This window comes from Melanerpes formicivorus, unplaced genomic scaffold (genome assembly GCF_026170545.1).
Source record: "Melanerpes formicivorus ecotype bairdi unplaced genomic scaffold, bMelFor1.0.p_v2 SCAF_9, whole genome shotgun sequence".
NCBI classification, from domain to species: Eukaryota; Metazoa; Chordata; class Aves; order Piciformes; family Picidae; genus Melanerpes; species Melanerpes formicivorus.
In genome coordinates, this window is record NW_027142361.1 from 16,374,766 (window position 1) to 16,443,326 (window position 68,561).

The 68,561-nt window shown below is 50.8% G+C and overlaps 3 protein-coding genes across 10 annotated transcripts; 2 read left to right on the forward strand and 1 right to left on the reverse strand.

The window, feature by feature from the left end:
- Positions 1-3,369: 3,369 nt before the first annotated feature.
- Positions 3,370-21,527, forward strand: ZNF395 (zinc finger protein 395). Of its 4 annotated transcripts, none has more exons than XM_068143165.1 (11): positions 3,370-3,451; positions 8,286-8,538; positions 10,605-10,837; positions 11,238-11,350; positions 12,861-13,096; positions 13,206-13,306; positions 14,941-15,205; positions 16,660-16,752; positions 16,947-17,050; positions 17,708-17,941; positions 20,789-21,527. In XM_068143165.1, the coding sequence occupies exons 2-10, from the start codon at positions 8,287-8,289 to the stop codon at positions 17,817-17,819; spliced, it is 1,509 nt and encodes a 502-aa protein (XP_067999266.1). In that variant the 5' UTR covers positions 3,370-3,451; position 8,286; the 3' UTR covers positions 17,820-17,941; positions 20,789-21,527. The 4 variants fall into 4 exon arrangements, with proteins under 4 accessions (XP_067999266.1, XP_067999268.1, XP_067999265.1 ...); XM_068143167.1 differs by lacking the exon at positions 3,370-3,451 and adding an exon at positions 3,687-3,777 and having other exon boundaries at positions 17,708-17,945; XM_068143164.1 differs by lacking the exon at positions 3,370-3,451 and adding an exon at positions 3,687-3,777.
- Positions 21,528-24,667: 3,140 nt separating this feature from the next.
- Positions 24,668-36,553, reverse strand: PNOC (prepronociceptin). 4 transcript variants are annotated; one of them, XM_068143168.1, is made up of 4 exons: positions 36,501-36,553; positions 30,847-30,983; positions 27,580-27,747; positions 24,668-25,850 (listed from the first exon to the last, which is right to left on the reverse strand). In XM_068143168.1, the coding sequence occupies exons 2-4, from the start codon at positions 30,964-30,966 to the stop codon at positions 25,515-25,517; spliced, it is 624 nt and encodes a 207-aa protein (XP_067999269.1). In that variant the 5' UTR covers positions 30,967-30,983; positions 36,501-36,553; the 3' UTR covers positions 24,668-25,514. The 4 variants fall into 4 exon arrangements, with proteins under 4 accessions (XP_067999269.1, XP_067999270.1, XP_067999273.1 ...); XM_068143169.1 differs by having other exon boundaries at positions 25,710-25,850; positions 27,330-27,747; XM_068143172.1 differs by having other exon boundaries at positions 25,768-25,850; positions 27,257-27,747.
- Positions 36,554-51,768: 15,215 nt separating this feature from the next.
- LOC137443523 (serine/threonine-protein kinase 35-like) lies at positions 51,769-67,973 on the forward strand. 2 transcript variants are annotated; one of them, XM_068143291.1, is made up of 5 exons: positions 51,769-51,811; positions 57,067-57,685; positions 59,399-59,615; positions 62,558-62,810; positions 65,876-67,973. In XM_068143291.1, the coding sequence occupies exons 2-4, from the start codon at positions 57,122-57,124 to the stop codon at positions 62,797-62,799; spliced, it is 1,023 nt and encodes a 340-aa protein (XP_067999392.1). In that variant the 5' UTR covers positions 51,769-51,811; positions 57,067-57,121; the 3' UTR covers positions 62,800-62,810; positions 65,876-67,973. The 2 variants fall into 2 exon arrangements, with proteins under 2 accessions (XP_067999392.1, XP_067999391.1); XM_068143290.1 differs by having other exon boundaries at positions 51,798-51,842.
- The last annotated feature ends 588 nt before the right edge of the window (positions 67,974-68,561 follow it).

Genomic DNA, 68,561 nt, shown 5'->3' on the forward strand with positions numbered 1-68,561 from the left:
CCCACACAGCCGGATTAGCAAAGGAGTGTGTGCTGTATATTTACAAAGCAGTTTAGGGAACACAGGGAAATATATACAGAATTTGCAGTATTTACAATATATACAGAAATATACAACAAAGTCACACAGAAATGAGGGTTCCCTCCTCTGCTGAGGGGGGTTCCCCACCCCTGCTCCCCCTTCTCTCCCCCTTTCCCCAGAGAGGGTTAGAAAGAGAGAAAAGGAGAAACTGTTAATTTAAGCAGAATTTGTTAGTAGAGGCCTCACGCTTTTTATCAGCTTCAAGGTCAAGTCTGGCCGAAAGCCCAGAAAGCTGCGAGCTGCAAAGGGGAAGAAGGAAAGCGCAGGACTGCCCAGGATTCTCTGCTGTACTCCCAGTTCAAAAGGTGCTTTCTCCCAATCTACCAATGAAATTAGTTTAGATCCGTCTTTCATTTACAAACATTCAACCCCAATGTCCCCTTCCTTAAAGGGACAGCCTCAAACGGTCACAAGGGTGCCTTCCAACTTGATGCAATCTGTGATGCTGTGGCCACGCTGTGCAGTCAGGGTAGGTATCCAGCCTAAATAGGACAGGGCACACATGCAACGCAGAGTGCCTGCTGCTCACTGCCTCTTTGCTTCTTGCACTGAAAAAACCCACAAAACACCACAAAGTGAAAATACAAAAGCATTTTCATGGAACCATTTAGGTTGAAACACACCTTCATGATGAAGTCCAACCTTTAATCCAGTACTGCCAGGTTACCACTAAACTATATCCCTTAGCAGATCTACATGGCTTGTAAACCCTTCCAAGGATGGTGACTCTAGCGCACGCCAAAGACTGCGCTGAGGGCAGGAGAAAGGCATCAGACCCCTCTGACTACCCTACCTCCCGCCCAAACTGGCCTCGCGCTCGGCCGCAGCGCCGCTAGAGGCTGCGGAGGGGCGAGGCTTCCCCCCAGCCCGTCGGCAGTGGCCACCGCGCGGCAACGCCTCCCATCATTGGTCCCTTTCTGTTCGCCTGCCGCCCGATGATTGGCGGCGCTCCCTCCTTCCCTGCCGTCTGCCCAGGCTCGCGGACGGGGGTGTGAACGTGTTGGGCGGGCTGTTCCCTGGCTGGGGAGTGCGCGCAGCCGCCACGTGGGGAACGGCACGTAGTCAGGGCTCGCGGGGCGGGGGGGAACGGGCTATGCGGCGTTCCCACTAGCGCCGGGGGGCGGGAGAGGGCTGGGCGGGAGCACAGGCGGCAGGGACGTCAGACGGCGGGAGGGGAAGAGGCGGCCGTGGGCCGTCAAGGGGGATCGTGGGGGCAGATGAGGGGCGGCCCTATGGGTGAGGAGCTGCACCAAAAAGAGATCGTGAGGGTTGACCATGAGGGGTGAGGAACGGCAGCTCTGCGGTGTGAGGGGTCTCTGGGGGGGAGACGTGAGGGGTAGCATGAGTGGATGAGGGGTGGCCGTGAAGGGTGAGGGATGGTAGCCATGAAGGAAAGTGAAGGATGGCCATGAGGAGTGGCCTTGGGAACATGAGGGGCAGCCATGAGGGGTGTGGTGCGATGGCCATGTGGTGTAAGGGGCTGATGTGGGGGGAGATCAGGAGAAAGGGGTAGCAGTCATGAGGGAAAATGAAGGACCACAACCATGAGGAATAGCCCAGAAGCACAACAGCCATGCAGTGTGTGAGGGCTCACCTTGTGGGGAGAGAAGTAGCAGGCCACGAGGTACAAAGAGTGGCCATGGGGAAATGGGGGGCAGCCATGGCCGTGAGGAACAGCACTGAGGTGCCCCCAACAGCACCTATTTGCTCCTTCCCCCAGAGCAACTGACTCCTGTGGACAGTGGGGGTCCTGCCCGCTGCCAGACCCATTCCTGTCCTGCAGCTGCCACCTCCTGACCCCCAGGCCTGGAGGGTGTGGCAGGTCTTGGCATTGAGCCACTGAGAGACCTCTGCCAACGTGAGGCCATCCCAGCTGCTTTGAAATGCCTCCACTTGCATGTTGCAATAACACGTCTGCACAGCAAGCTGCCTCCTAACACACATTAAGTCCCAGGCAAGGGTTTTTGTAGGCATCTGCCCTCACCTGCAGATGTAATAACTCAGCTTTCCATTTTAACAGGAATCGAGGTGGCTTAGAAATCCCAGGTTTGTGGAGCTGGAGAGGAAGTTTAGGAGCATTGCTGGGAGTAGAAGTTTTTTGCTCCTGTTTGGGTGCTTTGGAAAAAGACTTTATTTTTACTGGACAAAAACTTACATATATATATGTTGAAAAATACTGAAGTCTTTTCTCCTCCAGGTTTCATTTTTTGTATGGTGAGTGTATGATAACCTCTTCCTGGCCCAACAAGTTGGGCACTCATAGTAAAATCCTGGCCGTTGTGTGTGTTAGTTGGTGGTAAAAATACACTTTATTTTTTTTAACCTGGCAAGAGGCCCAGCATTCATCTCTGCTCACTGACACACTTTGAAACAAACTGCCTTGGCCTGTGCTGAGGTTGTAAAGGTGATTGTCCAAAGCAGTAGCAAGTGGCTTTTGTCCTGAGGTGCTTGGAATGTAAGGGGGTCCCAAGTAAAGCTAGAAAGTGGTGTGTTGCCTGCTGTGCTTGTGAATCTGCTTTGCTGTAATGTGCTAGAAAGAGACAAGCAGTGCAAGTGCGAATCACTAGAAAAAGGGACAAGCAGCAAAAGTGTGAAATTTTAGTCTTGAGGAACCAAAAAAATCAGTGCTTTGAGAGGTGAAAATCCATACCTGAAACCAAAATAAACCCCCAAAGGAGCATCAGTGGTGGTAATCCTCCTTTATTGCTAAACAGACTTGGCAAAGCTGTGCTGGCAGAAAAAAACCCAACCCTGCAAGGTTTGTTTACAGAAAGCTGTGGACAGAACTTGAATCATAATGTCCCCTCAAAATTAAGAGTAATTAGCGATAGGGCCCAGTTAAATGCAAATTGAGAGGCTCCAGCTACAGAGCTGGGACTGTACGATGTTCCTGGGGTGAGGACGGCAGGGTGATAGGGAGCCCCATCCCTTGGGCACAGAGTGACACAGCCCCGTCACTCAAGGCAGGAGGGTGACATGGAGACCGATCCCTTGAGTAAACAGTAGAGCCCCGGGGGCGGCGGAGAGCCCGTGACGCCGACACGGGGACGCGGTGCGTGCCTGCCTGCCTGCCTGTCCTTCCGTCCGTCCCTCAGCAGTCGGCCCGCTCGGAGCGGGGTGAGCCAGAAGGAAGCACCCACCCTCCCACTTGCCTTGCCCCCGCGGTAGGCGGGCGGGGAGCGGCAGCATGCCCCGGGCCGGTGCGGTGCAGCACAACCCAACGGGAGCGGTAAGGCCGGGGGCGTGCATTTAAAGGCAGCCGCAGAGCCAATGCGCAAGAAGGGGCCGAGCATGTGGGGAGGTTGTTTACACCAGCTCGGCCCCGGGAGCTTTAACCTGGCCGGCGGCGAGGCGCGGATCCCTAGGCGCTGTAAGTAGTGGGGCGGCGATACCGGGTATTCTCCTTCCGGCTTTCCTCCTTTGCTGGGAAAAGACGGAAAAATAAAAGGGGAGGGGACACACACACAAACAAAAGCTTCACAACGGTCATTGTGAAAAAAGCGCGCGCGCGGGAGCGGCGGTTCCTGCCCGGCCGTGCTCGGCCGCGCCTCCCAGGGCCCGGCTCCTCCCCGCCCCGCCCGGCGGGGCTCCAGCCCGGGGCCGCCGTGTACGTGAGCCGGCTGCGGCGGGGACGGGAATTTCAAAACAAGCTGCGGCAGGGGAGGAGGGCCGGGGAAGGCAGGAGCCGCGCCGGAGGTAACCGCTGAGCTCGCTCTTTTCGCCGTCCAATTCCTATCCTTCCCCGGGGAGCTAGCCGGCTTTGCCACTCTCGGACCTGTCCTCCTCCGGGTCTCTGCCGCCCACTGGTACGCTCGGTCCCCTCCCCAAGTCCTGCCGTTTCCACGGTCTCCCAGTGCATGCTGCCCATCTCGGGGCCTGCCTGGCGCATGTACCCCCCCGGTCTGCCCGGTGTGTGCACGTCCGCGCTCAGAATCTGTGTCCCGTCCTCCCGCTCCCCGCCCGGTAGGCGACCAGGCCTTTGGCCCTCTCTAGTGCATGCCGCCCCCGGGGCCTGTTCGTCGTGTGTGTGTGTGTTCCTGCCAGTGCAAGCTTAGCCCCCTGCCCGGTGCACACAAGCCCCTGGTGCATGCCCGCCCAGGGGCCTTTTTGGTGCGTGCACATCCCTGCTCGGTATCTGTGTCCCCGGTGCTTGCACGCCCCTGCCCCGTGTGCGTGTCCCGTATTCCCCTGGCCGGTGCATTTTCCCCCACCCCCGGCGTGTGCCGCCGACTCCTTTGCAGGTCCTCCTCCTTCCTGTGCCTGTCCCGCCCAACCGAGGCCTATGCCCGTTGCATCTCCCCGGGTGCTTGCGTGTGTTTGTCCTCCCCTCCCCCTGCGTGTTCCCTGCCCGGTGCCGCCCTTCACGGCAGGCCCGGGCACCCTCCTCCTCCCCATGTCTCCGGCTTTGCCATCTTCCCCACGTGTCCTGCTAGCTCTGCACACACACACGGGTGCACACGCGTACGCGTGCACACCCAGTCTCCCGCTGCACGCTCGTCCCGCTTGCCCGCACCGTGGCTTAAAGTCACGCTCCGCCGGCACCGCTCCCAGAAATCGGTCAACTCCCGCCCTTTTCCTTCCTGACTGCCCTCGCCGGCGGCAGGCACCGGCCCCCCGATGCCTGGGAAGTGTTTCTGCCCGCACTGACACTCCTGCCCGTGCCATGAAATGCGTTTTTAGGCAGGCGAGCCGCTTCCCGAAGTGTGTTCCTCCAGAACCACCTGGCAGCCGGTGTGGATGAGGGTCGGGGAGCCCTTCCCGGCGCTGCCGGCAGGAGCATGGTGGGGCCCGGCGGTGACACGTCCTTGGGAGTAACCCAAACTATGAGCATCGCGGTGGGTGGGATTAAAGGAATCTCTTCGGGAAAGCACCCGGTTTGTGTTGTGGTCCGTGAGGGGTTGTTAGGTCGTGGTGGGTTTGACTCCGTCCTAGGGTGGTAGATCTTTTTTTGCTGCTTTATTAAAGGGCGAAACTTTGCAAGTTGCTCTGTGCGAGTATCTTGTTTCCCTCCCGATCACGTGTGCCGACAGTGCGGTTTGTACGGGGGCTTTGGGATGTTTTGGGATGAGAAAAGGGCTTGGAAATGATGGGCTGGGGAAGAAGGGGGGGGGGGGGGGGAAGTGGTTTATTATCAGTTACTGCAGCGTTTGGGGTCTCATAGAGTGGACTTTGCAGTTCGGGTTGCTGATGCGTGGCATAGTGCTGTCTGTGTCAGGAGTTAGGCTGGGTGTAAGAGAACCTCTTGGCATTTATTCTCCCCAAAATGGGGAAAAACCACGGTGTGCTGTAATTGCACATTCTCTGGGGAGAGGGGGTCCTGGTTTGTGCAGCACCATGGGTGCAGGAGCTGCCTTTCTTTCAGCAAACTCCAGAAAAACAGCGTCCGGAGTGAGTTTTGTCGTGACCCCCCCCAGCCTTGCCTGGTTGCTAAACAAAGTGTTCCTCAGTTCCCATCTTTCCCAAAACCCCCACCCGGCCCTCGCTCTGCTGGCAGCAGCAGTAGTGCCGGCAGGCACAAGGGCCGACAGGGTTTTTTCTTTCCCCGTTGAGAACTGGAAAAACGCCGTCCAAAATACACGCCCGGCATTGAAGGAAGGAATAATTTGGGATCTGTGCTGGCTCTGACCCCTGCAGCTCGTGATTGCTAACAGCTGGGAGGGCTCCGGGCGGCATCGTGGCCTCCCAGCACCGCTTGCACTGCTGATGCCCTCCCGGCTCTTGCTCCTCTTGCTTTGTGTTTTGGGGCATGGAGTGGAGGGGAAAGGATTTTGGTGTGTCTCCCTTGGCCATGGGCTGAGTGCCGAAATAGAATGCACCATTTAAAGGTCTTCTGGCAGCAGATGTGACTCCAAACAATGGCTTTTGGGAGGGTTTTCCTTCCCCCAGTTGCAATCGTGCATCTCTCCTTCCCACTCCTTCCCCAAACCAGAGAGGGAAAGAAAGGGAAGGCAAAAATGAACCCTGAAGGAAATAAGAAACAACCTCCCACCTTTGGCACTGCCCTCTCTGCACCTGGCCACCAGCCAAGCGCTGCCTCAAAATTGGTGTGTCAGGGAGATGGCAGAGATTTGGCAACATTTTCTATGTGGTGGCAGCATTGACATCACCACATCGAGTCCCCAGGCCTTCTGAAGAGCAGTTCCCAAATCCTAGTGCCCAGGATATCCAAGAGCAAGGTTTTAAGGTGATGCAGGGGGAAACATCTGGTGCTTGATACCTGCAGTGAGGCAGAGGGGCTCTGGGATTTGAGGCAAGCTGCTGTGTCCTCCTTGCCAGCTGTTTTGGTCTCCTTTTGGGTAAGAAAGTTGCATGTGGGGTGTGTAGGAGCTCGTGGGAGCTGAGCTGCTTGGCCAGGTCACTTGTGTTCATTAGAAAACGTTGTTGCACTGTGTTAAAAAGAGGCATTATCAGACAGTGGGCACTGAATCATCAGTCATTGATGCCTGTACACTGCAAAGTCTGTTGTGTTCCTGAGGCAGGGTGAGATGAGAAGGAAGCTGGCGGAGCTGTGGCCTCTTTCATCCTGCTCCTGAGGGAAGGTGGTGACAGCAGTGGAGTCCCTGTGTGGGGTGGGACAAGGCAGCTCTGGTTCTGAGATGCTTTCCCCAGAACATCTCTGTCCTGCTCTTCCTGCTCTGTTCTTTCTGGCTTCTGAAGAGCTGTTAATTTGCTACTTGGGGCTGGCAGGATTTCGGGGGAGGACAAAATGAGCTGAGCACGTACAGTTATTCATAAAACCGCTTGTAAATCTTGGCCGTTCTTTGAAGCAGGACAAGGTCTGGAGTAACCCTTCCTGCCATGAGGGGAGCTTGAGAGGAGCAGCAAGCTCTTTTTCCCTTCTTCAGGAAAGTTTTTTTCATCCCAGGTAGCACTGTGTTAAGTCAAATGTCAGAGGAATATATTTGATCTGCCATGGCAATACTGCTTCATGACAGAGAACTGAGCATCTCTTGCTGCTCTAAGAGGAGGCAAGGTTCTGGGCACAAGCACTTGGTGTTTTGGAGTTAATTAGCAGCAGCCCCTTGGACTGGGATTCTCCATGGCCTAAGTTATGTTCCAACCCAGATGCTCAACAGACACCCACAGCACCCAGCTGATTGGGTGATGCAGTTAGAGTGACAGAGGTGACATGTTTGGTGATGCAAAAGTACATGGATTTTTCAGTGCACCCCACCCCAAGACAGGAGGCTTCTCCAAGCCTTTTGCCTTATCTGAAGCCCAGCTACTATCATTCTTCAGCCTTGCTGCAGTGTGCACTCTCGCTTCCCATGCTCCTCGGAGAGGATATTGAAGCAGAGATGTGAGGAGAATGGGATGGAGGAAGACAGTGCTGGAGCTGTCAGATTTATCAGGATGGATACATCATCTGTCCCCATGCCTGGGTGTCCTTTGCTTTTAAGGAAACCTGCAAACACTTTTTTCATTTTTAAAAGCAGGAAAATGTACAAATCCAAATACATGAGGCTTTCTGGATATAGCAGAGCCATACCAACATGAGAAAAACATATGTCAGGATAAGGAAACTGTTTTGGTGGGCAAAAATAAGTTAAAGATAGAGTTTAGGATAAAAATGCTCCAAATTCTTACTCTTCCAACAAAGCAGTGTAGGTGGATGCTCCCAGTTTTGTTGCCAGCTCAACCCTTATCTGCAAGCTTGGGGAAACCTCTCCTAAAAGTATGAGAGCTCCCAGAAAAGAGGAGCAGCTAGGGTCTTATCTGGGATGAGGTGCTGACTTTGGCTGCCCAAGAGTTTTCCTCCCCTGATGGGGCACAAGCAGGGAAATTGCCGGACTACGCTGGGCACGGGCCCAAGTCTGGAGGTCAAGGTTGAAGAGTGCTGATGGCAGGTTCCAGTGTGACAGGCGGCATTCAGCTGCAGTGGCCTTGGGAACATGCACTGGTGGCAGCTCAGTAGCGGGACATGGGCAAGGGGCTGTCCTGGCTGCATCTGTGGGGTTTCCATTGGGCTGGATCTTTTTTTACCCCACAGAGGGTCAGAAGCGACCATGAAGACAAGAGCTGTCAGGGGTGGGGAGCTCAGACACCCCACTGTCCTCGTGTCCCCAAGGGATCTTGACACCTGGTGATGTTGGAGCAGTGTAAGCTGTTTTCTCAGCTCCCAGAGTGGTGGTGCAGGGAAGACACTGTTTGCATGTCGTGGTTCTGTGCCAAAGGTAATGTCCCCATGTCTGTCTCTTCTACAGCATGTCCGAGATGGCGAGCGTGCTGTCCAGGCGTCTGGGGAAGCGCTCTCTGCTTGGCACCCGTGTCTCTGCCCCTGGTGCCTTGGCTGATGGGGTGCTGATGGCCACCCACGTCCCTGGCTTGCAGACTGACCTTGGCCAGGCATCTGCCCACACGGTGCTGCAAGAGGACGGATCCTGTGTGCCGACAGCGGAGGAGAGCAACCAGGTGCCCAGGTTGCCCAGCCACCGGCAGCCCTGTGCTGGGCAGCAAGTACGTAAGGAGGCTTTCAGTGTCCTTGGCTAGTGGGGGATAAAGCTCCTGGAGTTCTCCTAATGTAAGGTGCATTGGAGGACTGTAATTAGTAACGGATGTTAATGAGCGTTGGTGTTAGTGCACTTGGCCCCATGCCTATTGGGTTTGGACCATATCAGCTGAAGTGAAGAGCCATCTCCAGGAGATGTCTCAAGTCCTAGCCAAAAGTGGGTGACCAGGGAAGACATTAAGAAGGCCTGATACTTCCCTCCAGTGTTCTCCAACTGTCTGGGGCTCAGGGAGATGGTTCTCTCTACATTTAGTGACTCACAGTGGTCTTCTCTTCTGTGAACTTGTCCTAACTTTTCATAACCCAAGTTTACTTCTGAAGGGCAGTGGCAAGGAGCTCCCAGATTTGCCATGGTGGCCACAAGCCTCATGGCTGAGGCTTCAGAGCTCTAGTCTATTACAGCTGAGGATCTGTGGTACAGATATGTGTGGTGGAGAAGTTCTTAGAGATGGGTGAGATGCAATGGCTTCATCTAGAAAGGACATCTAATCTGCTGATGCTCAGGAGGGCCATGCCTTGGTTGGGATGCTGTCTGCAGCAGGAAACAGGGTTCTCACTGGTGCCTGGCCAGCGCTGTCTGAGGGGAGCTGTGAGCTGCTAATATAGAGTCTGTTTCTTGGCTGCTACCTACAGAACTGTAAAATCTTTTCTGGAGAGAGCTTGTCAAATGGCTTGTAAATAAAGGCCCTGTTTGGTTTTTCTGGCTCCTCCTGCCCCATGTTCATTAACCACAGAACAGTGAGAGTTGTTGTCTTCTAAGTGCTCCACTGAGGAGGATTTTTCTTGCTTGCTTGATGCTGGGAACAGCATAAAAACAGTCATGGGATGGGAGTCTCTTCTCCCAGGCAACCAGCACCAGAACAAGAAGACACAGTCTCGAGCTGTGCCAGGGGAAGTTTAGGCTCGAGGTGAGGAGAAAGTTCTTCACCAAGAGAGTCATTAGTCATTGGAATGGGCTGCCTGGGGAGGTGGTGGAGTCACCATCCCTGGATGTGTTCAAGAGGAGATTGGACGTGGCACTTGGTACCATGGTCTAGTCATGGGTCTGTGGTGACAGGTTGGACTCGATGATCCTCGAGGTCTCTTCCAACCTTGGCGATACTGTGACTGGCTTCACCTCCCAGCAACAGCTGGTGGCTGTGCAAAGCTTGAGGAGATGTTGGCTTCTTGTGCTGTGTGCAGCCTTAAGGATGGCATGTGTGGTTCTTGCTCCTTGTTTTCTGCACATAGAGCCAGAGTCTTCTGTGTCCTGATCCTTGCACTGATCCCCATAGCCCTGGTCCCACCATGGGTGGCTTTTTCCCCCCTGGTGTTTCTGCTGGAGGTCTCACCCGAGATGGTCTGGCAGGCTCCTCTCCACTCATGCTATGGATGTGTCCATCCCACACAGGTGTGCCACCTGTGGTGATTCTGTGAAGAGATGTTCCTGTTCCTATAAATAGTCAGAGACACATGTAGTGTCTTTTGACACAGATACCTTTCCATTAACAGAAATAGACTTACGGGTGGTAGTGGTGGAAAACTGCCTCTCAGAAGTAGTTTGGGACTCTGAAACAGGAGGTGAAGTTTGCAGAGCCTAAAGGAGCTGGGGCTGTAGGAACCAAGATGTGAATTTGGGGCCACTTCACCCAGCAAACCTCCTTTCCCCATCTAGCTTTAAATGCTGTTACTTACTTGCTTTGCCAGAGTGTGAAGTAATTGTGGGAGACCTTGCAGCAGGATGATGTGAGAACAAAGCCAAAGCAGTTAAAGTCATTGGACAAAAGTCTACCCAAACTAACAACACTCAGAGAGGCAGCTGATAACAGCTCAGGAAATCCCTCAGCTTGGCATTGCTTGAGTCAGGGAGCTTGGTGGGGGGGTTAGAACAAACTCTAGACACCCCTTTGGTTTGATGTAACAGCAGTTTGAAGTCCAAAGCCTTCAGGACAGGCTCTGCCCTTGTCCTAAAGCTGTCTATAGCCCCTGTCTGCGGTGAGTGGCGCTGACAAACTGTCCTTCGTGTTGTTTTCAGGTCCTCGTTACCTACAGTGGGCAGGAGTGTGCTGGCCTCGTGGAGCAGCACAGCCAGCTGAGTGACAAGGTGAAGATGCTGCTGCTGCCAGAGCAGGGCTTGCAGACATGCTGGAGGGTGCAGGACATGCGGCTGGCCCCGCTGCAGCCCCCTGCCCTGCCTGCAGCCAGTGCTCCCAGCACTGCAGAGGTGCTGCAGAGATCTGTGTCCAGCAGCATCGATGTACCCAAGAGGTTTGTGTCTTTGGCTGCTGGTAGCTCACTCAGGTGGGAGAGGGGATTTTGGTGACACCAGATGTGCTCCCTCTTTGTCTTAAATAAACAGAGAGCACAGTGATGCTGGGGATGTATTTGCCTTCCCAGCATGGGATTAACCACAGGATGGTTAAATTTAGGATTAAGGGGATTTAGCTCTTTTTTTCTTTTTTCTTTTTTTTTTTCCCTTTTTTCTCCAAATGGGGGGAAAACATCCTTCCCAGTGACTGCAAAATGACTGAGTTTAGGGACTGGGGAGGGCAAACCTTTGCTGCTGCTGCTGCAAACTCTGGTGACCTTTGAGTGCCTGCTGGCTCCCCACATTGTTTCTTTGATTTTTTTTCTCAAAGTGCTTTTACATCTTTCCCTCACAATGCAGGAAAGCTGATGCTGCTGTGGAGATGGATGAGATGGTGGCAGCCATGGTGTTGACAAGCCTCTCCTGCAGCCCCGTGGTGCAGAGCCCTCCCACTGGCGAGAGCGGCATCCCCCGTGAGTGTGCACTCAAAATATTCACCTGCATGTGTTAAAAAATCATCTGGAACAAAAGGAGATGTGGAGAGATGTGCTGTGCCCCATGGATCTTGGTGCAGGGGTCCTTACTTGCTGCAGAGGTGCATTGTTGGGTGCCAAATGGCTGTCAAGACTGTTGGAAGTTAGGGAGGCTCTACAGAGGGACCTGTCCATGCTGGATTGATGGGCTAAGACTCAACAGGGCTAAGTGCCAGGTGCTGCCCTTGCATCACAATCCCTTGCATTCTCCAGGCCTGGGGAAGAGTGGCTGGAAACTGGCCTCAGGGTGCTGGTAGGCAGCTGGCTGAATGTGAGCTAGCAGTGTGCCCAAGTGGCCAAGAAGGCCCACAGCATCCTGGCTTGGATCAGCAATAGTGTGGCCAGCAGGACTAGGGCAGGGATTGTTCCCCTGTGCTGGGCACTGATGAGGCTGCACCTCAAATCCTGTGTTGAGTTTTGGACCCTTCATAATAGTAAGGACATTGAGGGGCCAGAGCCTGTCCAAGGAAGGGCAACGAAGCTGGTGAAGGGTCTAGAGCACAAGTCTTGTGAGGAGCAGCTGAGGGACCTGGAGTTGTTTAACCTGGAGAAAAGGAGACTCAGGGGAGACCTCAATGCTCTCTACAGCTCCATGAAAGGAGGTTGTAGCAAAATGGGTATTGGTCTCTTCTCCCAAGGAACAAACAACAGGACAAGAAGAAACAGCCACAAATTGTGCCAGGAAGGTTTAGGGTGGACATGAGAAACTTCTCTATGGAAAAGGTTGTCAAGCCCTGGAATGGGCTGCTCAGGGGAGTGGTGAAATTGCCATCCCTTGAGGTATTTTTCAAAGACTTGTAGGTGTGGCTTTGAGGGACATGGTTTGTTGGTGCACTTGTCAGTGCTGGGTTAACAGATGGATTCAATGATCTTGGAGGTCTTTTGCAACCGTAATGATATTGCGATTTCAAGACGGGGCCACACTGGGCTGGAGGTCACCAGGAAGCAGCACCAGGGGCACCCATGGGTCCCTAGCACTGGTTGGGACTGAGCAAGCCAAGACATCTCTGGCAGCCTGGTGGGGGAACCCTGTACTCTGAAAGCCATCCCAGGGGGATGGGGAGCCCCACACAGGAGTCCCGGGCTGGGGAGCACCACCGGATTGCTCCTTTTTTTAGAGACAGTCTCATTCCCGAGGAGTCAAAGCAGTTGGAGGGATAAAAATAGGCACCCAGAGCCGTGGGAAATGTGTGTGCCTAGTGCTGGCTGCTCGCCTTGTGCCAGCTGTGCCCATGGGGCTGCGCTGGTGCCAAGGAGGATGAGGAGGGGAGAAAAAGGAATAAATGACCAATAGCTGGGAGCTGGTGCTGAGCAGGGGTGCAAACACTGTGTTTGCTGAGCTTTTAAGGAAATAAGAGCCAAACTGTTGTTGGGGCTCTGTTGGTCTCTGCCCTGTGGGGGTTCGTTTGACCCCGGGGTGATGGTGGCAGTGTGTGTCCCCTACCCACAGCCTCACAGATAGCGTGTGATCCCTGGAAGGAGAGTGGTGACATCTCAGACAGTGGTAGCAGCACCACCAGCGGGCACTGGAGTGGGGGCAATGATATCTCCACCCCTTCTCCCCCGCATCCTGCCGGCAGCCCCAAATACACCAGCGAGGCCCTGAGCTCTCCCCAGGCTGACGATGGCTTTGAGACTGACTCCGACCCTTTTCTCCTTGATGAACCTGCCCCACGCAAGAGAAAGGTACTGCTGCCTTGGGGTGGGGCTTCCCCAGTACCCCCAGCTGTGCTGGCATCCCATGGAGGGCACACTGCCACCACACAGGGGGTGACATAGGCTGTCTCTCTGCCAGAACTCGGTGAAGGTGATGTACAAGTGCCTGTGGCCGAGCTGTGGCAAGGTCCTGCGCTCCATTGTTGGCATCAAGCGGCACGTCAAGACTCAGCACCTTGGGTAAAGCAAAGATGGCATCTCAATCCCTTCCTAACCACCAAAGCTGCATGCCCTGCCACTGGGTCATTCATAGTATCATTCAGGGTTGGAAGGGACCACAAGGATCATCTAGTTCCCACCCCCCTGCCATGGGCAGGGACACCCCACACTAGATCAGGCTGGCCAGAGCCTCATCCAGCCTGGTCTTAAACACCTCTAGGGACGGGGCCTCAACCACCTCCCTGGACAACCCATTCCAGGGCTTCACCACTCTCATGGTGCAGAACCTCCTCCCCACCTCCAGCTTCATTCCATTCCCCCTAGTCCTATCACTACCTGAGATCCTGAGAAGTCCCTCCCCAGCCTTCCTGTAGGCCCCCTTCAGATACTGGAAGGCCCCAATTAGGTCACCTCGGAGCCTTCTCTTCTCCAGACTGAACAGCCCCAACTCCTTCAGTCTGTCCTCATAGGAGAGGTGCTCCAGCCCTCTGATCATCCTTGTGTCCCTTCTCTGGACACGTTCCAGCACCTCTACATCCCTCTTGTAATAGGGGCTCCAGAACTGGAGGCAGTACTCCAGGTGGGGTCTCACCAGAGCTGAGTAGAGGGGGAGAATCACCTCCCTTGACTTGCTGGCCACACTTCTGATGCAGCCCAGGATCTGATTGGCTTTGTGGGCTGCAAGTGCACATTGAGAGCTCATGTTGAGCTTTTTGTCCACCAGCAATAATAATTCCTGCAGCAAGTATCTGACTCTGGTCTCTGTGGACTGACCTTGATAGTTCTCAGCCAAGCAATCTGTGGCTCTGATGCCACTGTTGTATGTGTCCCTGCCTTAAGGGAGTCCAGGGCTGTCCAAGAGGCAATGGGGCCCTGTTTGGGCTTCAGGACTGCCCGGCTCTGTCCATCTCAGCTGCATATCTTGCACTGGGAGGAGGTCAAGTTACACATGACCCCTGGACTCCTGTACAGAGACAGAAAAGCCCAACTAGGTTTCATGAGGCCTGGCAACATGAAAGTCATGCCCAGTGTGGCAGTGCCTGGCTGCTGAGGCTCACACAGGCACCCATGTTCCACCCTGGCAGTGGCCACCCCTTTGTTTTCTCCTAATCTGCTGTGAATTCCCCCCAAAATACAAAGCAGTGAGGGTGTGGGGATCACCTTTGCTGTGCTCTCTTCCTCTGGCCCCACTGCATTGCTCACCCCAACCTCTGTTTTCACATGCTTTTGTCCATGTTTTCTGGTGTGTGTTCTTCTCCCTTAAAAACAGGCATGCTCTGGGAGAGGTGAGAAAAGGAGGGCTGTGGTGCAATGGGCAGTGCTGGACTGCCATCCAGTGTCAGATTAAGGCATTGGGAAAGAACATTAGGGACTTTCCTGCTGGGTGAACTGGGGCTTCAGTCATAGGGGACTTTAAGTGGTGCCTGGTCAGCATGCCAGTGTTTCTGAAGGCCCTCAAAGAGGTCTTGGAAGTGTGAAATGCTGCTGCAAAGGCAATGGCTCTTGCTGATCAGAGCTGATGTCATACTTTGGAGCCTGGAAGTGGGGTTGCTCTGCCCAGGAGGACGAAGTTACTCTCTAAGGGAGTTCAGGGGCTTGTAGCCTTGGTGGTAACAAGATTTTCACTGCTCTGTCTCCCTTTCTTTCCCCAACAGGGACAGTGCAGATTCTGACCAGTGGAAGCGGGAGGAGGATTTCTACTACACTGAAGTGCAGGTGAAGGAAGAGACAGTGCCAGAGGTGGTGGCCACTGCCAGCCCCACATCTGTGTCTGCTCCCATCATCATCCAGCAAGCCCTTGCAAGGCCAGAGGCGCTACTGGTTGAGCAGCCAATGCTGGAGCCCACCCTGGCCAGCAGCACCCTGAGCCAGTCAGCACCCAGCTCCTTTTGGCACATCCAAGCTGATCATGCCTACCAGGTAAGCTGGTGTCATCTCCCAGGGCTGGGTCATCTCCTGAAATCTTGCTGAAGGGTAGGTCATGATCCTGTTTCCAAATCCCTGCTGCATGAGGGATGTGTTAATCATAGAATAGTTTGAGTTGAAAGAGGCCTTTTAAGATCATCAAGTCCAACTGTTAACCTATCACTATGAGGTCACCACTAAACCATGTCCCTCAGTACCACATCTACATGGCTTCTAAGTCCCTCCAGGGATGGGGACTCAACCACTGCCCTGGGCAGCCTGTTCCATGGGCTTGACATTCCTTTCAGGGAAGAGATGTGCCTCATGTCCCACCTAAACCTCCCCTGGTGTAATTTGAGGCCCTTTCCTTTTGTTCTATCTCTTATTACCTGGGAGAAGAGACTGACTCCCACCTGTTCCAGCCTCCTTTCAGGGACTGGAGAGAGCAGGAAGGTCTCCCCTGAGCCTAAACAATCCCAGTTCCTTCAGCTGCTCCTTGCAAGACTTGTGCTCCCTACCTTTCACCAGATTCTCTTGTTGCCCTTCCCTGGACACACTCCTACCCTTCTATGTGCTTCTTGGAGCAATGGGTGTAAAACTTAACTCGGTATTCACTCACCAGTACCCAGTACAAGGGGATGGAGTCCTGCTGAACACAATATTGTTGATTCAAGCCAGGATGCTGTTTGCCTTCTTGACCACCTGGGCACACTGTTGGCTCATATTCATCACAGAAAGGCTTTGATGCTGATGTAGCACCATCCCTTCCCTGGCTGCACTTCAGCCCTTGAGCAACCAGCCTCATGTTTAGGGGCTCATGTGTTTCTGCAATGTCTGTTCCTGGGTTGGTGGGGAGTTACTGGCCTCTGTTTCCCTGCAGTCACCCTGTTCTGGTATGCAACACACCCTTCTGCAGGCAGATAATGCTGAGTTGGAATGCAGCCTTGCCAGATCCTGCACCTCTCTGCTGCACGGGCTTTTGAAGCACAGGGAACCTGGGCACCTGGAATGGTGGCCCTGTGGGCAGCCTGGGCCAGTGGCCCTTGTCCCAGGGGCTAGTTGAGAGCTGAGTGCTATTCTGGAGCTACAGACTAGTTCAGGGAGAAGGTATATAGATCCATAGGCTGTGTTCCCATCCTGGGGAATGTACATGACATCATCCAAGCGCAGAAAGGCTACATAAATAGGAGCAAAAATACAGACTGAGGTGGTGCATGTGGTTTGGTTTTTGCAAACAAAAGCAGATGCAGGGGTGTAGAAGCTTCTGTGCCCCTGTGAAGGGTGGCACAGCACGTATAGTGTGCCCAGCAGTAGCAGGATCTGGTGCTGGAGAAGAGGTTGCACCAGGATGTCCATCCCACCTTCAGTGCTCCCAGTTTGTGGGAGCTCCAGGCTGGGGAGTGAATACTTTGGAGGAATGCATGGAGGGGGCCCTGAGGCTAATACTGACCCCTGTTTTTCACCCACAGGCATTGCCCTCAATCCAAATTCCAGTGTCCCCTCACATCTTCACTGGCATCAGCTGGGCCACTGCCACTTCGACTCTCCCATCCCCGTCACCGGTGAGTTTTCTCTTCATCTTTTTGGGGTCCAGGCTTGAGATGGGAGTTGAGGGTGCCTTGTCTCTGCTTTCATGCTCCCTACTTTAGATATACAGTGGCTGGGAACACCTGTGGTTCCCTCTCGCTGTCCCATCACAGTGTCCAAGGGAGCTGGACCGGGCTGTCCCACATGCCCTTTGACACTCTCCCCACAGGTGCGGAGCCGGTCACTCAGCTTCAGTGAGCCCCAGCCACCAACACCAATGCTCAAGTCCCACCTGATCATCGCCTCACCACCCAGAGTGGCCATCACCACCAGGTGAGGGTCCTACTGGCCAGAGGGGAGCAGAAGTGGAGCCCAAAAGGGCTGCTGAGGTGCTGCAGAATAATGATCAACCGTGGTTATGGGGCTTTAACCTTAGGTACATGACCAAAGTTCTGCAATGAGTGGATGAATCATAGAATATTGGAATTGTTCAGGTTCACAGGATGATTAAGGGACTGGAGCACTGCCTTGTGAGGAGAGGCTGAGGGACCTGGGGCTGTTTAGTCTGGAGAAGAGAAGACTGAGAGGGGATTTAATAAAAGCTTATACATCTATGAGAGCTGGGTATCAAGAAAGAAGGGACAGGTTCTTGTGTCCTGTGACAGGACAAGAGGCAGTGGATGTAAACTACAGCACAGGAAGTTCCACCTCAACGTGAAGAACAACTCCTTTACTGTAAGGGTCACAGAGCCCTGGAACAGGCTCCCTAGAGAGGTTGTGGAGTCTCCTTCTCTGGAGACTTTCGAGATCTGAGATTCAAGGTCATCAAACCCAACCCAGCACTGCCAGGTCACCACTAAACCATGTCTCTCGGCACTACATGTACCTGGCTTTCCAGTCCCTCCAGGGATGGTGACTCTACCTATGCCCTGGGCAAGCCTGTACCAGGCCTTATGTCCAACCTAAACCCCTTCTCTTCCCCTTTGTCAGGAAAGTCCGTGGTGAAGCCAAGAAGTGCCGTAAGGTGTACGGCATTGAGCACCGGGACCAGTGGTGCACGGCCTGCCGGTGGAAAAAAGCCTGCCAGCGCTTCCTGGACTGAAAGCAGCACTCTGCTGCCACCTCCCTCCCCTGCTTCTGCCTGGGGAGCACCAGAGGCCCTCACTGCTGCAACCAAGGACCTTGGAGGGACCTCCTGTGAGCCCAGAAGACACCTCCAGAGCTGTGTGTAAATTCTTCCTCCTGTGTATTGTACATCTGCTGGGTTTGCTCTTTTTGTACAAACTTTTTTCCAACTTTTTGGTGTTTTTTGTGTTTTGATTTTTTTAAACCTGAAGAATTATCTCCCTTTGCACGGTAAAAGGTGGGCCTGGGAGTGAAGGAAGCGGCTTCCTTTGGCTTTGAAGTGAGATTGTAGGCAATCTGGTGACCAAAGACTTTCCTGTATTTCCCAGATTAGCCCTAAAATCTCCTGAACTATCAACAGTGTGGCTGGGGTGAGACATCAAAGCAGCTCCCCTTGTCCTTTGGCTACCTAGAAGGCTCAAATCCCTTGTGCCCTTCAAGGGAGGGGATTGGTTAATAGCTTTAAATAAGCTAGTAATTAATAGCTTTAAAAAGGAAAACGTTCTTTGGTTGCAGGTGTGGCAGGATCAGTTCTTGGGGCAGGAGGTGGAGGTTTGCCCCTTTGCTTGTGTCCTGTCACACCAGTAACTCGAGCCTACATGTACCTCTGGTTTGTTCCAGCATGTCAGTTTTGAAGGCGTATTTGGAGGGGGGAAAAAAACACCACAAAACATTTTAATTGGGGAAACTTTGGGAATTTCTGGAACAAAACCTGGTGTTCCTTCTCATTTTAGGCTTTAAGTCAACTTAGCTCCATGAAACATCTACATAGGGCCCTTGCTGTGTCTTTCCAAACCAGCCTGAGCGGTTTTCTTAATTAGCAGTTCTGCTAGTAAAGGCAGAGGACTGGGAAGGGCTTTCCCTTGGCATCCAAGCACTTCCAATACTTGCTGCTGAATCCCATTGAGGCTGGTGGGAGTCACTTTTTGATGTAAAGTAGGTATTTACACATCCCAGATTTCCTGTCACCATCATGGTTGTTCCACTTATGCCAGCACCACTGCCAGGGTGTTGTGCTTGATGCTGAGCTACATTGCCTCCTTGGTTTTCTCCCCTTGCTGGGGCGGCAGCCATTTGGATTGGTATAATTTTTTTTTTTTTTCTGCATTTTTGATAATCATAAGCCAGAATCCACAGCCATTGAGTTGGGAGCGATCCATGCCCTGGGTTGTTTTTAAGGACCCTGCTCCAAGACTCAGCTTCTCTTACAAGAGCAAATTAAGTGACTCGGAGAGTCCAATATCGCTCCTGGATCACCATGAGCCCTGCTGAAGGGATCAAGTGGGCAGGCAAAGCAGGTTGAGATACATACATATGTACTCCTGGTGCTTGTTTACATGTCTGGGTATTGTTTTTGTTGTTCATTTGTAATTTTGTGTATGTATAACATGATAGTATCCCACAACCTGATCTTTATCCTGGTATCTAACTAGTGAGTGAAAAACTTAGCCGCTGGAAAGCCAGGAGCTAACATGCCTGGGCAGGATGCAACCCCTGTGGGGCTACATCTGGGCAGCTCCTGCTCCAATCCCAGGGAGGAGAAGAGATTTTCTTTGAGAGATGCTTACTCCAGCTCCCATCCCTGCTGGAATGTGGGATTTGAAGCAAAATGTTGGGAGGAGCCTTTCCCCCTCCTGCAAGCATCAGAAACACTGCAGGTTCCCTGCCTGAGTGCTTAGCTGCAAAACTGACTTTCCAGGGTGAATTGCTGGTTGGTGCTCCTCATCCTCAGTCTTCTTACCAGGGAATTATGAGGTGGGGTTGCTACTTTACTCAAAAATAGGTCCTTTGGTTTGTTTTTTTTTTTTCCTAGAGAAAACAGCCCCCAGGCCTTTGCTGATGTCTGACTTGCATTGTTTGAACAGCCAAGCTGGTGTCACCCATCCTGCGTCACCTCACAGAGCTTGGCCTGTTCATCTTTTTAGGATGTTGGAGGAATGTGGGACTAAGCTTTGGGAAGTCCCACACAGGGACATTTTCCAACTGTGTTTTAAAAACAGGACTCAGAACAGTGCTCAGACCGTGGAAGGAGAGAAGAAAGGGAAAAAAAGTGAATTTCTGGTTTCCTCAGACCTTGTGCCTTTGTCCCCACAGCTCAGAGAGACCTGGAGATTTTCCTTCTTGCTTTTTATGCCCTTTCTGCCTCAAACAACATCAGGCAGAGCTGGATCTGCTCTGGCACTGCCTGGACGTGGCTCAGCTCCTGCTGCTCCCAGCTCAACCACTCAGGAAAAATTGAACCAAGCCATCAGGATGCAGCATTACCCCAGGGGGATTGTCCCTCCTGAAATCAGGGTGCAGCATCAGGCAGCTCCTAGCCTCAGAGATCAGGTGGTTTTTTTTTTTTTTTTTTTCACTGGTGGGAGCTTGCATAGCCAATAACCTTTTGCTTTTTGGTTATAAAAGATATCAAAAAGAGAAGTCTTTAGAGCAAGCCTGCAGCATCCCCTCCATACAAAAATCAGGGAGAATGCTGCCCCCCAGCTGCCTTGTGCCCTTGCTGCGCTCTGTCCTCCTGAGCGTGCAGCAGTTCAAGCCAGAGCTGGTGGGGATTACCTCACCTTGGAGTATTTTACACCAGCCCTGGGTCCTGTCCCTTAGGCACTGACTTCAAATTGTCCTTGTGTCTCCTCTCTGTCCTTTTTTAACATTTAATGGAGAAACTAGTGCAGGGTGTGTTGAGATTTATTTTTTTTTTTCTTGGGTGGGGTGTTTGGGAGGGTTTTTTCCTTCAATTTGGGAGTATTTTGAATTTTATTTTTTTTTACACTTTTTTAAAAGAGGGGAAAAAAAACACCAACCTTTTTATTTTTGCAGAAATACCAGCGTGTTTCCAGCATATCTAGCTAGTTGGTTGGCACTGGATTTTTTTGTCCTATTTTTTTTGTTGTCCTCTTGTTGGTCCTTTCCCTGTTATTTCCCTTTTTTATTTTATTTTTTTTTTAGCTCACTTCCCAGCCTTTGCACCTCTCCCAGCAAGAGAAACTCCTCTTCAGCCACAGCCACGGGTAACCCCAACCTGCAAATCCAGCTGGGAGGATTATCCATCCACCTGTCTCCCAGAGCATGTCCATGTATGTATGTAGGAACCTCTTAATTGGGCACTAATTAATTAATTTGAGGCTGTTCCCCTACCTCTCCAGCCTATGCTGCTGCAGGGTGAAGGGTAGTCAGACCCTGAGAGTGTGTTGATTTAGTGCAGGGTGACCCCCTCCCCATTGACATCAGCAGGAGATACTTGTGGTGGGGGGTGACACTTTGTCACTGCGGCCATGCCCCCATGGGGCCACCAGCAGCCCGGCTGAGCGGGGACACTGATGTACTGAGCGAATTTCTTTTGTCCTGTTGGAGCTTTTCTCAGCTGTCTTCCAAGTATTATTTTTATTGTTTAAAAAACAAAAAGAAAAAAGAAAAAAAAAAAAAAGAAGGGGGGGAAGTTGTAAGATAAAAATGTGAAATGTAATTTTTACAGCAGCGATACAAAATATATTTTATAAGAAATAAAAGGAAAACTTGCCTGATAACTTGTGGGCTCTGCTTTGTTCTTGTAACCTGTGGCTCCTGGAGACCACCTCCTGTGTTCCTGGTATGGAGGTGCAGTGTCTAGCTGGAGCCCTGTAGCTCACAGTGTTCCCCAGGAATCGGGACTGGATCCAATCTTGCTCAACATCTTCATCAATGGCCCTCAGCTAGTTTGCTGATGATACAAAGCTGGGAGGAGTGGCTGACACCCCATCAGCCTGTGCTGCTGTTCAGCAAGACCTGGACATGGTGAAGAGTTGGGCACAGGGTAACCCCATTGTGGCAGTTTTAGGCTATGCCTTTAAACTTTAGCTGCAGATTTTGAGCAGAAAAGTGAAAAAATATAATGTTCCAAATCAGCAAGAGTAAGGTCCTGCCCCTGGGGAGGGAAACCTCCCTGCATTAGTACAGGTCAGGGGTTGACCTGCTGGAAAGCAGAGATCCTTCTCTGCAGAGAAGGATCTGGGAGTTCTGGTGGATAACAGGCTCCCAATGAACTGGCCATGTGTCCTCAGGGCCAAGATCAGTGGTGTCCTATAGTAACCCTGTCCTGCGCCTCAGTAAGGCCACATCTGGAGTCCTGGGTCCCATTCTGGGTTCCCTAGTTAAAGAGACACAGAACTACTCAAGAGTCCTGTGGATGCCACAAAGATGCTGAGTGAACTGGAGCTTCTCTCTCATGAGGAAAGGCTGAGAGCCCTGGGGCTGTTTAGCCTGGAGAAGACTGTGGGGATCTTCTCAGTGATCAATATCTAAAGAGCAGGGGCCAGGAGGATGGGGCTGGAGTCTTTTCAGTGGTGCCCAGCAACAGGACAAGGGCCAACAAGCACAAATTTGAACCCAGGAACATGAAGAAAAACTTTCCTGTGAAAGTGTGGAGCCTTGGATCAAGCTGCCTGGAGAGTCTCCTTCTCTGGAGAGATTCCAAACCTGGATATTGCAATCCTGGGCAACCTGCTGTGGGTGGCCCTGCTTTAGGGGGGAGTTGGACTAGATGATCTCCAACTGTCCCTCCCAGCCTCCATTGTGCAGGGATTCTGCACAGCCTCTTCTTGAGGCTGGGGAAGGAGGGGGGCAGTGTTGGTGCTCCTGTGATCGTGATTCATCAGCTTGAACCGTTCTCCTTTCATGGGTTCAAAGAAGGAATTTAATTTCTTCCAACCCAACCGTGCTGGGATTCTGTGGAGGTGTGTTATGGACCCTTTCTGTCCCCCTTTGTAGCTTCTCGGCTTTCACACAGAGATTTATTTTTTTTTTTTTCCCCTCCTTCACACAATCATTCCTGGCACCACTAGATAGCAGTGTCTGCCTAGCACTGGGAGCTTTGATGGCAGCACCTCTCCCTCCTGTTGTGCGTCCCTTTTTTTGTTGTTTTTCCCCTAAAACAAGCAGAGATTTTATTTATTTTTAACCTGGAAGCTGCAGGGAGGAGTCAATATGTGCTAAACCTGGGGGGGTTTCGATCATTGTCCTGCCCTGGAAGGATTCTGAAGTCTTGCTGTCCAGAGCCCTCCGAGCTGAAAAGTTGCCTTTTGATGCAAAGAAATTGGAAAGGTGGTATTTTATTTTCCCATGGATTTTGAGGTGAAAGAGGAACTAGAAAAGGGAGAGGAGGGAAAAGAAAAAAAGAGAGAAGAAAGAGGAAGAGGCTAAATAGGGACAGATTGGGGTGGTGCCTCCCTGCCCTGGGAGAGAAGAGGGGAAAAAAACCCACACTGCTAAAAACTGCTCCCCAGGAACACCAAACTGATGCAATTCCAGCAATTTCTGCAGGGTTATGGCTGGGTCCATATCTGGAGCCCATCTCACAGAGGACCTTGAAGACCTCTGGTCCAAACTTGCCAAGGTCAAAGTCTCCTGCAATTAATTTTGATTGCTAACTGATGGCCAAACCAGAGGCAGAAGTCACATCTCTGTTTAGAGCTTAGGATTCTCACCTGGAGCCCATCATCAATGCAGCTTGCAAACAGACTCAACTGGGGATGCTGGGGCCAGCCTGTGACCTCTTCAGAGAGGTGAATCCCCAAATTTCCATTAGTCTTATGGCTGCTGGCACTGGAGACTTTATTATCCCTATGGAAAGGGCTTCTGGGCACCAATGGAACTGAGCAGAAATCCTCCCTTCTTGCTCTGAAATGCCAAACCCTCTTTTTGTCCCCCCAAGATAAAATCTCCTGATCCATCCAAGTTTTGGGTGAGGGGTGCATGTGGGATTGAGAGCTTGTTGAGGACACTAAACATGCTGACATGCCTAAGGGATAGGATATCATCCAGAAGGACCAGGACAAGCTGGAGAAGTAGGACTGTATGAACCTCTTGAGGTTCAACAAGGCCAAGTGCAAAGTCCTGCACTAGGTCAGGGCCACCCCTGGTATCAGTCCAGGCTGGAGGATAAAGGGATGGAGAGCAGCCCCACGGAGAAGGACCTGAGTGTACTGGTAAGTGAAAAGCTGGACAGGAGCCAGTAATGTACACCTGCAGCCCAGAAGCCAACTGTGGGCTGCATCCAAACCAGTGAGCCCAGCAGGTCAAGGGAGGAGATTCTGCCCTTCTTCCCTCTGCTGAGACCCCATCTGCAGCGTTGTGTCCAGCTCTGGGGTACTCAGCACAAGAGATATGAACCTGTTGGAACAGGTCCAGAGGAGGCACCAGAAACGATCTGATGGCTGAAGCACCTCTGCTATGAGGACAGGCTGAGAGCTGGTGGTGTTCAGCCTGGAAGAGAAAACTCTGAGGAGACTCTCTTGTGGCATTTCAGTTCTTAAAGGGGGGCTACAGAAAGTTGGAGAGGGACTTTGTACAAGGGTATGTAGTGGTAGGACAAGGGGTGATGGTTTGAAACTAAAAGAGGAGAGATTCAGACTCGATACAAATAACTTTTTTTATGCTGAGAAGGGTGAGGCCCTGACAAAAGCTGCCTGGAGAAGCTGTGGATGTCCCATCCCTGGAAGTGTTCAAGACTGGGTTGGCTGGGGCTTTGAGGAACGTGCTCTAGTTGAAGATGTCCCTGCTCACTGCAGGGAGTTGGACTAGATGTGACCATTCTGTGAGTCTACATGCGATGGCATGAACCCCCCAACAGCTCTGCAACATCCCGCAGAAGAGGAAGTTTCTACCCAACTCTGGAAATGATGTGAGTTTTCCAAAATCTCCCTTTTTTCTCCCCTAAACCCATCTGAGCAGGGCAATTTTTTCCCTCCATGGCAGGAAAAGGGGTGGGGGGAGTGGGGTATGCAGCAACAGGGTCTTGCCCTACAAGCATTGACCCAAGTGACGGTCGCCAGTCGCAATAATATCGTAGAAACAGTAAACTAATTTATTAATCCTTTTGCTATGTACAAGTTTAATGGAGAAATCTTTGTATGAAACAATTAAAAAGAACAAGATCTTGGAATTATTTTTTTTCTTGTTTGTTTGTTTCCAAAGGGATTTGTTATATTATTTGCCTTTTTTTTTTCCTTACAAACAGTGAAAGGGGCAGCACTGCGGGTGAGCCCCTGGGGGTGAAGTCACTCCCTGGGATAGGCTTTTTTTTTGTGTGTGTGGGAGGAGCAAATTAGGCAGGAGAATTAACGAGCTCTGATTTATCCTCCTGGGAGCAACGAGGGAAAAACCAAACCTGCATCCCAGTGTGAGGACTGGGACAGGACACATGCCAGGGGATGGGGATAGAAGCAGGGACCGGGGGGGGGGGGGGGGGGGGGAGGGTGCGACGAAAACACGTGTGCGGTTCCTATTGCTGAGCAAAGAAGTCAACCCCGAGGGCTTTCCAAAAGGAAAACACTTTGAAAAATAAAATAATTAAAAAAAAAAAAAGGCAAACCCAGAAAAATAAAAAAGAGGAAAAAATATAAATAAGAAGGGGGTGGGGAAAGGGGGGGGAAAAGAAACCTTTCCAGGTGGTTTCTGGGTACTGGGGTGAGAGCCGGTTCCCACCGCTGGGTTGGGTATGTGGGGATGGAGCCACAATGAAACTTGAATCCTCGTCATCCCCCACTGGAAAATCTGGCATTTAACCCCATGGGAAGCCAAAAGCCCCGGCCAGGGGATGCTGAGTGCTGCCGAGGAAGGCACCAGGAATGCAGGGGCTAATTTTCTGCTGGTTCCAAGGTGATTTATTCAACAGAACAAAGAGGGGGGGGGGGGAAAGTTAAAAATGCAATTTCTTTTTTTCTTTTTCTTTTTTGTTTGCAAAAATCTTTTTTGTTTGTTTTCCCCTGGTTTTGTCTTGATTTCCGCCTGCTGCCCCCGCGGTCCTCTCCCTCCCCATCCCCGCGGCATCTGGCTCCCGTCGGCGGCCAAAATTCTTCGGGTCCTGGTTTAAATCTGGCTTTAGTGAGTGAAGAGCAAAGTGATGTCTGAACGCGTGCGAGTCTGAAGCGCTTTGGGGTCCGTCAGAGAGAGGATGGAGGCTGCTGGGGTGGACAGGAGCAGGGTTAATTTTGCCTGTGCCTGGCGGAAGGTGCTGGAATGCGGTGCCGGAACGCTATAAAAAAAAGTAAAAATAAAACAAAAATAGAGAAAATAAGGAAAAAAATTAAAAAAAAAGAGAGAGAGAAAATAATAATAATAATAACAAAGGAAAAGGAAAAAAAAAAAAAAAGAAAGAAAAGAAGGGAAAAAATAGCAGCCGAGCCGAGAGCAGGGGGAGCAGAGGGGTGTCCCCAGGGGCTGCATGCCCGAATTTAGGGAGATGACACCCGGGGAACATTAAAAAAAAAAAAAAAAAAAAAAAAAAGACAAAAAAGAAAAAGAAAAAGAAAAATAGTGGAAAAAAATTAATTTCCCCAAATTTTGAATTTGGGTCCAGGTTTTAGAGGTGGGTGGTTTCGGCAGCTGCAGGGTAAAAGGGGCCAGGGGCTGTGGGCGCCCTGGTGTGGAGCCGGTGACACTGCTGGGGTGGGACACGCTGGCCCCTGGGGACCTGCTCGGGTTGGGGATGTGAAGATGGAGTGTTGGGGGAGGAATTGCTTCATTTCTGGAAGGAAAAGGTTCTGCTTTCTTTTGTTTGGTTTAATTTGATTGAATTGCATTATTTTGATTTATTTCGAGTTTTAAAAGATTGTTTTATTTTTTTAAACATTTCTATTTATTTTAATTATTTTATTTGAGAGTTATTTGAATTATTTTTACTTCATTTTGATTTATTGGAATTATTTTACTTGGACTCATTTGAGTTATTTTATTTTGATTTTATTTTGGTTTTAGGTATTTTGATTTTTTTTTAATTGTTTTGATTTATTGGAATAATTTTTTTTATTATTTTTAAAAATTATTTTTATTTTGTTTAATTATTTTGATTAATTTTTATTTTAAAAATCGTTTTATATATTATGGTTTATTTGAATTGTTTTTATTGGTTTATTTTAATTTTTATATTATTTTGGATTATTTTGCATTTTGGATTATTTTGGATTTTTTTAAATTATTTGGATTCTTTTTATTTGTTTGAATTATTTTACTTTAACATAGTTTACTTCCTTTTCTCTTCAAATAAATCTCAACATTTATTTTTACTTCTCAAAACTGTAAAATTTATTTCCATTTTCCAGGGATTTTTTTTTTTTAACTTTAAAATTTTCTTATTTTGATCTTTTTCCTACTTTTTTTAGGGAAGGGGGGCTGGAAAGGGTCTCAACCAATCCTTCGGCGCCGTTTGGTGGCAAGGGCAGAACCCTTCTGCCCATCTTCCTCACTGGGTGATGTTGGTGGTGAGCTGACAGCCAGGGGCCTTCCCCCAGCACCCTCCAGATGCAGAGGGACACCCTCCCCTGGTCTCTAATTGGGCCTTTTCAAGCCATTTCCCCAAATTTTTTGGCCCCCTTTTAAACTTTCACCTATGGACATGTGGCATGGAGGGGTAGAGGGTTGACTTTTTTGGCCATGGCGGACCTCGCTGGGTGGCAGGGGGTCTCCAGTTAGATCTCGTTGTGCTCGCTGATGCCGCCAGCGATGTCGTACTCACTGGAGCGGGGTGACATGCCCAGGTACTGCTTCAGGAACTTGCTAAACCTCTTCTGGTTGTTCCACTTCTTCGCCGACTTGCGGACCCCGATGAAGCCCCCATACCGCTTCTGCACCCCTTTGGCCGTCGGCACTGGCCACGAGCCACCTTGTGTCCCCCGTGGGAAACTGCCGAGCCGTCGGGAAATGTCCTCAGGTGCCCCTTCCACCCCTTCGTCTTCCGCTTCCCGGCGCCGCAGCAGCTCGCTCACCTGCAGTGGGTTCAGCGGTGCTGACGATGCCACCGGCACCGCCTCGTGCCAGGGATCGCCAGCATCCTGCAGGTTGCGGGGCCGTGGGGTGGCTCGGCCGGCAGCAGCGGCACACATCTCCCAGGTGGCCTGTGGCACAGCTTCGCCTTCACATTCCAGGATGCAGATCTGTGAGGAAGAGACAGGGATGGGCATCAGATGGGTCACCCCAAGACCATGGGACACTGGTGAGCACCAAGTGGTGGCCAGGTGCTTGGGCATCGCCCCAACATGCAACCTGTCCAGTGATGGAATGTGTTGGAAGCTGGTGAGGGGGTCTGGAGCACAAGCTCCACGAGGAGTGGCTGAGGGAGCTGGGGTTGCTTAGCCTGGAGAAGAGGAGGCTCAGGGGAGACCTTATTGCCCTCTACAACTACCTGAAAGGAAGTTGTAGCCAGGTGGGGGTTGGTCTCTTCTCCCAGGCAACCAGAAACAGAACAAGAGGACACAGTCTCAAGCTGCACCAGGGGAAGTTTAGATTTGATCTTAGAAAGAAGTTCTTCACGGAAAGAGAGATTGGCCATTGGAATGGGCCGCCCAGGGAGGTGGTGAGGCTGATGTCTCTGGAAGTGTTTAAGAAGAGACTGGATGAGGCACTTAGTGCCATGGTCTGGTTGATTAGTTAGGGTTGGGTGATTGGTTGGACTTGATGATCTTGGAGGTCTCTTCCAACCTGGTTGATTCTGTGATTCTGTGGAAGACACCCACAGAAATGCACCGGAAACTCATCAGCCCTTGTTTCACCTCATTCTGTGAGGTGTCCGCTCCCAAAATCTGTTCCTATGCTTCCAGAGGTGGTGGTGGAGATGCTGAGGAGTCATAGCACCTGCTTAGTATACTCTCCCAACTCTCCCTAGACAGGTTCTGCTCTGTGCTGGACATGCTCCATGCTTCAACGCTGACATCCATACTTCCATCCCACCGCTCCATTCTCCTTCAGCTGTGCATGAGCCCAAAAATTCACCAAGCCACAGGACAGCAGAGGTGGGAAAGGACCTCTGATGTGTGACCATGGCATGTCTTGGTGCCTCAGGTCATTCCTCCTCAGAGACAGGACTTTGCTCTTCACCTTGCTGATCTTCATGAGGCTCCTACCAGCACCTAGGGGGAACTATCCAGGAGAATATTGTAGAACAACCAAACTAAACAAATCCTTAAAGAAATTAGGGCCCAGAGGGAAGGGCTGTCTTCACCTTGGAGTGTCTCCATCCCAGCATTATCTTCATAGCGGGTTCTTTTAAATGCTTAACACCAAGTGGGGAAACCTCATGTTGAACCACTCAGGCATATGTCACTGCTCCAGGTGGTCTGCTCAGCTCAGCCCTGGCAAAGATTCTCTTCACCACATGTTTATTAACTTTGCCAGGTGAGAGGATATTCACATCCCGACATGGTGGCACAGGGCTACAGCTGAAGCACATGGCTCTGCAGCAATGGGCTGCTTCCATCTCTGAGGACAGCCAGGCTCTTCAGACAAAAAGGCAGAAGAAAAATAGCTATCCCAAAGTGAGGTGATGACAAGGGGCTGGGACACCTACACGTGTCCCTGTGGAGACACTGAGGGCATCCTGCACTGAACTGAGATCCTGACCTGGGATCTTCAGGGATTTGGCGGGGTCTATAGCTCTGATGGACAGTGTCCTGACAGTGGCCCATGATGAAGATGGAAGGTGATTGATCATGTGCAGGTAATAGCTCTGATGAGCACCAGCTAATAGGCTTCAAGAGGAATTACATCAGGAATCAGGCTGAAGACCATCAGTGGTCCCATCACTATCCACAAGGCAGCTCCATGAATATCCCAGCGTCCTATGGCATAGTGCTGTTCACAAGTGCATTCACAAGGAAATGTCTCCTGCTAGCAGTGTTTCAGGAGTCCTCAGCAACCACCAGCCAATGCTCTTCCATGTCTGTGATGAAACTACCTGAGGAGGCTCCTTCTGAACTTTGTTTGGCCTTAATGGTGCCACTGGGTTTGTACTGTCCCTAGATGACTCTGAGGACCAAGTGATTCATTCACATCTTGAAGACCAGATCCTTCAGATGGTCCCTGCCCTGTTCTGCCAGCTGTGATGCTGGTGCAGGCATCTCCTGTTTCTAATTCTGAAGGCTGTATCAGTTGTGTTGCTGATGGGACTTCCTTGGCCGTTGCTTTGGAAATGGTGAAGGGTTGTATCATATCCCACCATGATGCCTCTTCTAGCTGAAAATGAGCCTCAAAAGCCCCCAGGCTCCTCTGCTCCTGCTTCAGACAACTCTTGTTTTAAGATACAGCCTTGCATGGGAACCATGAGCCACCAATCATCCCATCTCCTCTCCATCTTGCTGGCCAGGGAAGTAAAATGCAGTTCCAGAAGCAGGACCAGTCAGGAAGGGGAGGTCTCTGCTGAGACACTGCTGACTTCAGGATGAAAAACAATATTCTGGGGCAATTGCACCCCAAAACATGATGGCACTCAGGCAGCTCCAGCATCTCCATGGAGTCCTGGAAGTCCTCTCTGATTTTGGGAGGACATTTCCCAGACCAAGCTGTTGGCTCCTTTCGGGTGAATGTCTCAACTCGCTGCAATTTGTCACCACTAATAAATAGGTGAGTGGGCAGGAGGGAGGCAATGGATAATCCACTGGGAGCAGGGGAAAGAAATGCTGCTGGCCACAGCATGGCCACAGCTCAGTGGAGAGTAAAACAAAGGATTAAGGGCTGGAAAAAAAATAAACCCACTATTTAATGGCTCTTTCCATTCAGTGATGGAGACCCATTCCTGTGGATTGCCAGTCAGCTGCAAAGCTGGTCCCATCCTGATGGAGCTCAGAGGGGGATTTTAGTGGCTTCTTGGAGGATGGGGTGAGGATCTGGGAAGGTCCAGGGATGGCAGAGGTGGGAAGAATGATGCCCCAAGCCATGGATACAGGAAAGCTGGGAACACTTGGGTCTTGGGACCCTCTTGGGATTCTCCTTGGGGCATTACAGCCTTGTCCCCATCAGTCCCTGCAGCTGATTTGGGTTCTACATCCTTCCTCAGGACCGTCTTGCCTGATGGTGTCCCTAAGGGCTGCTCAACAGTGATGGCAGGTGGCATCTCCTGTTGAGGTTTGGAACCAATGGGTAGTAAAAACCCCCGAGACCCCCAAATGCCCCCTGGCAAAGGAAGGAGGGTGCAAGGGATGCATCTGGCACAGCACCCACAGGTGCTATCTCTGGGGGTGCTGCCTGTGGCAAAGACTTACGAGGACATCGAAGCTGTCCCAGTAGAGGTGGCGGTCACAGTGCAGACAGTCCCCCCAGCAGTCCCCCCGTGCCCGGGCAAAGAGGCAGAGCAGAAGCAGGTCCCAGAGCACAGCCCTCATGATGGCACCGGCAGCAGCTGCAGCATGGGAGAGAGGAAGGCTGTCAAACTGGGAGAGCACCCGCACCAGCAAGCCCTGCACCTGTACTGAAATGTGCCCATTCTCAGCCCACCCTCCCTCACCCCCCTCTTCCCCAAACACGCCTTTTCCCAGTCTCCCTGCCAAAATTATCCTTTTGGGAAAGGAGCCTGGCTGCCTCCACATCCCCAAAACAGATCCAACGTGTCCTGGCTTAATTTTTTCCAGGGTATTTCATGGCACAAGTCCCAGCCAGGGCTTATTTTAGCAGGTGGACATGGCAGGGCAGCACATCTCTAGCTGTCGGATAAACAGGACACTCCTTGACCATCGCCTCACCCTCACCCCACTGGGAAAAGGAATCCAACATCCTCATAGCCCTTGGGAGCATGTCTTCAGCAGGACACTCCTTATCCAAGCCTCACCAGAGCCAGGTGAGGATGTCCTGCTCTGCTTTCCCCTCCAGGATATTTTCAGGGTGCTGCCACCCCTGCCACTGTCCCTGTGTTGGGAGGGTTCAGCCATTGCTGCTGGAAGGGATTGCTGTGATCAGAGCCCACCTAGCATGGAGCAAAAGCCAGTTCTCAAAGAATCATCCATGTCCCGTCCAGCTGACATTGGTGACAGGTGGGGATTAAGTGACAGGTGGGGATTAAGTGACATGACCAAGGCTGTGTGCTGCTCCATGGCCATCTGGAATCAGGAGGATTGGTTCTTCTGACACATACCACCCTCCCCCCTCCAACCCTTGCCTTCATCTCACCAGAAAAAGGGATCCAACACCCCTGTGGTCCTTGAGGACAGGTCCTGATGCTGCATGGCACCAGGTTTATAAACCAGTGAGGGTATGAGATGGAGGCAATGGAGAGGAGCAGGATGGGGACACGAAGGTTGGTGCTACCCTTGGACCTCACAGAATCACATTTTGGGGGCAGCTGAGCAGCTGGACAGGAATGTCCATTTATTTCCCACCCCACAAAGGTGGGAGAACACCCATGCTCCTTGCAACAGAGGCAGAGCATTCATCAGAGTCCCCAGCTGCCATCAGGGTCACCTTTTGTCCCTGCCAGTCGGGCAATTTAGAATAAACCTAGAATAACTTTATTTAGAATAAACCAAACCAGGTTGGAAGAGACCTTCAAGATCATCACGTCCAACCCATCAACCAATCCAACCCACCCACACAACTAACCCATGGCACCAAGTACCCCATCAAGTCTCCTCCTGAACACCTCCAATGACAGCGACTCCGCCACCTCCCTGGGCAGCCCATTCCAATGGGCAATCACTCTTTCTGTATAGAACTTTGTGGTGGGTTAACGCCTTTGCTTTCTTCTTTTGTTTTCAGAAAAAGGCCTTAACCCACCACAAACTTCTTCCTATCATCCAACCTGAACCTCCCCTGGTGCAGCCTGAGACTGTGTCCTCTTGTTCTGGTATTGGCTACCTGGGAGAAGAGACCATCATCCGCCTGTCTACAACCTCCCTTCAGGTAGTTGTAGAGAGTGATAAGGTCACCCCTGAGTCTCCTCTTCTCCAGGCTGAGCAACCCCAGCTCCCTCAGTCTTTCCTCATAGGGCTTGTGTTCCAAACCCCTCACCAACTTTGTTGCTCTTCTCTGGACTCGTTTCAGCAAGTCAACATCCTTCCTAATCTGAGGGGCCCAGAACTGGACACAGTACTCGAGGTGTGGCCTAACCAGTGCGGTGTACAGGGGCAGAATGACCTCCCTGCTCCTGCTGGCCACACTGTTCTTGATGCAGGCCAGGATGCCATTGGCCCTCTTGGCTGCCTGGGCACACTGCAGGCTCATGTTCAGCTTGCCATCGACCAGTACCCCCAGGTCCCTCTCTGCCTGGCTGCTCTCCAGCCACTCTGACCCCAGCCTGTAGCAGTGCATGGGGTTGTTGTGGCCAATGTGCAGAACCTGGCACTTGGATGTGTTCAATCTCATGCCGTTGGACTCTGCCCATCTGTCCAGCCTGTCGAGGTCCCTCTGCAGAGCCTCTCTACCCTCCAGCAGATCAACTCCTGCCCCCAGCTTGGTGTCGTCAGCAAATTTACTGATGATGGACTCAATGCCCTCATCCAGATCATCAATAAAGATGTTAAAGAGCACAGGGCCCAGCACTGATCCTTGGGGCACACCACTAGTGACTGGCCACTAGCTGGATGTGACACCATTCACCACCACTCTCTGGGCTCGGCCCTGCATAGTATCATAGTATCATTCAGGGTTGGAAGGGACCACAAGGATCATCTAGTTCCAACCCCCCTGCCATGGGCAGGGACACCCCACACTAGATCAGGCTGGACAGAGCCTCATTCAGCCTGGTCTTAAACACCCCCAGGGACGGGGCCCCAACCACCTCCCTGGACAACCTATTCCAGGGTTTCACTACTCTCATGGTGAAGAACCTCCTCCTCACATCTAGCTTGAATCTCCCCACCTCCAGCTTCATTCCATTCCCCCTAGTCCTATCACTACCTGAGATCCTGAGAAGTCCTTCCCCAGCCTTCCTGTAGGCCCCCTTCAGATACTGGAAGGCCACAATTAGGTCACCTCGGAGCCTTCTCTTCTGCAGACTGAACAGCCCCAACTCCTTCAGTCTGCCCTCATAGGAGAGGTGCTCCAGCCTTCTGATCATCCTTGTGGCCCTTCTCTGGACATGCTCCAGCACCTCCACATCCCTCTTGTAATAGGGGCTCCAGAACTGGACACAGTACTCCAGGTGGGGTCTCACCAGGGCTGAGTAGAGGGGGAGGATCACCTCCCTCGACCTGCTAGCCACACTCCAGCCAGTTCCTAACCCATCGGAGTGTGCTCCCGTCCAATGACACAGCCTGGCCTCTCCTGGTTGTCATTTGCTGGAGGGGAAGCTGATAAGGAGCCAGAATTAAAGCTTAATCTTTGCTGGCTCTCGTTAAAACTGGCTGGCGGCGGTGAGGCAGAGGATTGGCAGAGGGCAAACACCCCCCCACAAAATACCCACTCAGTGCCAAAATGGGGCTCCGTGAAGCCAGGGAGGGGGCTGCAATCTGCCCCCCAGCCTTGTCCTCATGTCCCCAAGAGACATCAAGTTCAACGTCCTGGGAAAAGCAGGTCACATCTGGCCGCGGAGGAGGCTCCAAGATTACGGCTCGGCTTTTCCTCCCGGTTAATTGAAAGATGCTATCGGGCGGGTGGGATGCAGTACCCTGCCGGCATCACCGGCCGGGGCTGGGGTGGGAAAGGGGCAAACTCCTTTGCACATCGGTGCCTCCCCCTCCTCCCTCTTCCCCACCCCCCCCTTCCCCCAAATTAAATTAGCCCATGAAAAGGGAAGAACCAAGCGCGATGGATTTTTTTGTCTTGCTTCTACCTTTGGGTGCCAGAGGTGAAGAGGGCTGGCAGGGCTGTGGAGCGGCAGCAGCACAAAGCCCCTTGCTGAATTTTCCAGCCACAGACCCACCAAAAGAAAGAAGGATGGGAATTTCCCCCCCTCATTTTTCTCCTTTTTTTCCTTATCTTCCCTTATTTCTTCCTCATTTTTACCCATTTTTCCTCAATTTTCAAACCATTTCCCCCCAGTGTTCCCTCTTTTTTTTTCTTCTTCTTCTTCCCCCCCCCCCCCTCCCCAATATTTTTTTTCCCTTTCTTTTTTTCCCTCCCTCTGGAAAATCTGAACCTAGACACTATTTCCCAAGGGATGCACAGTCTGGTCCTGTAGCCCTTACATTTGGGGATAGCCCTTGACCCTGGCAAAGAATATGACAGCTCTGGTGTTGATACCAACAGGCACCCCCACAGCTACTTGGACACAGAGGCTGTTCCTGGGCATGAACCTTCCTCTTGCTCACTGAAAATGAAACCTCTTCATCCCAGGGGGAGTGTCAGGATATGGCCACTCCATCCAACAAAACAGCTTTGGGACCCCCACTCCCCCCAGCTGCTAAGGGCTGCCCTAAGGGTGCATTCTTTGGAGTTTTCAATCCAGTTGAATTACTCTCATTAATATTTGGGCATAAAAAGAGGTTTTCCCAGCAATCCAGCCTGCGGTTTAGATAACGGTGGGATCTGGTCATTCATCAGGACAAGCAGCTTTTATTTATTGTTCCATGTGGGATGACATGGGAGATGCAGCCAAATAAAAGGGCTGATTTGGGGGGCAGCGGGAAGAATGTGGGAGGTGAATAACTGGAGGAGAAGAGGTGGAAAGGGAAGCAGGTGCTTGCTGAGATGGGTTTTATTCGCTTGATTTGATGCGATTTGGGTTGGGAGCTCATAAGCAGAGCTGGGGAGACGCTCTCTGCCTCTCCCCAGGGATGCTCCATCCTCTTTTCCCATAGGAGATGCTAACAGCAAGGATTATCCCAGCAGTGGGATCAATGTTCTTCCCAAAACACCTTCTCAAAGGGTTTAAATGCAACAATGCTCATCCCTTGCTTGGGTCAGGATCAATCCCACCATATTTAGGAGCATCTTGCTTCCTATGTGGGAGCAAAACCAGCCCAAATCACTGTTTCTCTGCTAATTCCTCCACTCCCCAAAGCCAAGGCCTGATCCATAGGTCAAGAGAGATATCACTGGGCAGGATTCCTCCCTCTGGAAGCCAGAACTGAAGGAGTCAGAGCTTTTGCCAGTCAAAAAAGCACATTATTGTCCAAGTGTCCCCCACTGGCACCGGCTAAAACACCTCCCAGCTCCCCCAAACCCTGGTGGTGCCGCTCGGCTTTGTGCTGACAGCTTTTGGGGTGATTTTAGGGAGAATTGGAAGGACTTGGGAGGGGACATGGCTGTCTACAGATGCCTGGTGCTTGCCAGAAAAATAAATGCATCCTTTTGTCGATCCCCCTCAATCAGGTAATTGGCCATAATTGGCCAAAATTAGATGCTGCAGCGAGACTATAAACACAGATGTGGGCTCGAGAGACTGATAAAGGCTGTTGAGAGGTAAAAAAGCTTGGGAAGAACATTCGTCCCTGCATCCCCACGTCTCAGCCATTCATTCCTGTTTTTTGAGAGGGATTAATAAAAAAATCAAAGCAACAAACACCACCCCCTCCCCCCCATTTTCCTGCCTTTTGTGCTTTTGTGCAGGGAAAAGGGGATTTTTCGCAAGATGGACATTTCCGGGAGCATCCCACTGTGACCCTGGTGAAGTGCTGGCTAGAAGAAAAAAGGGGCAGAAATCCTGAATGGGGAAAATCATGGTGTGCCCCCAGAAAAATCCTACCTATCCCAGAGGAGTCCACCATGACCCCACAGGTTTCCCCCTGGGTTCAGGCAGGCGGCCCGTGCCGACTCTTGTTGCATCCCTCCAGCTCCACTCCAGTTGATTTTAGGGCTGGATGGTGAAGCCGAAACTTTTCCTCTCTTGAGATAGAGGGGATGGATTTCTCCCTCTGGGAAGATATTTTGTTTAACCCTTAGTGGGGAATATCTCGCTGCGAAGAGAAGCCAAACAGACCATCCTTGGATGAAATAAACCCAGCCAAGCCCCCCTAGGATGAGAAATTAAAGCGGATTTTCCTACCTGCGGGTGTGCTGTCAGCTGTAGGCTCCTCTGATCTGTGACTCCTCCGGCGCCTGTGCCACACTGGTATATATAGATGGTGTACACACGCATCCCCACACCTCCCTCCCCGAACACGTGCATCGTTGCTGAGCCCACCCCCGGGGGCTGCCAGTGGAGGGATGCACCATCCGGCAGCTGAGGACTGCCAGTGTGCATCCTTCCCACCTCCCTGCATCCTTCATCCCTTCCTCCTCCTCCCCAAAATCTAGGGGGGCAGCCCTGAAAGGAGTTGAGGAATGCCAGCCTCCAGAATATCCAAAGGTGACAAAGTTCCCAGCATCCCAGGGATGGTGGGGTTGGGGTGGAGACATGTGGGGGGGGGGGTGCAAAGCCACTGCAGGATGACCCCAATGTACCCTGGTCCAGATCTGGGGGCTTATAAGGACCTGAAGGCACTTGCAGCTGGGTGAGCCCTAGAATCACCCCAACTTCCCTAGGGCAGTCCATAGCCCTTCCTGAGGGGCTCTTTCCCCTCCTCAGGCTCCAGGGGGAGGCAAAGGGGGGGGTCCCCAACCCCATTACCACCCTGCTCCGGCACTGCTGCAGTGATACTGAGTGTATCTTGCATCTACGTCAGGCGTATGTGTGGCAATAATTGATTTTGAGCTCAGCAGCTGATGGAGGGGTGGGGGGGTGAGTGGAGCAGAAAATTCCAACTTTACATTTCATGGCTGATGGAAACCCTCAGCAAGCCAGATGCAGCCACGTGCCAGCACCCTGTGAAGCAGAGAGCTGGATTTGGCCACTCCAGCATCAGGGATAGATGCTGCCTTTGGTTTGAAAAGGCCAAATCGGGCTTGACCTTCAATGGCTTCTGCTGTAAAGCAGCATCACCCCACTTCCCTCCCCATTTAGGTGACCTGCAGGGGCAACACCCCCACTGGCACCAGCATGGAACCAGGACCCCCCTGAGCATCTCCCCCTGCCCCACCTCAGCAATTAAACAGTAAAATGTGCCAGGGCACTGTGATCTTATCTTGGTAATTTCTTGTAACGACTCCCTCGGAAGGGCTGGGAGCAGAGCACGACGCCTCTCGCTTTGACAACGGCGATTAAATTGTTGTGCATAACGCCCCCCGGGTGAGACCTGCTTGGGCAGGCGTGAAAAAAAACATATCTAGAAATTAATGAACAATGCCAAAAAGTGATGAAACGACATCGTGGGAGCGGTTGGAGAGGACCGGCCAAGTGCTGGGGGGCAAGATGCCACCCTCGATTTGGGGTGGGTTAGGGGAAAATAGGGCTGGTAAGTAGTGCTGTGCTGGCCCCACAGGCAGCCTGGGGCAATGTGGCTCCCTGTCGGGCTCCCAGGCAAGGGTGTGGAGATAGAGACACTGATTTATTTTTATTTTTTTAAAATAATAATTATTATTTACTTAAAAAAAAAAATTTACATATATATTGCTTCAGCCTTTCCTCAACCACTCTGCTCCCCAGGTGAAACCAACAGCAGCCAAGCCAGACTGAAGCAGCTCTGTGCTTCTTTTGTCCTTCTCCTAGGGCAATTTTAGAAGCTCTCGGGGCTACTGTTCTCCACCTAGAGTCCTCTCCACCCCCCAGGTATTCATTTCTTGGGCTTTTCTCCCCTAACCTGGCCAAAGAGATTTGCCTCCACAGCTCCTTGTCTGTGCCGGCAACGATGCTGCTATTGAGCTAGCAAGAGCAAATGACATCGGGGTGACGTCGTTTATGGTCTTGCTAATTAACAGAGGGGTGGGGAGGAAGAGTGGCAGCCGAGGTGTCCAATTCCAGCATGCTAAGCAGGAGAAATACCCATTTTTGTGGCATTTCCAGGTTTTCCCATGTCTGTGTGGGTACCAGCAGCTAAACTCTTAGCAGCAGTACTGGGGAGAGAACAGGTTTGGGATGTGGGGACAATTCACCTGCTTTAAAATTAGGACAGAAAATACAGATGATTTGGTTTGTTGGTTGGTGTTGTGTGTGTGTGTGTTTTATTGTTGTTGTTGCTGTTGTGGGTTTTTTTATGTTTTTGGGCATTTCTCTCACAAACTTCAGTATGACCAAGCATTTGGGAAAGGAGAAAGAGTATCCCTGGTGAGGCGGAGCAGGAGGATTTGAAGTGACAGGCGATTAGGAGAGAAAAGCAATGAGCCTTTTCAAAGAGGAAACAAAGCAGATGGGATCCAGTGCAAGGGAAACATGGAGAGGACTTGAAAGCTGGAGGATGCAGGAGCTGGAAAACTTGGGAGCAGGGAAGTAGTGTTGTTCCTTTGGTCTTGTGAATCACTTAAATGTTGCAGCTGGAGGGGTCTAGGACATACCCTGTGTGTTGCCTCCCATATTTGCTTTTGGATGCTGACTGATTATTTTCCTAATTAACTTCAGTTGTTTATATGGCTGCTGTCCTCTCCATCAAGAAAAACATATCCCCAAGCATCACAGCCTCTCCCAGTCCCTGCTTGAGTACTACAGCCAAAGAACAACCTCCCCCATCACCTCCTTTTCCAGACCTTGCTTGATTACCACCACCCAGGAGCAACACCCCCCAGGCATCACCTCCTCTCATGGACTCTGCCCAGGAACAACCCCATTGACCATCACCTCCTCTCCCAGCCCCTGCTCAGGTACCACTGCCCAAGAGGTGCCTTTCCAAGAGCTTTTCAAGAATCAGATTCTGGATGCCAGGGCTATGTCCTGCTCATGGGCAACCTTGGTGAGATGCTCTAAGCAGTTTAAAGGGCTTCATCACCTCCAATTTGGGGCTGATAAATGGCAGCAGTGGGGTACAGATGACACTGCTGATTTCCTCCCATCATCAGTGATGGGGGGCTTTGAGCTCTGCCTTAGCAGGGTGAGGATAAGCATGATGAAGCCTCAAGTTATTTCTGTACCCCTGCAAGAAGAAGCCTGGGGCTTGGCATGACCAAGCTGTGGCTTGTGTGGCTAGCAAACATCACAGAGAGTTGGGTCTTGCTGGGTGGCAGGCAAGGACTTGCCAGGCATGACAGGAACCCATTTGCTGCCAATAAACCTTAACTGAGGTGCCTGGCTCCAGACCACACTTGGGGACCTCTGCCAAGGATGCTGAGAGCTGCCTGGAGACCTGCTTGCAATGAGCAGGAGGCTGATGCCCAGAGCTGGAATCCCGGCAGGCAGAGAACACCAAATGTAGATGTGGGAGGGGAAAGTATTCAGGGCTGTTCTGTTTAATATTGTTATCAATGATCTGGACAAGGGGATTGAGGGCACCCTCACTAAGTTTGCAGGTGACACCAAGTTGGATGGGAGAGTAGGGAGGCTCTACAGAGGAATCTGCACAGGCTGGATCAATGGGTTGAGAACAATGGGCTGAGGTTCAACAAGGCCAAGTGCCAGGTCACAACGACCTTATGAATGCTGAAAGCTTGGGGAAGAATGGTTGGAATCTGCTTGGTGGAAAAGGACCTGAGGGTGTCTGCTTGGTGGAAAAGGACCTGAAAATGAGCCAGCATGTGCCCAGGTATGCAACAAGGCCAACAACATCCTGTCTTGGATCAGAAATAGCGTGGCCAGCAGGACTAGTGCAGGGATCATCCCCATGTACGGGGCACTGGTATCACAGTATCACAGTATAACTTAGGTTGGAAAGGACCTCGAGGATCATCGAGTCCAACCTATCAACACAGACCCCATGACTAGACCATGGCACTAAGTGCCACATCCAATCTCCTCTTGAATGCCTCCAGGGACGGTGACTCCACCACCTCCCTGGGCAGCCCATTCCAATGGCGAACGACTCGCTTGGTGAAGAACTTTCTCCTCACCTCGAGTCTAAACCTCCCCTGGCGCAGCTTGAGACTGTGTCCCCTTGTTCTGGTGCTGGTTGCCTGGGAGAAGAGACCAACCCCCTCCTGGCTACAACCACCTTTCAGGTAGTTGTAGAGGGCAATGAGGTCTCCCCTGAGCCTTCTCTTCTCCAGGCTAAACAATCCCAGCTCGCTCAGCCTCTCCTCATAGGGCTTGTGTTCAAGGCCTCTCACCAGCCTTGTTGCCCTTCTCTGGACAGCTGGCCCTACTCTTTCCTCTGCAGAGGGACCGATTGCCTCACCCACTCCCTTCAGACCTAGTTTGGTGAGGGTGCAGCTCAGATATTGGGTTCTGCTCTAGGCCTAGGGGGAGATGGGAGGTAGCAAACTGTCCAGTAGGTCCTTAATTAAAAACAATAAGGGGTGGGTATTTCACCCCTCTACCTAGAGTGAGTGCAGAAGTCACAGGACATGGCCATCTCTACCCTTCTCCATCTCCATTTCATCTTCATCCAGTGGGGATGAGTCAGCTCTTGGAGAGCAGCAAGAGCTGGGGAGCATCTCTGGCCCACAGCAAGGTGATGGAGAACCTCCATCTCTGTCTTTTTTAGAACAAATTTGTGGGACCAAGCTGCCCTGAACAGATTAGAAACCTTCCACCACCACTTGCTTTTGCTTGCAGATGGACCTGGAGCCCCAACTCTCCCTCTGATGCTGCTTTTGGGGGGTCCTGTTGCATCAGCCCTATACAAAGAACAAAGATACATAATGACTTTTCTTCAAACACCTCCAAATTTGCCATTCAGGGAGATTTTGGCCACAAAAGCTCTTTGTGTCAGCATCCCAGACCATCCTCCTATCTACCCCAAGCCACCCCCATGGCTCTGCCTTCCTCAGGTCTGTTCTCTTCTAGAATACATGGATGTTAGTTGTCACCACCATCACCATGTAGCTACCTCAGTGTGTCTGTGGTCTTCTCCAATCATGAAGAGGTTCCTCAGGAAATAAACTCAGTGCAAGATACTGCTGGCAACACAAGAGCTCTGCTGCTCAACACTCAGCCACAGTAAGGCCTCACCAAGTATTTGTGGCATCTCATTAAAAGCTGCAGCCTTATGGGAAGCCCAAGTGTGCTCATTTAGATGCCACTCAAACCCTTCTGCAGCCACTTATTAGTGCTGAGCAGTGAGACTTTGCTGAAGATCACCCATCCTCTCACAAATTACCTCTTACTGATGAATTTAGGCCGTTGAAACAACAGTGCCTGAAAGCCCGGAGGATATCTGAATTGGAGAAGCAGCACATGAAGCCATAACCCCTCTTCCTTCAGCACCTGTGAAGCCACATCTGGATGCGATGTCCAGCTCCGAGGAGCAACGCAGGGAACACAAGGTCATGATGATGGTTGGAAGCTGGAGGCTGGGATGTTGCAGGGGCTTTTAAAAGAGGCTCTGGAGCAGGTTTATCTCAAATGGTGGACATATGTGTCCATGTGTTCAGGGTTCCAGAAAGCACCTTAGAATCACAGAATAGGATCATCGAATCATTCAGGTTGGAAAAGACTTTCAAGATCATTCAGTCCAACCATTAACCCAGCACTGCCAGGTCACCAACAAACCATGTCCCTCAGCACCACATCTACACAGCTTTTCAATACCTTCAGGGCTGGTGACTCCACCACTTTTTTGAGCAATCCATTCCAGGGCTTGACAACTCTTTCCATGAAGAAATTGTTCCTCAGTTCCCACTTAAACCTCCCCTGGTGCAACTTGAGGCCAATTCCTCTTGTCCTAATTTTGTCCTAAGTTTGCTGCTTGGGGGAAGAGATCAACGCCCACCTCACTCTGACATCCTTTCAAGGAGTTGAGGTCTGAGAAGGTCTCCCCTGAGCCTCCTTTTCTTCAGGTTAAACAACCCTAGGTCACTCAGCCACTCCTAACAAGACTTGTGCTCTAGACCCTTTACCAGCTTCATTGCCCTTCTTTAGACATGCTCCAAGACTTCATTGTCCTTCTTGGAATGAGCTGCCCAAAACGGAACCTGGTGGTCTCTTCTCCCAGGCAACCAGCACCAGAACAAGAAGACACAGTCTCAAGATGCACCAGGGGAGGTTCAGGCTGGATGTTAGGAAGAACTTCATCATAGAAAGAGAGATTGGCCATTGGAATGTGCTGCCCGGGGAGGTGGTGGAGTCACCATCCCTGGAGGAGTTTAGGAAGAGACTGGATGGGGTGCTTGGTGCCATGGTTTAGTTGATTAGATGGTGTTGGGTGATAGGTTGGACTTGATGAACTCAAAGGTCTCTTCCAACCTGGTTAATTCTATTCTATTCTATTCTATTCTATTCTATTCTATTCTATTCTATTCTATTCTATTCTATTCCATTCCATTCCATTCCATTCCATTCCATTCCATTCCATTCCATTCTATTCTAGGTGTGACTTTTCTAGTGCCCAGTACAGAGCATGATCCCTGCCCTACTCTTTCTGGCCAGACTACATCTGCTCCAAGCCAGGATGTTGTTGGCTTCTTGGCCACCTGGGCTCACTGCTGGCTCATCTTCAACTGGCTGTCTACCAACACCCTCAGGCTGATGAAAGACCCCTGGGAATGACCCCCCAAAAAATAGCTGGGTGAGGCTCTTTGCCCCCCCGAGCATCGATATCTTTACCTCCTTGTAGTTCTATTTATATTCAGCACTAGAAAGGCAGGAAGGAGGTTTCCAAACCATCTCCTCGCTTCTTGCTTTGGGGCAATGACTCCCCCTGTCTCCTCCTTCCCATGGGGAAAAAAAAATAATTAAAAAGTCTTCCCTGGGGAAAAAAATCTGCCCATCTCAGCCCTGCCTGATGGATGGCAGCAGGGACATGCTGGTGAGAAACCAGATTGAAACTGGTGACTCATTTCTCACCGTCGGCTATCTGGGGGGAGAAGAGCAGCCGTGTCCCCCCGCCTCCAACATCCATCACAGTATCACAGTATCACAGTATAACTAAGGTTGGAAAGGACCTCGAGGATCATCAAGTCCAACCTATCAACACAGACCCCATGACTAGACCATGGCACCAAGTGCCACGTCCAATCCCCTCTTGAACGCCTCCAGGGATGGTGACTCAACCACCTCCCTGGGCAACCCATTCCAATGACGAATGACTCGCTCGGTGAAGAACTTCCTCCTCACCTCCCCTGGCGCAGCTTGAGACTGTGTCCCCTTGTTCTGGTGCTGGTTGCCTGGGAGAAGAGACCAACCCCTTCCTGGCTACAACCACCTTTCAGGCAGTTGTAGAGGGCAATGAGGTCACCCCTGAGTCTCCTCTTCTCCAGGCTAAACAATCCCAGCTCCCTCAGCCTCTCCTCATAGGGCTTGTGTTCAAGGCCTCTCACCAGCCTTGTTGCCCTTCTCTGGACACGTTCAAGTGTCTCGATGTCCTTCTTAAACTGAGGGGCCCAGAACTGGACACAGTACTCAAGGTGCGGCCTAACCAAAGCAGAGTACAGGGGCACAATGACTTCCCTGCTCCTGCTGGCCACACTATTCCTAATGCAGGCCAGGATGCCATTGGCCCTCTTGGCCACCTGGGCACACTGCTGGCTCATATTTAGGCGGCTGTCGATCAGCACACCCAGGTCCCTCTCTGTTTGGGAGCTCTCTAGCCACTCCGACCCCAGCCTGTAGCTCTGCATGGGATTGCCGTAGCCAAAGTGCAGCACTTGGAACTTGGACTTGTTAAATGCCATCCCATTGGATTCTGCCCATCTGTCCAGTATATCGAGGTCCCTCTGCAGAGCCTTTCTACCCTCTAACTGACTAACATCTGCTCCTAACTTGGTGTCATCTGCAAACTTGCTGATGACTGACTCGACCCCCTCATCCAGATCATCAATGAAGATGTTAAAGAGGACGGGGCCCAGCACTGATCCCTGGGGGACGCCACTGGTGACTGGCCGCCAGCTGGATGTGGCACCATTCACCACCATTCACTCTCTGGGCTCGGCCCTCCAGCCAGTTCCTAACCCAGCTCAGAGTGTAGTGGTCCAAGCCTCGAGCTGACAGCTTAGACAGTAGTTTGCTGTGGGGGACGGTGTCAAAGGCCTTGCTGAAGTCCAGGTAGACCACATCCACAGGCCTCCCCACGTCCACCAGACGGGTCACCTGATCATAGAAGGAGATCAGGTTGGAGAGGCAGGACCTGCGCTTCCTAAATCCATGTTGGCTGGACCTGAGCCCTTGGCCATCCTTCAGGTGCGCAGTTATTGCCGCCAGGATAATCTGCTCCATCACTTTCCCTGGCACTGAGGTCAGGCTGACTGGCCTGTAGCTTCCAGGTTCCTCCATCAGACCTTTCTTATGGATGGGCACCACATTGGCCAGTTTCCAGTCATCTGGGACCTCACCCGTGAGCCAGGACTGGAGGAAAATGATAGAGAGCGGCTTGGCCATCTCATCTGCCAGCTCTCTCAGCACCCTAGGATGGATCCCATCCGGTCCCATGGACTTGTGAGTGTCCAAGTGGCTCAGCAGGTCCCGAACTAATTCCTCATGCATTACTGGGGCACTACACTGCTCCTTGATCCCATCGCCCAGCTCAGGAGGCCACTCGTCCTGAACTCCTGCCTTGCTGTTAAAAATTGAGGCAAAGAAGGTGTTCAGGACCTCAGCCTTTTCCTCGTCTTCAGTCACCGTGTTCCCCTCCAGGTCCAATAAGGAGTGGAGGTTCTTCCTGCCCTTATTCTTATTGTTAATATATTTATAAAAATGCTTTTTATTGTCTTTGACAGTGGTGGCCAGCTTCAGTTCCAGGTGGGCCTTTGCCTCCCTAATTTTATTCCTACATAATCTAACAGCTTCCTTGAACATACTTCGAGAAGCCTTCCCCTCCTTCCAAAGGTGATACAGCCTCTTTTTCCCCTTAAATCCTCCAGGAGCTGCTTGCTCATCCAGGCCGGTTGCCTTCCCCGCCGGCTTGTCTTTCGGCACATGGGAACTGCCAGTTCCTGTGCCTTCAAGAGCTCCTGTTTGAAGTAGGTCCAACCCTCCTGAACCCCTTGGTTCATGAGGGCTGGTACCCAGGGGACTTTACAAACAAGTTTCTTAAACAGGCTGAAGTTCGCCCTTCAAGGTGAAGGTTCTGTTGGTAGTCCTCCCTATCTCCCTGCATATTGAAAACTTCACTATCTCGTGGTCACTGCACCCTAGGCAGCCTCCCACGATCACGTCTCCCACCAGCCCTTCCCTATTGGAGAACAGCAGGTCAAGCAGAGCCTGTCCTCTGGTAGGCTCGCTTAACAGCTGTGTCAGGAAGCAGTCCTCCATTCGCTCCAGGAATCTTCTGGACTGCCTCCTCTCTGCTGAATTCAGTCCCTGCAGCCACTGCTGACATCCTCTGTGCTGCTGTGGGGCAGACAAATGAGTTTTCAGCCTAATTGGATCCTTTTCTCTGGTTTCTTGCATCTCCACCCTGTGCTATCCTCTGTTGGACATGGGATGAAGGTGTGGCTTCGTCCCTGCCAGTAACTGCACCCTCTGCTTGTCCCCCCCTGGCTGCTGATGGGAGTGTGGGATGAGGATGCAGCTTCATCCCTGCTGTTATCCAGACCTGCTGTGTGTACCCCCAGCTGCTGATGGGTGACATTTGGCTGCGCTGGAGCAGCTTTCCCCTGGAGGGGAGATAATCAGGAATCAGCTTCCCTAGGAGACTGCCATCACTTATAGACACTGATGTCTATAGGCACTGAGATGGAGCCAACACCAACTCAGCCCAGATGCCCTGGGGAGAATGTGGGGAAGGATTTGGATTTTAAGGTGCCAGTTATCACATCCAAGAGTGGAGGATGTCTCTGAGCCCATCCACATCCCTCCATAGTCTCAAACGCTTTCGTTGCCTCCAGCTGGGCTCACGCTGGGGAAAAAGAGCTCAAAGTTTAATGAAACAGGTTCAGTAATCAATAAAATAATAAACCCCCCAGATATTAGAAATTTCTCTGCTGAGGAGCAACTAAATCTCTCCTCCAAACCCATCAGCCCTGCCCAGCTGACCAGCCTTGCACCCTTTGCTTACCCCATCATCCCCAGCATCCTCCCAGCAAGAAGCCTGGGCTGGTACTTGTGAAACCATGATGCACCAAAAAAATAACCCCCCAAACCTCAGCATTTAGTGTTTTGCAAAAGAAAAACTGCTACATCACTGTCGTCTTTAGCACATAAAACCTCTGAGTCACCAGAGGAATGTGCAGCGCTTTTTAATAGAGTCCAAACCATCCCAGCAGGCCCCATGCTTAGCATTCAGGGCTTTGATTTATTTGATTTTGTTTAGATTGCTCCATTGAAAAGATTGCCCCCTAACACCCCAATGTATGAGACAAGGCACTTGCAAGAGCAATGGGGACTAACTGATGGATACCAAGTGGTTGAGGAAGGACAGACTGACTGCTCTGCCAGTCCTCTTGATGTTTTTTTGTTTGTTTGTTTGTTTTGTTTGTGTTTTTTGGTGTGTCTCTCTGGGTTTTTGTGTATGTTTGGTTGGGTTTTTTTAGAATGAAGCATTCTATAGGCAGCTTAGGGCTGTCTCAAGATCTCCGGACCTTGTTCTCATGGGCGACTTCAACCTGCCTGACATCTGCTGGGATCTCAACACAGCAGAGAGGAGACAGTCTAGGAGGTTCTTAGAATGCATGGAGGACAGCTTCTTATCCCAGGTGCTGCGAGAGCCTACCAGGGGCAAGGCTATGCTTGACCTCCTCTTCACCAACAGGGAAGGGCTGGTGGGCGATGTGGTGGTTGGAGGGTGTTTGGGGTCCAGTGACCACAAGATAATTGAATTTTCGGTTTTTGGTCAAGCTAAGAGGGGCAGCAAGAAGACCTCCACTCTGGACTTCCGGAGGGCAGACTTCAGATTACTCAAGGAACTAATTCAGAGGGTTCCTTGGGATAAAGCCCTTAATAATAAAGGGGTCCAGGAGAGCTGGACCTACTTCAATGAAGAATTGTTGAAGGCTCAGGGACAGGCTGTGCCAATGTGCCGGAAGATGAGCTGCCGGGGCAGACGGCCAGCCTGGATGGTTCATGAACTTTTAATGGAACTGAGGGAAAAAAAGAGGGTGTATCACCTTTGGAAGAGAGGGGAGGCAACCCACAGAATGTTTAAGGATGTTGCTAGGTCTTGCAGGAAGAAAATTAGGGAGGCAAAAGCACACTTGGAGCTTAGTCTGGCCTCTGCTGTGAAGGACAACAAAAAGTCCTTCTATAAATACATTAATAGCAAGAGGAAGGGCAAGGACAACCTCCACTCCTTGGTTGACATGAAGGGAAATGTTGTATCAAGGGATGAGGAAAACGCAGAGATACTTAACACCTTCTTTGCCTCAATTTTTACTAGAAGGACAGAACGTCTTCCTGACAGCTGGCCTGCAGAGCTGGCAGAAGGAGCCAGGGAGCTGCACAGTTTCCCTATGTTCCATGTGGAGGTGGTTGGAACTCTCCTCAGCAGCTTGGATCCCCACAAGTCCATGGGACCAGATGGGATTCATCCTAGAGTGCTGAGAGAGCTGGCAGATGAGCTGGCCAAGCCACTCTCCATAATTTTCCAGCAATCCTGGCTCACTGGAGAGGTCCCAGAGGACTGGAAGCTGGCCAACATGGTGCCCATCCACAAGAAGGGCCGGTTGGATGAGCCAGGGAATTATAGGCCTGTGAGCCTGACCTCAGTTCCAGGCAGGATCATGGAACAGGTCATCCTGAGTGCAATCACACAGTACTTACAGGATGGCCAAGGGATCAGGCCTAGCCAGCATGGATTTAGGAAGGGCAGGTCCTGCCTGACCAACCTGATCTCCTTCTATGATCAGGTGACCCGCCTGGTGGATGTGGGGAGGCCTGTGGATGTAGTCTACCTGGACCTCAGCAAGGCCTTTGACACCGTCCCCCATAGCAAACTTCTGGCCAAGGACTGTTCTTAAATTTGAGTTCTCTGTTCTTATATGAGCTCTCAGTATGCATTTGCAGCCTGGAAAGCAAATCAGATCCTGGGCTGCATCAGGAGAAGTGTGGCCAGCAGATCAGGGGAGGTGATTCTCCCTCTCTACTCAGCTCTGGTGAGACCCCACCTGGAGTACTGCCTCCAGTTCTGGAGCCCCTGTTACAAGAGAGATATGGACATGCTGGAAGGTGTCCAGAGAAGGGCCACAAGGATGATCAGAGGGCTGGAGCACCTCTCCTATGAGGGCAGACTGAAGGAGTTGGGGCTGTTCAGTCTGCAGAAGAGAAGGCTCCGAGGTGACCTAATTGTGGCCTTCCAGTATCTGAAGGGGGCCTACAGGAAGGCTGGGGAGGGACTTCTCAGGATCTCAGGTAGTGATAGGACTCGGGGGAATGGAATGAAGCTGGAGGTGGGGAGATTCAGGCTGGACATGAGGAGGAAGTTCTTCACCATGAGAGTGGTGAAGCCCTGGAATGGGTTGTCCAGGTTGAGGCCCCGTTCCTGGAGGTGTTTAAGACCAGGGTGGATGAGGCTCTGGCCAGCCTGATCTAGTGTGGGGTGTCCCTGCCCATGGCAGGGGGGTTGGAACTAGATGATCCTTGTGGTCCCTTCCAACCCTGACTGATACTATGGTACTATGATACTAAGCTGTCAGCCCATGGCTTGGACGGGAGCACACTACATTGGATTAGGAACTGGCTGGATGACCGAGCCCAGAGAGTGGTGGTGAATGGTGTCACATCCAGCTAGTGGCCAGTCACTAGTGGTGTGCCCCAAGGATCAGTGCTGGGCCCTGTGCTCTTTAACATCTTTATTGATGATCTGGATGAGGGCATTGAGTCCATCATCAGTAAATTTGCTGATGATACCAAGCTGGGGGCAGGAGTTGATCTGCTGGAGGGTAGAGAGGCTCTGCAGAGGGACCTCGACAGGCTGGACAGATGGGCAGAGTCCAACGGCATGAGATTGAACACATCCAAGTGCCAGGTTCTGCACATTGGCCACAACAACCCCATGCACTGCTACAGGCTGGGGTCAGAGTGGCTGGAGAGCAACCAGGCAGAGAGGGACCTGGGGGTACTGGTCGATGGCAAGCTGAACATGAGCCTGCAGTGTGCCCAGGCAGCCAAGAGGGCCAATGGCATCCTGGCCTGCATCAAGAACAGTGTGGCCAGCAGGAGCAGGGAGGTCATTTTGCCCCTGTACACCGCACTGGTTAGGCCACACCTCGAGTACTGTGTCCAGTTCTGGGCCCCTCAGTTTAGGAAGGATGTTGACTTGCTGAAACGAGTCCAGAGAAGGGCAACAAAGTTGGTGAGGGGTTTGGAACACAAGCCCTATGAGGAAAGACTGAGGGAGCTGGGGTTGCTCAGCCTGGAGAAGAGGAGACTCAGGGGTGACCTTATCACTCTCTACAACTAACTGAAGGAAGGTTGTAGACAGGCGGATGATGGTCTCTTCTCCCAGGCAGCCAGTACCAGAACAAGAGGACACAGTCTCAGGCTGCGCCAGGGGAGGTTCAGGTTGGATGTTAGGAAGAAGTTCTATACAGAAAGAGTGATTTCCCATTGGAATGGGCTGCCCAGGGAGGTGGTGGAGTCGCCGTCATTGGAGGTGTTCAGGAGGAGACTTGATGGGGTACTTGGTGCCATGGGTTAGTTGTGTGGGTGGGTTGGATTGGTTGATGGGTTGGACGCGATGATCTTGAAGGTCTCTTCTAACCTGGTTTGGTTTATTCTAAATAAATAAATAGAGAAATTCTGCAAACAGATGGGTGGCTGAAAGGGGAGAGAAGGAGGGGTGAGCCTTGGGCTCCTTGCTGTGGGACAGTGCAGCAGCTGAAGGATGCTGTTGCAATAATAAGTGAATAAAAATCCAGAGAAGGCAATTAAAATCCTCCCCACCAGCTGGGCAGGGCTGGGAAGATGATGGGGTGGTACCTGATATCCCACTGGGCTCATCCTCCCTGTAGCAAGATTTGGGGGTGGTGTGCCCCCAGGGAGGGTGATATTGCATCCATGCGTCTGGCTCCTTGTTTTTAGGACACAAAGAAATATTTAGAGTGATGCTGTAGGTTTATTTCATATCAGGAGTGCTGGACTTTATTAAAGCAATACTGAAGGGGTGTGGTGGCCACACAGAGGTTGGCCACAGGGGAAATCTCCCTAGCCTTGCTGATTAATGCCAGAAAACTGGGATCCTACAGTCCTTGGGGCGAGCACCCAGCTGCAAACCTCCAGGTCCCTGCTGCCGTGCTCCAGGATGATATGTGGCATCACTGTAGGTTTTATTCAGTAAAACTCCTAATACAAGTTCAACCAGAGTGGGTATTCCAAATGTTTTCTAGCCAGAAGACCGTAAAAGCCCTTATTTCTAGCTGCCTGTTTCTGGTCCTTCTTCCCAGGCTTATCAGTGTTAAGGGCTTCTTTAGGGCACAGGTACCTTTAGCACCTCAAACTCACCCTGAAAAAAATATATTTTAATTTGGAAACATGACCAGATGGAGTTCAATAGGGGTGGAAACCAAATGTGAGGTGGTCTGAAATCCCAGAGCTAGACATAGGTGGGGTTTCACCAGAGGGGAGCAGAGGGGCAGAATCCCCTCCCTTGACCTGCTGGTCACACTGCTTTAGATACAACACAGGAGATGGCTGGCTCCTGGGGTGAGAGTGCACATTGCTGGCTTATGCCCAGCTTTTTACATGCCAGCACCCCCAAGTCCTCCTCTGCAGGGCTGCTCTATGTCCCTTCATTCCCCAGCCTGTGCTGATACTAAGGACTGCCCGAATCCAGGTGCAGGACCTTGCACTTGTCCTTGTTGAACCTCACAGGCCCACTTCTTGAACTGTTCCAGGTCCCTCTGGATTGATCCCATCCTTTGGGCATGTTGACTGCACTGCTCAGCTTGGTGTCATGTATGGACTTCCTGAGCATGCACTCGATCCCACTGACTTTGAACAGCAGTGGTCCCGGTACTGAACCCTGAGGGCCACCACTTATCACTGTTCTCCATCTGGACATCCATGTGACCATCCAACCAATTTCTCATCCACTGAACGATGCAGCCATCAAACCCATTTTGCTCCAGTTTAGACAGAAGGATGTTGTGGTGGACACAGAAGTCCAGACAGAGGACATCCAGAGCTCTTCCGTTGTCACTCATCCTAGCAGGCTACGAGGTCGGTCAGGCACCACCTGGCGTTAACGAAGCCATGCTGCTGTCCGCAGTAGCCTTCTTGCTCCCCGCTGCTCCCAGACACGTCGTGTTTTGGGGAAGTTTGTCCCCAGCGTGCACCCTTCCTCCTGCCACAAAGCATTCTGGGGTTTATAGTCCTGCCGCACTGATAGCATCGCGCAGGCGCCTCTCTGTCCCCGCCTGGGCTGCTTGAGCCGGAGAAGGCGAAGCATTCTCCGATTGGTCCGGTGGAGGTCTCACGCCCTCCTCGCTGACTTTGGATTGCTTCCGCGGAACCTCTTTCCTGTTGGTTGGTCGGCTGCGGCTGTTAGGCGGGGCCACGCGACTGTGGCGGGAATTGCGGCAGCACTGGTGAGGTCGGCGCGAGCGGTCGGTTGCGGTGGTGAGGAGAGGAGGAGGGTAACGGGCCCGGGGAACGGCTGTGAGGGGCTGAGGCAACGGGGGCGGGAACGGGTCAGGCCGCGGGGGCCGAGGCCTGAGGTGGGGCGGCGATCGTAGACCAGGTGTTGGGAAGAGCTGGGGCTGGGGAAGGAGCTGAGGGGAAGAAGAGATTTGGGCGGGGGGTGGGGCGGGGTGGTTGGGAAGGGGCTGAGGGGAAGAAGGACCTGGGGCTGAGCAAGGGATATGAGGTAGGCAAGGGGCCTGGAGTGGGTCCGAGTATGGGATGGGAAAGACAAGGAGTCTCTGGGCAAGAAGGGAAGAAATGGGCCTGAGGGGATATGGAAGTGGGCAGGATATGGGGAAGGGGGCTGAGGTGGCCAGGGCCAGGGTTGAGATGCTGGTAAGAGCTGGGCCTGATGGAGTCAGGAAAGTGACTGGGGATGTGGAAAGAGAGTGCGAGGGAGAACAGGCTGGGGATAGAGGGTCTGAAACGGGGCTGGGGGTTGAAGTGGAGAAGGGAAAGAGTCTTAGGCAAGAAGTGGGGAAGAGCTGGGTCTGAGGAGATGGTGAAAGAGGGCAGGGGGCTGAAGGAGGTGTGTGAGGCTGAAGTGGGGAAGAGTTGGGCCTGAGGGGATGGTGGAAGGGGGCTGGGGGAGGGGAAATAGGCTGAGGTGGCATGGGTGTCTAAGCGATGAGCCTGAGGGGATGGTGGAAGTGGGTAAGGGGCATGTCGGGGGTAGTGGAAGGGGGCTGGGGTGGGGAAAGGGAGAGGGACTTGCATGGGGAGGGGGAAGGGAATTTAGTGAGATGCTGGGAAGAGCTGGGCCTCGGGGGATAGGTGGAGGCAGGGATGGGGGAAGGGAACTTGGGGAATGGGGAAAGAGTGTGGTTATGCATGAGGTGGGGTTGAATTGTGGTGGCAGTGGGTCTGGGGTGAGGCCAGGGCTTGGAATGTGGTGGGGACTGCTTTGGAGAGGAGTGGGGGGCTGAGGGCTGGAGAGTGAGGACTAGAATGGGAGAGGGTTGGGAAGACTAAGTGGAAAGATGAAAGATTTGGTAAAGGCACATGGCTGGAGGAGGGAGAGGGGATTGAGGAAGCTAGGGTGGTCTGGGAGGAGGGGGAATTAGGTTGGGGGAGCTGGACAGGGTTTAGGAAAGGAGGAGAATTTGAGGGGAAGCAGGGGCTTTGAAGGCAATGTTGGGAAGGGTTAAGGGGATTGGGAAAGGAACATGTGGAGCATGAAAGCAGAGAATGATTAATGTATTATTGAGGGCCTAAACCTGGGATAATGTAGAAGAGCCTGGGAGGAAAGACCTGGTGTAGGCTGGGAGTGGGACAAGTAGCTTAAGGTGGAGGGGAAGTGTGAGGGGAAGATAGAGTGTGCAGTGTGAGGCTTGTGAAGAAATTGGAGGAGGGTGAGGATCAGGGCATGGACTGGGAGAAAATTGTTAGTGGAAGTGGAGGGACATGATAGGTAAAGTGAATTTCTGAGAGGGGAAAGTGAGGGTGACAGATTTAGTGTCAAACTGGCACTTCTGGCTAACTTCTGTTCCTTTAAAAGTCAATTCTGGTCAGAATAAGTTCAGTTAGAATAAACTTTATTAGAATAAACCAAACCAGGTTGGAAGAGACCTTCAAGATCATCGTGTCCAACCCATCAACCAATCCAACCCACCCAAACAGCTAACCCATGGCACCAAGCACCCCGTCAAGTCTCCTTCTGAACACCTTCAATGACGGCGACTCCACCACCTCCCCGGGCAACCCATTCCATAGCGCAATCACTCTTTCTGTATAGAACTTCTTCCTAACATCCAACCTGAACCTCCCCTGGCGCAGCTTGAGACTGTGTCCTCTTGTTCTGGTACTGGGTGCCTGGGAGAAGAGACTATCATCAGCCTGTCTACAACCTCCCTTCAGGGAGTTGTAGAGAGTGATAAGGTCACCCCTAAGTCTCCTCTTCTCCAGGCTAAGCAGCCCCAGCTCCCTCAGCCTCTCCTCATAGGGCTTGTGTTCCAAACCCCTCACCAACTTTGTTGCTCTTCTCTGGACTCGTTCCAGCAAGTTAACATCCTTCCTAAACTGAGGGGCCCAGAACTGGACACAGTACTCGAGGTGTGGCCTAACCAGTGCAGTGTACAGGGGCAGAATGACCTCCCTGCTCCTGCTGGCCACAGTGTTCTTGATGCAGGCCAGGATGCCATTGGCCCTCTTGGCTGCCTGGGCACACTGCAGGCTCATGTTAAGCCTACCATCAACCAGCACCCCCAGGTCCCTCTCTGCCTGGCTGCTCTCTAGCCACTCTGACCCCAGCCTGTAGCACTGCATGGGGTTGTTGTGGCCAATGTGCAGAACCCGGCATTTGGATGTGTTAAATCTCATGCCGTTGGATTCTGCCCATCTGTCCAGCCTGTCGAGGTCTCTCTGCAGAGCCTCTCTACCCTCCAGCAGATCAACTCTTGCCCCCAGCTTGGTGTCGTCAGCAAATTTACTGATGATGGACTCAATGCCCTCATCCAGATCATCAATAAAGATGTTAAAGAGGACGGGGCCCAGCACTGATCCTTGGGGCACACCACTAGTGACTGGCTGCCAGCTGGATGTGGCACCATTCACCACCACTCTCTGGGCTCGGCCATCCAGCCAGTTCCTAACCCATCGCAGTGTGCTCCCGTCCAAGCCATGGGCTGACAGCTTGGCCAGCAGTTTGCTACGGGGGACGGTGTCAAAGGCCTTGCTGAGGTCCAGGTAGACTACATCAACAGGCCTCCCCACATCCACCAGGCGGGTCACCTGATCATAGAAGGAGATCAGGTTGGTCAGGCAGGACCTGCCCTTCCTAAATCCATGCTGGCTAGGCCTGATCCCTTGGCCATCCTGTAAGTGTTGTGTTATTGAACTCAGGATGACCTGTTCCATGATCTTGCCTGGCACTGAGGTCAGGCTGACAGGCCTGTAATTCCCTGGCTCATCCAACCGGCCCTTCTTATGGATGGGCACCACGTTGGCCAGCTTCCAGTCCTCTGGGACCTCGCCAGTGAGCCAGGACTGCTGGAAAATTATGGAGAGTGGCTTGGCCAGCTCATCTGCCAGCTCTCTCAGCACCCTAGGATGAATCCCATCTGGTCCCATGGACTTGTGGGGATCCAAGCTGCTAAGGAGAGTTCCAACTACCGCCTCATGGAACATAGGGAAACTGTGCAGCTCCCTGGCTCCTTCTGCTAGCTCTGCAGGCCAGCTGTCAGGAAGACGTTCTGCCCTTCTAGTAAAAATTGAGGCAATGAAGGTGTTAAGTACCTCTGCGTTTTCCTCATCCTTTGTTACAATGTTCCCCTCCGTATCCACCAAGGAGTGGAGGTTTTCCTTCCCCTTCCTCTTACTATTAATGTATTTATAGAAGGACTTTTTGTTGTCCTTCACAGTAGAGGCCAGTTTAAGCTCCAAGTGTGCTTTTGCCTCCCTAATTCTCTTCCTACAAGACCTAGCAACATCCTTAAACATTCTGTGGGTTGCCTCCCCTCTCTTCCAAAGGTGATACACCCTCTTTTTTTCCCTCAGTTCCATTAAAAGTTCATGAACCATCCAGGCTGGCCGTCTGCCCCTGCGGCTCATCTTCTGGCACATTGGCACAGCCTGTCCCTGAGCCTTCAACAATTCTTCATTGAAGTAGGTCCAGCTCTCCTGGACCCCTTTGTTTTTAAGGGCTTTATCCCAAGGAACCCTCTGAATTAGTTCCTTGAGTAACCCAAAGTCTGCCCTCCGGAAGTCCAGAGTGGAGGTCTTCTTGCCGCCCCTCTTGGCTTGACCAAAAACCGAGAATTCAATTATCTCGTGGTCACTGGACCCCAAACACCCTCCAACCACCACATCGCCCACCAGCCCTTCCCTGTTGGTGAAGAGGAGGTCAAGCATAGCCTTGCCCCTGGTAGGCTCTCGCAGCACCTGGGATAAGAAGCTGTCCTCCATGCATTCTAAAAACCTTCTAGACTGTCTCCTCTCTGCCGTGTTGAGTTCCCAGCAGATGTCAGGCAGGTTGAAGTCACCCAAGAGAACAAGGTCCGGAGATCTTGAGACAGCCCTAAGCTGCCTATAGAATGCTTCGTCAACATCTTCCTCCTGGTTGGGTGGTCTATAACAGACTCCAACCAGGGTGTCTGCCCTGCTGGTCTTCCCTCTAATTCTTATCCACAAGCATTCAACCCGATCATCCCTAGCCTCCATCTCAATGGCATCTAGTGCCTTCCTGATGTAAAGGGCCACCCCTCCACCCCTTCTTCCTCGCCTGTCTCTCCTGAAGAGCTTGTAACCGTCAATTGCAGCGCTCCAGTCGTGTGAGTCGTCCCACCACGTCTCTGTGATGGCAACTACATCATAATTTTCCTGCTGCATCAAGGCTTCCAGCTCCTCCTGTTTGTTACCCATGCTTCGTGCATTAGTGTACATGCACTTCAGCTGGGCTGCTGGTTTCACCTCTGACTCTAGCTTGTCGCCCCCAGACTCTTGTCTGAGAGGACTATTTTCAGCCCCTTCCCCCTTCGAAACTAGTTTAAAGCCCTGTCGATGAGACCCGCCAATTCCCTACCCAGGATTTTTTTATCTTTGGGGGACAGTCCGTTCTCATATACAGTGATCTTTCCCCTTCTCTGGGACAGATGTACTCTATCTGTTGCCAGCTGGCCTGGTGCAGTGGAAAGTTTCCCAATATCAAAAAACCCAAAATTCTTTTGACTGCACCAGCCTCTAAGCCACTTGTTAACTATAGCTGCTGACCTGTTCCTTACTGTATTCCCTCCTGCAGTTAAAGGTATTGATGAAAAAATTATTTGTGCCCCTGACCCCTCAACCAGGTCTCCCAGGGCCCTGAAGTCATCTTTGATAGCCCTGGGAGTTGTTACCCAGGAGGTCTTGTCTTCCATTTCCTGCCCTGCTTAGGAAACGTGTCTACAGAGTTTTTTCTTTCTCACTAAACTTCATCTGCTGTGGCCAAATTGATGTCGCTTCCCAGGTGGTTATACCCCACTGTGCAGTCAGGATTGTACTTGATAATGTCTCAGAGTTACCATGGATATAGTCTTTCTCTTAAACCCCCTTTTAGCTGTTGGTCCTCATGCAGCTGCAGCATATACTGCTAAAATTGAGACCTGTTGGGAGCATTTGCAACTGATTGTTGATAAGATGCTTTGTTTGGGAGACTTTTAAGCTTTTTTATCCCATTCCTTTCCAGGTTTTTAACTCCAGGTTGCCCTGAGTTCAGATCTTTTCCTCTGATTTGCTTGTCAATGGGCCGAAAGGGAGAGATGGCCACAGAAGCCAAGTACAGCATCATTCGAGAAGTGGGGCGAGGGAACTATGGGGTGGTTTATGAGGCCATTTTTAACCAAACTAGAAATAAAGTAGCTGTGAAAAGGATGCAGTGTAACGTGCCTGAAAACGTAGAGCTGGCTCTGCAAGAGTTCTGGGCCTTGCAGAGCATCCAGAGGCAGCACGAAAACGTGATCCAGTTGGAGGAATGTATCCTGCAGAATGGCCAAGTCTTCCAGCCCATCAGCCATCGGTACAGGAAGTCGAACAACCATTTGCTGCTCGTTGAGACCTGCCTGAAGGGCCGGCGGTGCATGGACCTGCAGTCGGCCTGCTTCCTCTATTTTGTGATGGAGTTCTGTGACGGGGGCAACATGAACGAGTACCTGCTGTCACGCAGCCCCGACGCCCAGCTGAACAACAGCTTCATGCGCCAGCTCAGCAGCGCTGTGGCTTTCCTCCACAGGAACCACATCGTGCACAGAGACCTGAAATCTGACAACATCCTCATTTCTCATCACCAGGGAAGTCCCATAGTAAAGGTGAAGGTATAAAACTTTGCTGGCTGAGGTGGTTGCTGCTATCGGTCCAGACTTGGGGGATGAAGTGATGCAGAGCAGCCCTGCGGAGAAGGGCTTGGGGGTGCTGGTGGGTGAAAAGCTGGACATGAGCTGGCAATGTGCACCCAGCACAGAAACCAGTCATGTCCTGGGATGCATTCAAAGCATTATGGCTAGCCAGGTCAAGGGAGAGGATTCTGCTCTGCTCTACACTAGTGAGACCCTACCTGTAGTGCTGTATCCAGATCTGAGGTCCTCAGCACAGGAGAGACATGAACCTGTTGGAGCAGGTCCAGGAAGGGTCACAACAATGATCTGAGGGGGCTGGAACCTCTCTGCTGTGAGGACAGGCTGAGAGAGTTGGGGTTGTTCAGCCTAGAGAAGAGAAGGCTTCTTGTGGCCTTTCAGTACTTAAAGGAGCTTGTAAGAAGGCTGGGGACAGACTTTTTAGCAGGGCCTGTTGTGACAGGACAAGGGGTGATGATTTTAAACTAAAAGGGGAGATTCCGACTAGAGAGAAGGAAGAGGTTGTTGTTGTTGTTGGTTTAGTTTTGTTTTTTTATGCTGAGGGTGGTCCAGACAGGTGGTAGAAGCCCCATCCCTGGAACCATTCCAGGTCAGCTTGGAGGGTGTTCTGAGCAATCTGCTTTAGTTGAGGATGTCCCTGCTGGCTGCAGGGGTGTTGGCCTGGAAGACATTTGAATGTTCCTTCCCACCCAAACCATTCTGTGATTCTGTGCTGACAGATCACATGCATTGACATGGGCTTTTGGTGAGTCTTGTGATACTTGTGTGTTTGGAATATCTGATACCAGTTGTGGGCTTGTTTTTTGCAGGATCACAGGATGTTAGGGGTTGGAAGGGACCTCTGGAGATAGAGTCCAACCCCCCTGCCAGAGCAGGACCAATGAATCTAAGCACAGGTTGCACAGGAATGCATCTGGAAAAGTCTCCAGAGAAGGACACTCCAAAACCTCTCTGGGGATCCTGTTCCAGTGTTCTGTGACCCTTACAGTAAAGAAGCTCTTATTCCTGTTGAGGTGGAACTTCCTGTGCTGTAGTTTACATCAATTGCCCCTTGTGCCTTTCAGGACTCTTGGAATGAAGTGGAGGTCACAATGGTGTGTTTCTGTAATATCCTTCATAACTTCTCATCCCATTGAGCCATTCAGGACTGTCAGACTGCTGCCAGATAATCAGAGATCGTGATCAGCCAAAACTGAAGCAATGTTTTCCTCTTCCCTTAAACTTTGAGAACATTCTGACCACTTAGAACAGCTAAAGCTTCTCCAATATTGCTGCCTTGAGCAGATACTGATGCTCAGGGGAGATGGGGGATATCTTCGTGCTTCATGCTAGTGCCTTGACTGAGGTAAAGACTGGTTAAGCTGCCTTTCTCCTAGTAGCTTGGAGCTCTCAAACTCTGGAGTTAAGATGTAATCAGAGTGAACTCTGCAGAAGGGCAAGGCTGATGCCCATTGTGCCCATCTTAGGAAGGGGAACAAACAACAGGAAAGTTGAGGAATGGACAACTAACAGGAAATCCATCAGCTCTGTTTTCACTACCCCACAAGTGTCACTGCCATGATATGGTGGCTTTCAGAGCAGAATTAGCTGGCCTGCTGTTTGTCAATGTGCTTTTAGGTGTGGTGTTGGTGAAGAATTTATGTTCCTTTTGCTTTTTGTGCATTGCAGGTGGCAGATTTTGGCCTCAGCAAGGTGTGCCAGGGTAAAGGGAACGTGAACGAGCATTGCTTCTCCTCTGCATGTGGCTCCAACTTCTACATGGCTCCAGAAGTGTGGGAATGCCACTACACTGCAAAGGCTGACATATTTGCCCTTGGGGTCATCTTCTGGGCTATGGTCGAGAGGATTACCTTCCGAGACGGGGACACTGGGAAGGAATTGCTTGGTGAGGATCAGATCAAAGCTGTCCTGTTGTCAGTGGGGGTACTGGATCCATAGGGATCACAGAATCATAAATGGTGGGAGATGGAAGGGACCTCTGGAGATCACCTTGCCCAACCCTTCTGCTAAAGGAGGGTCACCCGGAGCAGATTGCCCAGGAGCACATCCAGGCAGTTTTGGAATCTCTCCAGAGAAGGAAACTCCACAGGCTCAGGGCAGCCTGGTCCAGTACTCCATACCCTCACAGGAAAGGTTCTCCTCATCTTCAGATGGAACCCCTTGGCTTCAAGTTTTGCCCTTTGACCCCTGCCCTGCTGCTGGGCACCACTGGAAAGAATCTGGCCCCATCCTCTTGACACCTGCCCTTTAGCAGAGCTCCTTTTTAGCAGGTCAACCTCTAGCATGTACTGGTGCAAGGGATTTTTCCTCCCTAGCTGCATGACCCTCCATTTGCTCATGATGAATTTCATGAAGTGCCCCTCCACCTAACACTCCATCCTGTCCAGGTCTCGCTGAATGGCAGCACAGCCTGACGGGGTGTCAGCCACAACTCTGAGTATGATCCTCAGAGAGATGCTTAGTTACAAGTGCTGTGACATTTATGCCTTTGATACAGATTTTCCAGGTGATTGTAAGCACTTTGCAACTCAAAGAAACCCAAAGTTTGGGTGCTCCTAACTTAGTTGTTCTCAGGCAGGATTTCCAAATCCTGAAGACACTAAAGCAGTGGGAATGCTTTTGTGTTTCCAAGTCATTTTGATTGGAAGATCATTGCCAGATTTTTCAAATACACTCTGAGGGGATTTAAAGGTTAAGGGAGGGATTGCTTCTGGCTTTGCTGCTGCCAGGCTTTCATTACTCTAAGGAAGGCTCTTCAAAGATGGGTTTGACCCTTTTTGCTGCTAAAAAATTATGACAGAAATAACCCTTGTGGCTCTTGGAGAGTGAGCTGTCTTAAAGTCATAGAGAATTTAGCTCAGAAATGGTTTTAATGCTTTTAAAACCAAAACCTTGCAGCGGTTTGCCTTATGGGTCTCACCCATATCCTTGACTTGGCCGAACCAAGGGATGGGATTACTTGGAGCACTGAAAGAATGTTCCAAGAGCCAAACAATAAACTGGGAAAGGATGTTTAGATAATCTCCCCTGCCATCTGGCTGAGCTTCCTCCCAGTTTAGAGATGTGAGCTCTTGCAGGGATGACTGGACTGATGGCCTCCTTTCTCCCTGCTCCCACCCACCTCCACCTGCCTCCAACCCCCCTTTTGCTTGAAATGCTTTGTACAAAATGATTTCAGGAAGTATATTGTGGTGGAAAATCCATCTCCAGAGGAGACAGTGCCAGTCATGCACATTAGCATAATAATTGCAAACATCTACCAGGCTCTGAGAGCATCCAATACCTGCTTGTCTGTCTGTTAAATCGTTACATTCTTAAAAGGAATTTCTGTGGAGGATCTTTGAGACGCTTTTGTGCTTCCCCTTTTCATTTTACTTTACCTCCCAAGTAGGCTGAGTTCTAATTCTATTATTTCTTTCAAATGCCAAACACTTGTCAATGTTTTGGTTCCTGCCTGCAGAAACAAGCAACTGGCTGCATCTGAGACCAAAGCATGAAGAGGTTTCATTAAATCAGCTGCCCACCAACCTGAGATGCCAGCCCTTTGTGCACAGGCAGGTTGCTGCCTTTGAAACGTTTATTCTTTGCTGGCTGTAGGGGCAGAACAGCTCGAGTGAGCAAAGCTGGTTTTACTGTTGTGTTTTGGAAACTGGTTAGTCATCTTCAGCATCCAGTGAAATTATTTAGATTACTAGGAACACACATTTTCTTTCCTTAATCTTGCCAAGGAGCAGTTGGCCAAAGGTAAATGGCCTGTGCTGTCATCTTAATTGAAAATTGTTTGACTGAGTAAATGTTGGTTTTTAGCTCTTTCAAGTCACCTCAGCCAAGCACATCTTTTCTCCACTCCCTGCCCTTCCTCCTTCCCTTCTAGATCTTCCAGGTCAGTGAAACAGGGCAAAATAAAAGAAATTCATCTTGGGTGTACAAAGAATAGTGTGGCCAGCAGATCAAAGGAGATTCTCCTTCCTGTCCACTCTTCCTAAGTGAGGCCACATCTGCAGTACTGGGTCCAGTTCAGGGTTCCTCAGTTCAAGAGAGGCAAGGAACTACTGGAGACAGTCCAGTGGAGGCTAAGAAGAAGCTGTGGCGACTGGAGCTTCTCTCTGACAAGGGAAGCCTGAGAGATCTAGGATTGTTTAGTCTGGAGAAGAGCAGACTGAGAGGGGGATCTTCTCAGTGCTGATCAATATCTAAAAGGCAGGGTCAAGAAGATGGGGCCAGACTTTTTTCAGTGTTGCCTGTTGGCCCTTGCCCTGTCACTGGGCACAAACTGCAACCCAGGAGGTTCCATCTGAAAATGAAGAAAAACTTGCCTGTGAGGGTGCTACAGCTCTGGACCAGGCTCCCCTCAGAGGTTGTGGAATCTCTTTCTCTGAATTGATTCCAAAGCTGCCTGGGTGTGATCCTGTGCACCTTGCTCTGTGTGACTCTGCTTTATTAGGTGGGTTGGGCTAGGTGATCCCCAGAGGTCCCTGCCAGCTCCCAGCGTTTATGATTCTGTGTGGATCAGCAGGTCATTTCCTCTGTAGATGTTCCATCCAGCTGCTTTACATGCACACTGTGCTCGGACCTGCTCCCTCTGTTCTGTGCAGGGTTGTGTGCCCAGCCTCGCGCGACATCTCGATTACTGTTTCAAAGTAAAAGCCTCTTTAGGTAGTGACCTCTGCCAATATTTGGCTTGGTGGTTGCCTCTTAAGAGGTGATCTTCCCAGTCATCTTTCAGATATGTTGTTGCTCACATTGTCTACCTGTGCTGTGCAGGACAGCATTTTGCGTAGACTTTCTTCTGCCTGTATAACCTGATGACTTCTACCTTGTTTTCAGGAACTTACATCCGCCAAGGTAAGGAGTTTATTCCCCTCGGAGAAGCATTGCTGGAGAACCCCACCATGAAATTACAGATTCCTCTGAAGAACAAGGAGTCCATGTCACCTGGTCTCTGCAAGCTCCTGCACGATATGCTGACTTTTAACCCAAAGGAAAGGCTGGATGCCTTCCAGCTGGAAGACCGCATCAGGCAAATCTCCTATGGCCAAAAGCATCAGCGCTCTGTCTCAGAGAGATGAAGGACATTCAGGTTAGTGTCTGTCAGTCTTCTCCCTCTGTAGTCTGAGCTTACAGTGGATTTGCTGTCTTTGACCTCCAGGCCAAAGCCCTTGAAATCAAACCTGACCTACAGCCGTTGTGAAAACACAGTAACAGGAAGACACAGGCAAACTAGAAATGGAAAAGGCTTCAATGAATGTTTGGGACAAGGAATGTGGTTGAAGTACCTCTAACTTTGGTCTCCTTAATGGTGTTCAGGGAATCGTCTGTGCTGCCTGTATCTGAGCTAGTCCTTTACCTTAAACCTCATCACTTTGCACAAATGAGGGCAGATTTCTGCCCTCACTCCTGCATTTGTTGCTTTTACAATATGTTTGCTAACTCAATAAAAGCTGAAGTGGGAAAAGTTCATGTATATTTGTAGGTGTGTATCTTAAATGTGGGATTCAGGCACAGTAGCCACTGTCAGATTAAAGCCAGGCTTATTTTTCACTCTGAGCATTATATATTTATATATAATACTCTGAGCATTAATGGTGCTTTATCAGAACTGGGTCCTTATCTGACAGGTGAGATGATCTGATGTCCTGAACTCTTTAATGTGTAAATGCCTTGGAAAAGGCTTGACTGGAAGTCAGGTGGACTCCTACAGTGAGACTCCTGTTTTTATGTGCCCACTTGGGGAAAAATTGCACCTAATCCTTGTGACTTCATGGTGGTCTCTTGATGAGAGTTTAAATGTCTTATATGGAATCCAAGATGGTCTGTTTGATTCCATGTCTTTCAGCAGAGCAATGAAAACACAGAAAGGAGTTTCAAGTCCTGTCTGCTGTTATGGGCTTCATATCCTAGAATTTATTTATAGCAATAAAGGCTTTTGTGTCTCTCACTCAGTGAGACTTACCTGTAAGGACAGCCAGATGCTAAGGATATTGTCCTTTGCAACCCAAATGCATTTCTGATAGGTTTCATACTCTTGATCTTAGACCAGACTTACCCTTTAGTTTAATCTTCTCCTTACTGGGTGTTTGCCCATTCTGAACTCTTTTACAGAGAATAAGCTTAGCAGTCTTCCTTCTTTTCCACAGCCAGTTGCTTGGCTCCTCCATCACAAATAATTTCTTCACTAGGCAAGTCTCCTCAGGTCCTTGAAAAGTCTGGAAATACTCCTCCTGATGTATTACAGCATTGCATCTCTCTCACTTCATGTCTATATCACTTAATCCTCTCATAATTACCTTGTGTCCTAAAGCCCTTTTTGACTTGATTTGCTTCAAATCAATAAGATTCTGGGTTACAGCAGTTATTTCTGTGCACAGGCACATGACCTTATGTTTTCTATTACTGAGCTTCATCCCTTGACAGAAGAAACAGTGAATGACCCTGAATATTTCCTCATTATTTTTTATAACCTTAATGCCTCCAGCTTTGTGTCACTGGCACACTTCTAGTTGTGCCAAGGCTGGTAGTGAAAACATTAATTAAACAAGCCTGTTGCCAGTGCTGATCTTGATAAAATTCTACTCTAGACTCTTCATTTCCCAATTACCTGATTCAGTTTTCCCCTTGGGACAGATTTAACTGCCTTACATCTTCCCTTTTCACTAATCTCAGTCTTCTCCTGTTTTATCTTGTGTGGTACTGCCTCAGATGCTTTCATGGAGTCTCAGTGGACAAGACCAACCTTTCTTTTTATCTAGAAAAATCAGTTTTAGCATTGAAGACTACTTAATTGTCTGGTAGGACCCACAGTTCTGGGGACTGTCACCCAAAACAGGAGGCCTGATGTACTGTTATAGCAGCAGTACTACTAGCTGGCAGGCCAGCCCTGAATTGGTTAGCCTGCTGTAGAGGAATTTGCAAGGATACAGAGGAAAAAAGGCTCTAGTAGCATAGTGTCAGGCTTAACTGCTGTTGACTTAACTTTTTCATCATGAAACCAGAGTGGGCTGTAGGTTTACAGACTAGAATCAGAAGAGAAACCCCAGCACAGTAGGAACCCCAGTTCAGTAGGAAGCTAGTGGAACACCTCCTGTAGCTGCTTTTGGCATGTCATCAGAGTTGATGACTTGTGGCACAGTGCTCCATGCCACAAGGTGCTACCCTTTTGAATGCTGTATTAGCACAGGCTGAAAGGAAACAGACTCACCTTCCTAAAATGGAGCAGGCTTAAACACCAGTTGATAGTTGCTGCAGTCCAGAAAACAGCCTGATCTCATAGTCAGCATTCCTCATCTTAAATCAGGAGCAACACAGGAGCTGAGAAGGGTTTCTGCAATGCTAAATCTAGGTGCTTCAGAATAAATTTGAATCAAATAGGAGATACTTTTATTTCCATAATGCTTTGTCATCACAGGGAAATGAACTCTACAATGTAGGGCAGCCAAACATCAAATCCCTATACTATTTCATGAATTGCAATACAAGGAGATGGATATAACTTGTAGTTCAGGAAATCCATAAGTTAAATACTGCTCAGGACAGAAAAGTGTCTAACCCTATCCTCCTGACACCTGCCCTTTAGCTGTTGATCAGCATTGAGAAGATCCTCTCTTGGGCTGCTCTTCTCCAGGCTAAACAGCCCCAGGTCTCTCAGCCTTTCCTTGTCACAAATGCTCCAGTCCCCTCAGCATCTTTGTGGTCCCTACTGGTCTCTCTCCAGTAGTTCCCTGTCTCTCTTGAACTGGGGAGTGCAGACCTGGGACAGAGTAGAGGGGGAGGAGAACCTCCTTTGACCTGCTGGCCACAGTGTTCTGGATGCACTCCAGGAGGCCATTAGCTGCCTTGGCCGTGAGGGCACATTGCTGGCTCATGGGGAACGTGTGTCCAGGTCCTCCTCTGCAGAGCTGCTGATGCAGGGAGCTAGTGCTCCCCAGGTGTAGGACCCTACACTTGCCCTTGTTAGGTCTTCCATGAGGTTCATAACTGGGTTTTTCCCTGGGGAAGGCCTGGTCAGGTACCTGCCCTCATGCTCTTCCCTAAGCGTGTGTAGGCTATCGGTGACCTCAAGGCAGAGCTGTGGGTCAGGAGAATTTTGGTGTGGGCCAGTGCTCTTGCCAAGAAGTATTTTGCAACTTTGGTGCATTTCTTTTGCAGGTACCATGTCCCAGAGTGATTTGGAGGCCTCAGAGGTGACAAACAACTCTACCTTCCTTTGGAGCAAGCAGGTTGATCAGAAGACAGTTGCCAGCTTCCAGTTTTACCCAGCGGTTCTATTTAAATGGACAATAACTTTTTGTACAGTAATTCTTAGAGGAGAGCTACAGAAACTCTTTTTATGCAAACCTTCAATGTTTTTGTATTAACATTCTTTTCTACAGTGGATAGCATAGGTGGAAACTTGGTTGAGGTCTCCTTGACTTCCCTGCCCATTGTCACTCACTTGTAGAGGGCTTTGTGAACTTGCTCTTTTAAAGATCCTTTTCTTGCTATCCTTTGACTGTCCCTTTGAAGGATGTCAAAGAAACATGCACAAATCATCTGGAGATGAGCTTCTCTGCCCCATTGCATGTCAACTGCCTCTCCTGGCTTCTCCTTGATCGCACCACGGTGCTTGTCCTTGGCACAGAAGTTGTCTTCAGGAGGTTTATTTTTGGGGTGGTGGTGTGGGGTGTGTGTAATTCTTGTGTCGCTTGGGCCATGTGAGCAAGTGATGTCTGCTGGATGAGCTGGCAAGAGTGCTTTGTGTCTATTCTGAAAAGTTTTGAGCAGAAACAAACAAACAAAAAAAAGTATTTTCCTGGCAGTGGCTTTTTGAATATTCTTGCTTAGATTAACTAAAATGCCTTCTTAAAATAAATAAAGGAATGTTAAAGATGCCAGCTCTTGATTAGAACGTATGCGTCACTAACACTTAAAAGCAGTTTAAGGAATCGTGCTTCCTGCTGTGTTAGCTGCTTGTGCCAGCTGCTCCTACGAGGGAAATGAAAAGGCCTGAACTGGAATCTTGGCAGGTAAATGGGAAGTCTAATTTGTGCCCTGTTTGAGAAGTACTTTAATGTGTCTGTAAACTGCTGTTGAGCCTTGCCTTGCTCAAGCGAGCTCCTGGCAAAGGTTCCTCCTGCGCTCTTCTGCAGTGCAGAGCTGAAATAATGTCCTTCAGGGACAGCTTGCTTTGGGAGGAAGGGAACAAACTGCCAAAAGATAACACAGTCAGCCCCTCTCTGCCACCTACACCATGCAGAGGACAGAAATGCATTGATTTTTGTTTGAAATAATTAGATAACTTCTTCCCTCTGTCCCACTCCACTGAGACTGTGGCTGCACTATAGAAGACTGTGTTGTAAGCAGCTAAGTCCCTGGAGAGGATCTTCCTGCCATAAGGCTCCACTGGCCTTCCATGGAAATGTGTTAACACATTTCCTCACTGGCTCCTCCAGGCTGTCAAATGTTTATCCTCAACAAACAAGCACCGATTGACCTCTGTCCCCATCACTTCTACCACCAGTAGGAGTGGACCTTGTTATGAGAAGGTGTAAAAAATAATTCACATTAATTTAAACTTCCAAACTTGGAGTCTCCCCAGTCCAACAGCACTGGTGTGTACACAGCAGTGAGAGATGTGGTTGCTTTGAAGCTCATTCAGCTCTTCACACTTCTGTGCAGACTGGAAATGGGGGGGCTGGAGCTTGTGTTAAGAGCTACAGTCACCCTCTTCTAGAGAGCACTTCTGCCTTCTGGCAGGAGACAGCTCTGCACCTGCATTACAGCCTGGTCTGACCTAAGTCTAGTTGCTTTCAGACTCATTTTGGAGAGTTGTACTTGTTACTGATTTCAGACTCCTCCAGCTCTGGGGAATCGTGCTTTCTACTCTGGGTTTTGCTTTCTGCAGCTTTCAGTGACCAATACTCTTCTGCTTTGATTTGTAAACTTCCTTCTTCCTCCTCTTCCTAATGCTGTAGCTGCTGCTGCTTGATTGTCTGCTTTCTGCCTGTCCTTGGAGCATGCTGGTGGTCTTCCAGGGCTGTTTTTGGTAGAGACCAGGTCCATTTTTGTTTGTTTTGTTTTCTGGAATACAAGTCACTTTGCACACCCTTGCAGCATTTTTGTGCAGGGCACAAAAATGGCTCTTGACTAATTTTCTGCCTTGTTTTTTGCCATGTGGGATGAGTATTTTCACAGCTGCTGAGTATTTTTAGCTGGTCTGTACAATATTTTAATCTCTTGCAACTCTGTACTTTATAAATTAATAAAGTCCTTTGGGTTTTGGTGTTGTGTTTTTTTTTTTTGTTTGTTTGTTTTTTAACTAAGGCACTAAAAAGTGTGGTAATGCTGAGTGACTCTTTGGAATCACACCTGACACCTTGGTGGGTTTTGTGTGTTTTGTTGTTTGGTTTTGTTTTTATTTAAGGTGCCACAAGCTAGTGAGTCTTAATCCAGCACCTAGTGAATTGGTAAAGGAACATCTGCAGTGACCACCTCCTCATTTCAGTGATGACTCCTTATGGAAGAGGCAGAAGGGAGAACCCTGAAGCTCTCTGAAAACAAGCCCCATAGTCACAAGTCATCTAAAGGGTAAATAGAATGCCTGCAGTGGGGGAATGAAATGGGAGAGTGCTTGAATCCGTGGGGTTCTGCTTCAAAAGCTGTGTGCAGCTTGTTAAACAACAGCATTTGAAGAAAACAAAACGGAACATACAAAGCAGCTTGTCAGAGACCTACAATGTGGGGAGGGGAAGTTTGTGTTATGTACCTTATGGAGAAAATGAGCTCTGCTTTGTTGACTGGATACTCCCCTCATGTTTGGACAGCTAAGGGAGTGTCCAGGGGATTCCACACAGCA

Excerpts from the sequence above, each read along its gene's own strand:
- LOC137443523 (XM_068143291.1), top strand. The coding sequence starts at position 57,122 with ATGGGCCGAAAGGGAGAGATGGCCACAGAAGCCAAGTACAGCATCATT. Across the intron at positions 57,686-59,398 it reads AGGGAAGTCCCATAGTAAAG|GTGGCAGATTTTGGCCTCAG; the intron begins GTGAAGGTATAA and ends TGTGCATTGCAG. Across the intron at positions 59,616-62,557 it reads CACTGGGAAGGAATTGCTTG|GAACTTACATCCGCCAAGGT; the intron begins GTGAGGATCAGA and ends CCTTGTTTTCAG.
- ZNF395 (XM_068143165.1), top strand. The coding sequence starts at position 8,287 with ATGTCCGAGATGGCGAGCGTGCTGTCCAGGCGTCTGGGGAAGCGCTCT. Across the intron at positions 16,753-16,946 it reads CTCTCCCATCCCCGTCACCG|GTGCGGAGCCGGTCACTCAG; the intron begins GTGAGTTTTCTC and ends CTCTCCCCACAG. Across the intron at positions 17,051-17,707 it reads AGAGTGGCCATCACCACCAG|GAAAGTCCGTGGTGAAGCCA; the intron begins GTGAGGGTCCTA and ends CCCCTTTGTCAG.
- PNOC (XM_068143168.1), bottom strand. The coding sequence starts at position 30,966 with ATGAGGGCTGTGCTCTGGGACCTGCTTCTGCTCTGCCTCTTTGCCCGG. Across the intron at positions 27,748-30,846 it reads GGGACAGCTTCGATGTCCTC|ATCTGCATCCTGGAATGTGA; the intron begins GTAAGTCTTTGC and ends TCTTCCTCACAG. Across the intron at positions 25,851-27,579 it reads CACCGCTGAACCCACTGCAG|CGTTCCGGCACCGCATTCCA; the intron begins GTGAGCGAGCTG and ends TTTTTTTTATAG.